Genomic DNA, 61,195 nt, shown 5'->3' with positions numbered 1-61,195 from the left:
AAGGATGTATATTCTCATTTACCTTCCCATAGACATGGTGAAAGGGACTACTGATATTTCTTCCAGTAGTAGCTGTATGTCTTCACAACCTGGTTCTTGACAAGCATTATTACAATGGATGGATTTTCTTCTCTGCTGTAAGGTGACAATGGATGGATCTGTAGTGTGGTCAGTTAATTGTATTGAACAAGAACTCACTTTTGTTTTATGCTCACTGAATTTAAATAATTGTTGTTCTTCCTATTCGATTCCCCAAAATATTGGTCCAACACCATAAGATGGGGTCCACCAAAAAAAAAACACAGCACCAAATTCTTACAATCTTTGAATTCCTAATCATCCAATCAATGACCGGTGGATTTTGAAATTAATACTTGCATCCCACTAAGGCCCAGATTGGGTTGAAGGAATGTTATGAAGAAATTTGAGAAGGAAAAATATTTCTAAAAGTTCCTACAATTTTTTACACACAAAAAATGATAACGGTAACTAATCTAATTCAATTTTTACTTATTAAGGGCAAATTTTATGTATATGGGAAACGGGCTGCCTGACCAAGAGCAAAACTGAACAAATCCCCACATGCCACATGGCATAAAGAGGATTAGTTTTGTCATTTTAATTAAAAGCAAATAAAAAAAGAAACTATTGGAGGAAATTTTTGGAAAAAGTTACTTTTCCAGTGTTTGATTACAAATGAAAAGAAAGTAAATTGAACCACAACAATTTAAGTTTTATTTAGAAGGACCTCCAGTTATAATGATATTCCTCTAAATAAGCCCTAACTATATCATTTCCCCGAAATTGTGGAGACAAAAAATTTTCTATGATTTTTTTTTTCAAAAATTTCAAATTTTTTTCTTACAATCCAAGTAGGGCCTAAGATAAGGAAGTAGTTACGAGGCTATTGTTGGTTCCATACCTAGATTTCCAATATGGTTACAGTATCATTATTCTTTATCTGTTGGTCTCACAATTGGTCTTGGAGCAAAAATACCTTCAATAAATAATGATAACTCTCTAATTTGTAGATGTTTTTTTTAGCTTTTTTGGTCAACCATTTTCGAAGTGGAGAATTATTTTGTAGCATGGCTTCTATTGATAGCGGGACTAACAAACCAATAGTTTGTATCATTGAAAAAATGGTTCTTACTTACACTTTACCTTTGCTTATTTCTCGTTGTGCTAGATTCGGGTCTGTTTGGATGTACACAACATTGAAATAGAAGGGTTAAAAAAAGAGATTCTGGTTACTTTCCTTCTCTTTATTTGGAAAAAGAGAGCTTTCATTTGGAAAAATTACAACCAACAATTACCATCATATGAATAGTAGATGGCAACCAAACTGTTCTAGGAAAAGGAAAGTATGTCCTTTTACTTGGATTTTCCATATTTTTTACGCAATCAAATGGAGGCCCGGTTGAATTCCTGTTAAAAACTTTCTTCCTTTACAAATGGAATTATAGTTGTTGCTTTCACGATGTGCATCAAAATAAAACACCGTTATTATAATTTAATAAAGGAAGTGATATATCCGTCCCTTTTGATTACCAGGGACACCCACCAGCAGTGTATCAGTGACTGCAGAGGGGCTGATGTACTTCATGTCTGAAGGATTCAATGAGGCTGATTGCCACGTACACTGCTTCTGAGTGCCCTGGTGATCAAAAGGGGTGGATATATCACTTCCCTTTAATCAATCTCTTTTACAGAGGCAAATTCAACCCTCCACAAGAGGTTGCTCATCAATGCAATTGGACCACATGATCCCCTTGAGTGGGTGGAAATAAAAAAGAAACAGAAAAAAAATCAAACAAGCACATACTATAAGACTAAAACTTTATGTGGATCAATGGTGCCTGTGTCTATGGGCGAAAGTGATCAAAGAGTTATCTATGCAATAATTATTAAGTTACATCATACGTCAACAACCAAGACCTTATAGAATCTACCAACCTTAATTCAATATAGAAGTTTCTACCTCATAACACAGAAACTATTACAACTAACATAGATTGCAGGGTTGGGATCATCCTAACTCCATATAAAAACTCTACAAAAGATACAAAACCATGATTACAACTAATCAAGAAATAATTTGGGATTGAGCCCCTATCTCCAATGGTCAAAGCTTTGGTCTCAACCTTAAGGTCGGAGGTTCTATCCCAGCTTACATTCAGCCTAAAAAACAGTGGGGCCCACAGTATGTCAGTGATCCAAACCATTCATTTGTTAGTCCCTGACGTAGATAGGGTGCCCGGAAAGCCTTCTTCATAGGATGATCCTAACCCTACTATCCGTCGAGGTTTAAAATGGACGGCAAAGTATGTAAACCTCCACGGATCGAAGGGTTAGGATCATCATGTGGAGAACATTTTCTGGGCACACCCTATCTTTGTCAGGCCCGGTTTGGATCATCCAAATAATGTGCACCATATAATTATCGGATCTGATCTGTAAATATTAAAGGAAACATAATAGTTATCAGCACAAATCAGATGTAAACATGGCATGAGATGTCACTTTAGACACACGATCTTTGAAATTTTAATCCAGTAAAATAGCAAATAACAGAACAGCCCTATTCAGCAGAATGCTAAAATTCATCAATGATTAAATGATAGGATGAGTTGGTAATCCACCAAAAGTAGTTGTGGTATCACGAAAAAGCTGTAAAAATTGCATCTATAATGTCAACCTCCGACTCTCCACCTTCGTCCTCCACCTTCGTCCTCCCACTCCAACCCTTCAAAGTTTAAACCATGCTCTTCTTCCTCTAATCACTTCAAGTTTAGGTGCGTTGTGGGGTCTTACCGGAAACCTCTTCAAATTTGGGCAATCCTATAGGCAAATAGATTTCAAAGAAGGGAAATCGAGAAATACATGGTACCCTCCTCTATTTCCATAGCAGCAGAGACTTCTAAGATTTGGGAGTCGTCTTAAGTATATAGTCTCTAATCGAGGGAGCAGAGTCTCTTTATCCACCACACCCAATTCCTGCTCCTCTTCCTCACCGCTTATTATCACCTCTATTTCTTCACACCCATATACATGGAGGTATTCCAATTGTTGGAGGCCTCGTGCTATGTTCCACGAGAAGACATCCTTTAACCTGGGGCAGTCTACGATGGCTATTCTTCGTAGATTTTGGAAGGTTAGAGGTGGCGGCAATGAGGAGAAATTCTGTCTTGTCTTATTCGCCAACATCACTTCCTCATCCCAGATTATTTTCTCCAATCCAAAGCAATATCCAACATTGAGTTCCTCCAATTGTTGAAGTCACTGTGCAAGAACAGGGGAGAATAGACATCGCAAGCTATGACAATTGTACACAGTGAACAGGGTTAGGTTGTGGAATGTCACAGTTGGTGGTATGGCCCCCTTCCATCTACTCGACAGTTTGGGCAGATTTCGTAATTTCATTGTTTTCAATGTAGTAATAGCATGACCCTCTTCTCTGAACCCCTCTTCGTAGTGAAATACCTCCTCTAACTCTTCACAATTTTCTACTCTGAGTTTCTCCAAGCTTTGCAATCCTTCAAGCTGATCATATGATAGGATATTTTTTAATTTCCCACAACTGCCAATGTTCAGCTTTATCAGGTTCCCAAAGAATCTAATAGGAAGCGGGCCGTGACAGATTTTCTCTAATTTCTTCATGCGAATGAGGTCCAATCGTTGCAATAAGATTCTTCCACCGTATTGAGAAATGTTCCATTTTGTCACAAAGGTAGAGATTGAGGCGCTTCACGCCGTTGACAGAGACACCTCCTCTAACACTTGAACAATGCTTCTGCATGTGAGTACTGAATCAGACCTCAAAACAAACGATAAATTTTTGGCGCATTGGGACATGTGCGTGAAATTGTAACTGTTGGGATTGTATACGGGAGCAAATTGGGTCGGCTCGGGGTGAGCTTTTGCTAAAAAATGAACTGGAATCAACCCAAACTCGACCTGATTTTTTCGTAAGAGCTGAACCTGAATTCCCAAAATCGACCTGAGTTCACAGCTACATGTCTTCGTCCTATACAAAACCAACATCCCATGCTTAAGATAAAAGACCTACGAAGAAAATGAACGATTTAGGGAAGAAATCTAAATGACGCTTGATTGATCAATGGCCTAAGATCAACTGATGAAGGTGTTCTCAAATGCAATTGGCTGGTCTTGTGGTCGCAGGTCACAGGTCAGATCAACAGATCTGATCACTAACATATATGGTACAAGTGGAGACCCAAAAAGTGAGTGTTCGAAAGGAGCTTACAACCAGTGTCTTTTAAGCATTTTTTATGATTTAAAAAGAAGACTCCATTGTCACACTAATTTTTTTTTTCTCTGAATGTTGATTGAATTAATAAACAAGCCGGATGACTAAAGACTCCAAGAATGTCATCAACTGCATGCTATGTTGGCACACTGTTGAACATAGACAACTGATAATTATATACTTAAAAATGAAAGTAGCTATGTTTTTCTACATCCAAGTAATAGCAAGCAGTGACTCTTGCCTTGCTACCCATAAACCCCACGAACTATTGATCAAAGACATGAGCGTTGCCACTTTCAAGCAAAGGTTCTAGACTCAATATTATTTGTTGTACTTCTTCTACTTTGGTGGGTGTGTGGGTGGGTGGGTGTGTGGATGGTGGGGGGGGGGGGGGGGGGGGGGTGTTCGATTTGAGAGGGGTAAGTTAATTTAGGCATTACTGAAACTGGTTACAAAACCAACTCTACAAGATCCGATCTTTTGATCTCCCTTTGTAGAGGGAATGACACACTTAGGCCTTGTTTGTTTTGAACTTTGAGAATTGATTTTGAGTCCAAAACAGTTTATTGGACTTAAAATTGTAATTGATTTTTTGTCCAATAATCAGATTTAGTCTCAAAATCAATTCTCTTAATCCAAAACAAACAGGGAGTTAATGGATATGATATAGAAAAAAAAACAATATGGCATCAGAGAGTCTTATCACTTTTCTTATTTAGGATATCATCCCATCCACTTCAGCTTGAAAAATGTGGCATTAAAAGGATGCAAGTTACCTGGGGCCGGCCTGCTCTCTCATATTTAGATCGAAATTGGTCATGTTGGAATGGGTCGGCATAATTTTCATGGGTATTTACTTATTGAGCCAAACCAGTACTAGGACCTAATTCCAAAGCACCGTGAAAACAAAAGCCAATCCTAAAAATAAATAAATTTGTAACCAATAACATAAGCATTTCCTATGCATCAACATCATGCAGACCACCCATACCTAAATGTAAACAGCTGCAACTGTCAATCTTCTAACAAACAGAACATCAAACACATTAGCGGTTGCTTTAAAGCTAAAATCTACTTCAAAATGGAATACAAGAAGAATAATAAAAATAATCATAATTGCAGAGTTTTTTCATTCTCTATAAGATAAGGATTGTGGAATCCATGTCGTAGTAACTTGGAATGCTATTATCTTTACAATAAATTAAAGTAGACAGAAAGGCATAACACATCATTAGATAAGAAAGGAAATGAAATGAAATTTACCTCATACTAAAACTGCAGTTACCATCACCATTGATATGGATCAAAAAGAGGTATGAGGCGTGACATGTCGCCTTCGTCCTCCCACTCCAACCCTTCAAACCATGCTTCTTCTCCTTGAATCATTTCAAGATTAGGTGCGTTGTGGGGTCTTACCGGAAACCTCTTTACATTCGGGCAATACGATACCCAAATAGATATCAAGGAAGGGAAATCGAGAAATACATGGGACCCTCCTCCTCTATTGAGATGGCAGCAGACACTTCTAAGCTTTGGGAGTTCTCTTAAGTATATAGTCTCTAATCGAGGGAGCAGACTCTCTTTATCCACCACACCCAATTCCTGCTCCTCTTCCTCTCCACTTATTATCACCTCTATTTCTTCACACTCATATACACTGAGGTATTCCAATTGTTGGAGGCCTCGTGCTATGTTCCACGAGAAGACATCCTTTAACCTGGGGCAGGTTTCGATGTTTATTCTTCTTAAATTTTGGAAGGTTAGAGGAGGTGGAATGACCCCCTTCCATATACACGAGAGCTTGGGCAGATATCGTAATTCCATTTCTTTCAATGTAGAGAGAGGTGATGTAGTAATAGCATGAATCTCTTCGTATTGAAATACCTCCTCTAACTCTTCACAATCATCTACTTTGAGTTTCTCCAAGCTTTTCAATCCTTCAAGCAGATCATATGATAGGATATTTTTTAATTTCCCACAACGGATAATGTTCAGCTGTATCAGGTTCCTGAAGAATCTATTAGGAAGCGGGCCGTGACAGATTTTCTCTAATTTCTCCATGCCATAGAGGTCCAATCGTTGCAATATCCTAAAGGCATTTGGTGGAACCCGATGAGATTCTTCCACCGTATTGATGAAATGTTCCATTTCGTCACAATCGTAGAGATTGAGGCGCTTCACGCTGTTGAAAGAGACACCATCATTCAGGAGGTGTACAATATTGGAGACAGGGACCCTGACCCTCTTCAACTCAATTCCTTCGCTTCTTTCTAATAACAGTTTAACCCACTTTGATACAGGGTACGACATTATGTTGATGGATGTACACTTCTCGTAGTCGCTAGATGAGTACCTTTCTTCCCACACGCAGATCCGGAATTTCTTTAGTTTCTCCCAATGGCCGGGAACTTCTAGGGACAAACAATTCACGTCTTTAACATGGATGTATAGAGTAGTCAAGCGAGCCAAAGATGCCACCTCATCAAAGCTTGCTTTACTTCCATCACCCCTGCTACCTCTTACCTCCCACTCATTGAAGCTATCTCCCATGTACAGTTCTTCTAATTTAGACAACCTTGAAATGACATTTGGTGCCACCATTGTAAGATCACCACTCCCTGTCAAGTCCAAAACCTTCAGATTGGATAATTGCCCTATTTCTACTGGCAATTCTTGGATCATAGTTTCCCTTAGGCTAAGTACTTCAAGTTTCTCCAAACCTCCAAGTAGGGATATGTCATCTAAACGCTGACAGTAATCTAAGCATAGTGTCTTGAGGTTTTTTAAGTACGGTAGTGATGGGGGCAATGATGAAATCTCGGTATTGCTTAGATCCATGACGATGATGGCTTTCATTCCTTCAATGGAATTATTTGAGATTTCTTCCCAACCATTCATTCGTTGTAGTAGTAAGGTTAAGAGACGTGGGCAATTCGGCGGCTTAGGGAGCATACCAATTGAAGTTCCCATAAGTGAAAGCCTCTTACATTCATCCAAATTCTCCGGCCACTCTGTCAATTCCACTCCCACTTTAACTAGAAACCCATGCTCTTTTCTTGATGCGATCAATATGGCCACATCTCTTACAACATCATGCATTTTTACACAACCTTTCTTGTCACCGTCTAACAACAAACAAGAATCCTTAAGTTTTTCAACCAAGGTATGTATTCTATTCCATGCTTCCTCAAAATTGTTGACATCCTTGAAATCCCTCTCGCCCATCATGTATCTCATCAATACACCCACTTCAATGTTATGATCTTCGGGAAAGACACAACAAAACAAGAAGCACAACTTTGCTTCCTCACTTCCGATGTAGTTGTAACTCAGCTCGAGACGAGAGTACACCTCTTTATCAACACCCTCGATGTTTCTTGGAGAAGACCGCTTTAATTCTTGCAGTGCATTAGCCCAAATTGATGAGCCTTTGCCTTTTAGTGCCCTTGCAACCGTGACAATTGCTAAAGGCAAGCCCTTGCATTCTTTAGCAACTTCCCAAGCCAAACTATGCAATTCATCAGTTTCAACAATTTCTGCTTTCTCTTTGAACAGATTCCATGAATCTTGTTCAGGTAAGACTTGGACTTCGATCTTTTTCTGGCAATTCATCGTGGAACATACATCTAATCTCCTCGTTGTCATTATAATTTGGCAGCCCTTTTGTGTACCTCCGCAGGGGATTCCGACCTTTGTTAAGTCCAATCTATCCCACAAATCGTCCAAGATTATGAGTACCTTCTTTTCTTGCTTTAATCTCCCCAACAGCCGGCCCGCCCGCCCTTCTTCATTATTTTCTTTCAATTCCATGCCTAATTTCTCAGCAAGTTCACCTTGGATCTTGTGCAAGTCTTGGTTTTGGGAAACAGTGACCTTTACAACCTCATCACACAACTTTTCATCTTTAGCTTGCTTTCCCACTTGTTCCACTAGGGTCGTCTTGCCAACACCTCCCATCCCATATACGCCAATGATGTTGATTCTCTCCTCTTTTAATGCCTTGATGATCAGCTTCTTAGTTGATTCTGTTGATTCAAAAGGCTCAAATTCTCCTGGTGGGTTAAAGGTTGGAGAAGGGAGGAGAGTTGATACATGAGTGAAATTCCCTCTTGCTAGTAGGCCATCAACATCAACCGTCTTCTTCGTTGGTTCTTTACCAAGAGAATAGCGCGAGCTGAAATTGGGACACCATCCCTTGAAACATCTCTTGTTCTCCCTCATCCCCTCATCCAATCTCTTCGTGATTGCCTCAATGTCATCTACTTGTTGTAGCCATAACTGCACTTCACCAGTGATTTCTTCTCCCCTCCTATATGCAGCGTCCACTAATCGTTGCACAACATCTCTCCTCAACCTTAGATTTTCAGCTTTGAGTTTAAGATTTTCAACACTCCTTTTATAGTGAACAAGATAATCAACACAGCGCTTAAGAGGACCAAATGAACTCTTCACCGCTTCTATGATGAGTGTAAGTAAGACATCCATGATGTTGGAGAAAACAAGGGATCTCAAAGAGGAAACTAAGAGTGGAAGGAATAGCAAGCAGATGAGAAGCTAAAGGAACTGAAGAAATGCCTGTCTACCTGATTTGTCTTTGTTCTTCTTGCAAGAGATCACTTTGAGAGGCAATAACTGAACCTTTGACAGCTGTAAAGAAAAAAGAACCCTAACTGTTGAGTACTTTTACAAACATGATCATCATTTCGAGAATTTATATGACGGGTGGCCGTGAAAACACGTAAAGTCTGAAAAAAGTAGGTACGGCCCACTTTTTTCGATGATCCAAACCGTTCATCTGTTTGGGCACAACATAAATAGGTTGTGCCCCAAAAACATTTACATAGGATGATCCTAACCCTCCGATCTGAACTATCTGAAAATGGAGATTTCCAAAAATCATGTATGGAATCTTCTACAAATCGGAGGGTTAGGATCATCCTATGTAAATGATTTTTGGGACACACCCTATTTACGTTGTGCCCAAACAGATGAATGGTTTGGATCATCGAAATAAGTGGGCCGTACCTTCTTTTTTCATATTTAACGTGTTTTCATGGCCACCCATCATATAAATTCTCCATTATTTCATACTTTCTTTTTCGACTCCTTCATTTTATTCTTTTCTTTTTCTTTTTCTATCACTTGAGGCCACGAGTGATCGAGGTGTGTCTACTATGGCAAAGTAGTCCCATCTTTGATTGATCGGAACCCTCCATCTAATAGGCCTTAATTTGGATCTCATATGGCAAATAAATCATGATTTCTTAAAGGACTATCTAGGCTTTCCATTTATCACAATTGGGTCGCCTGATTTGTACAAGTTTCTAACTTAGGTTTTGCCTTATTATAAAAAATTTTAGGAGTGGAGTTTTTATATGGTGTAAGCCCCTATTGTCAAGTATTTTTGAAAAATTACTGTACAGATTACACTCTAGTATGATCCAAACCGTCCATTTGATGTGCTACAATGTAATTAAATAAAGTGTGCCAACAAAAATCATTTCCATAGGATGATCCTAGCCCTATGATCATAGAGGAACTTCATATTATGGGAACCTCTATAGATTGGTGGGCTGGGATCATCCTATGGAAATGATTTTTTGTTCTTAATGTATTTACGTTGTGGCCCATCAAATGGACGGTTTGGATCATCCAATGGTGTAAGCCGTATTGTATTTTTTTGAAAAATATTGGACTATGCGGGCTTTCACCGTATCATTTCTATTATTTTGAAAAAAATGGGCCCTCTACTAAAAAATGGGCGTAAATTTTGTTTTACACCCATGGAAAAAATAGAGCCTAGATAAAAATGGTGATGGAGTTGATATGGAACCAGACCCAGTTGGTGTGGGATGGGACAGGTCTCTCGAGAGCATTACGCCGGTTGTCCCCTTGTGGAGTACTCCCTCTCTCTGCCCCTTTCCCCCTCTCTCTCAACTATTCTATCTTTAATCACCGTCTATGCAGCATCCTCTTTTCCCATCTTAATTTCTTGCCCCAAAACATTGCTGAAGAAATATCTTTTATCAGAATTAAATATAGTTTGCATGCATTTAATTCCTGGTTGGCCGCCTATTTGATTTTTAAGGGTGTTACTTTTTCTTACCTTGGATTTTTCTTTACTATCTCTGTCATGCAATCTGCAAACATTATCATTGTTGCAGACTTTCTTTTTTTGACACTTTCATTTTTTCCTTTTTTTTTTGTACACCCTTTAGGAGGTCACATGTGATCGAGGTGCTCCCATCTTTGATTGATCGGAACCCCATCTAATAGGCCTTAATCTGGATCTCATATGGCCAATAAATCAAGATTTCTTGAAGGCCTATCTTGGCTTTCAATTTATCATAATGGGGTCGCTCAATTTATACTAGTTTCTTGGGTTTTGCCTTATTCTCAAATTTTAAGGGTGGATTTTCATATGGGGGAAGCAACTATAGTCTAGTATTTTATAAGAAGTATTGCAGGGCTTACACTCTGATTATCCAAACTGTCCATTTGATGGGATATAATGTAAATAGGATGTGCCAAAAAAAAAAAAATCATTTTCCTAGAATCATCCTAGCCCTATGATCATTAGAGGAACTTCATATTATGGGAATCTCTATAGATCGGAGGGTTGAGATCATCCCACGGAAATGATTTTTGGGACACAACGTATGTATGTTGTGGCCCATCAAATGGTATGTTAGAATATGTGGGATCCAACGGTTGGATTGGGTTAAGATCTCACCGTTGGATCATCTTGAAGGTAGATTAGGTAAGTTGGCTAAATGAAGCAACTAGATAAATTAGGCAAGTGGATTAGAAGAGGCAAGCAAGAGAGATTAGGAAAGTAGATTTGATTAGGATTATTTCCTTCTATAATTATCTTGATTCCATTCCATGTTTATCATGTAAGTGCTCTATATAACACACCTTGAGATTATTGTAAAGGATCCAAGAAATCCAAGATCAATAGAAGATCTCTAAATTTACATGGTATCAGAGCGGGTTGATCCGACCACGCATTGAGCACAACCCAAGTAAGCATTGTTTTCCGGCGGATGGTCGGCCCAGTCTCTGCACCAATGCCCAACTCTATCTAGCCTTACATCTATTGTTTCTTGTTTTCATTTACTTCTTTCATCACCTTCTTTGATGAGGCTTTGTGCCCTGTTCCTTTTGCTCTAAATCTATTGTTCCTCTGCCCTGTTTCAAGGCATCCCCGATGTTCGGTTGCTCCTTCATCATGGACACTCCCTAGATCCTTTTGGATGGCGCTAACAATATTGATATGTTCTTGCTAGAAAAGTGGCCCTCGTTGCCTCACCATCATTGTGCAAATCTCGTAAAAGTGCATAATTCTCATCCCCTTGGCCCTTGCATATTTTATTATACTCCTCTTACAAGATTCCCTCCATCTGATATATACGCACTCTTTTTCAGGAAGTGCCCAATGTTTTGAAAGTTACATGTTATCGCCGATATTTGTCATTAAAATCTTACGTTGTTTGTTGCCGCATGTCATTCATTGCCGCCCATCTCTTTGTTTTTTTTTCTTTGTTGCCTATTCCGGCATTGGTCCAAAGTGACCCATTTTTTGCCCATTCTGGCATCGGTCCATAGTGACCCAATTCTTCCCATTTCGGCATTGGTCCATCGTGACCCATTTCTTCTCCATTCCGACATTCTTGCCCATTTCGGCATTGGTCCATAGTGACCCATTTGTTGCCCATTCTGGCAATCTTGCCCATTTCGGTATTGGTCCATAGTGACCCATTTGTTGTCCATTCTGGCAATCTTGCCCATTTCGACATTGGTCCATCGTGACCCATTTCGACATTGGTCCATCGTGACCCATTTTTTGCGCATTCCGACATTGGTCCATAGTGACACATTTCTTGCCCATTTCGGCATTGGTCCATAGTGACCAATTTCTAGGGGGTTTGGTATTCAACATCGACCTAAAAACACGCCCATTCCTGCTTGAGTCCATTCTAGCTCTTTGAGGCTCTTTGCGGCTCATCTATCATGCGACACATTCTTCAACAATAGGCGGCAATCATCTTCGGCAATATCAACAACAGGCAGAAATCAATCGTAGCAGTGTGCATCAAAATTTGCCAATTTTTATATTTCTTTTTTTTTGGGTTATCTATTATTGTCAAATGTATATCTATTTTCAATCCATATACGTTTGAGGGGGCATTTTAGAATATGTGGGATCCAACGGTTGGATTGAGTTAAGATCTCACCGTTGGATCATCTTGGAGGTAGATTGGGTAAGTTGGCTAAATGAGCAACTAGATAAATTAGGCAAGTGGATTAGAAGAGGCAAGCAAGAGAGATTAGGAAAGTAGATTTGATTAGGTAGATTTCCTTCTATAATTATCTTGATTCCATTACATGTTTATCATGTAAGTGCTCTATATAAGCACACATTGATTCCATTCCATGTTTATCATGTAAGTGCTCTATATAAGCACACATTGATCATTTTGTAAATGCATCCAAATATTATTGAAATCCTAAATTTTACATGGTAGACCGGGATCATCCTACGGTGCAAGCCATACAATTCTTTTTGAAAAATATCGGACTATACGGGCTTACACCATAGCATTTCAATTATTTTGGACTTTTTATGTGGTGTAAGCCCCCATTTTAGAATGAAACACTGGTCTGGAGAAATCTAAAATGATGTTCTTTTCTCCTCAACTTTGATCAAGAAGCACAGATCAATCACTCGTTAGCCGTACACATGTTGCTTTGGGCAGATCTTGGGAAGATCTTCGGCAGATCATCTTGGAATGATCTCCTCAAAATGGGCAGCCAAACATGGCAATATAGATGGGTTCACTTGGTACAATGCCAATCCTCCTTGGCTCGGTAGATTCTTTCAAAGTAAAATGGGCATAAAACAAGACATAATCCCATTTTTTTCTATTAAAAATGGGCGTAGAATTTGTTTTACTTACGCCCATGAAGAATTGGAGTTTATATAAAAATGGTGATGCTACCGTCCTCAGTTTGAGCCTGCCTAGGTTTGGGTTTAACTGGAACCAAGGTTGGTGTGGGATGGGACAGGTCTCTAAAGAGCCATTAAGCCGGTTGTTGCCTTGTGGGGTAATCTCTCTCTCTTACTGTTGATTTTTCTGCCATTAAGCCGGTTGTTGCCTTGTGGGGGTACTCTCTCTCTCCCTTTACCTCCCTCTCTCTTACTTTTGATTTTTCTGCCATCAAGCCGGTTGTTGCCTTGTGGGGGTACTCTCTCTCTTTCGCTTTCCCTCCCTCTCTCTTAGTTTTGATTTTTCTTCCACTCAATTTGCAAACATGACCATCGTTGCAGACTCGCAGACTTTCTTTTTTGACTCTTTCATTTTTATTCTTTTCTTTTCTCTCCACACTTTAAAGGAGGTCACAACTGATCGAGGTGTGTCTACTACGGCAAAGTGGTCCCATCTTTGATTGATAAGAACCCTCCATCTAATAGGCCTTAATTTGGATCTCATATCCAGGTTTTCCCATTTCTCACAATGGAGTCGCTCGATTTGTATGAGTTTCTAACTTAGGTTCTTTCTCAATTTTTAGTAGTGGAGATTTTTTTTTCCGTATTTTTCAAAAAGTACTGTACTGTTTACACTCTAGGATGATCCAAACCGTCCATTTGATGGGCTACAATGTAAATAGGGTGTGCCAAAAAAATCATTTTCATAGGATTGTCTTAGCCATATGATTATTAGAGGAACTTCATAATATGAGAATATCTATAGATCGAAGGGTTGGGATCATCCAATGGAAATGATTTTTGGGGCACAACGTATTTACTTTGTGGCCCATCAAATGGACAGTTTGGATCATCCTATCTGCAAGCCATTCAGTTCTTTTTGAAAAATACTGAACCATACGGGCTTACATTTACGTGGTGTAAGCCCCATTTTAGAATGAATCACTGAGTTGGAGAAATCTAAAATGATGTTCTTTTCTCTTCAACCTTGATCAAGAAGCACAGATCAAGCACTTGTTAGCCATACAGAAGTTGCTTTGGGCAGATCTTGGGAAGATCTTCGGGAGATCATCTTCAAATGATATCCTAAAAATAGCAGCCAAACAGAGCAATAGATATGGGTTCACCCTTGGCTCGGTTGATTCTTTCAAAGTAAAATGGGCAAAAAACAAGACATAAGCCCATTTTTTCTAATTAAAATGGGCGTAAAATTTGTTTTACTTACGCCCATGAAAGAAATGGAGTCTAGATAAAAATGGTGATGCTACGGTTCTAAGTTGCAGCCAACCTAGAAATGGGGCTAGGTGGGAACCAACTTGGTATGGGATGGGATAGGTCTCTAAAGTGCCATTATGCCTGTTGTCGCCTTACAGGGTACTCCCTCTCTCTACGTCCCTTTCCCTCTCTCTCTCTCTACTATTATTCTAGCTTTAGTCACGATCTGTTGAGCGTCCTCTTTTCTCATCTTTCTCTATTTCTTTTCTTTTACTAGTGAGAAACCCGTGTGATGCCCAGGCCACAGAGAAGAGAACACAAAAAAATGTATATCAAAATTCAAAGAAATAAAAAATTAATAGATAATTAGTGAGATCTTTCCACATAGATAGAATTTGGTGATCATTTACTTTGGCGCTTAGGCCTTGTCTTCCTTTTGTATTGGCCCTGCATATTTAGACCTGCAAGATAGTATTATATTGGGGTTGTAGTTATGCCTGGACAAAAATTGTTTAACAATATCATTCTATAGTTAAATCTTGCTTGCCTACCATTAAAAAAAAATATCAGTGTCAACTACATCTATGGAAGCTGTTTGAAGTGATTTATGACATTTGGATTTTTACTTGGTAACATAAACTTTCCCAAACAGTTTCAAGTCCAATTATTCATAAGAAATTGTTAAGTCATATAAGTCAGAAATTTGTTCCTAGCATCCAGAATTATGTGTTAAGCATGCATCTATCACATCTAATGGTAACCTATTTCCCTACATGAAATATCTGTCTATACCAAAATACTCTGGTATTAGAATGAAGATGTGGACAGCAACATTATTTACACATTTTCCTGTGTGATCTCTGTCCATCAGTTTATTAGCAAAATCATGCAATTCTAACATCTAATAATGTGCATTATCGATTGTTGAATGCGAACTATTGAAAGAAGGACAATCATCAAACTCCTCTAACAATCCTTTACGATATTCTTTCAGTGGAAAAAAGACAAATAAATAAGGGAAACAAATTTAAAATGGAATCTTCAGGCCTGCCAAACCTAAATTTCAAACTAACTTACATAGTTAGGACTCCACTAAGGGTGGACATGGTTCGGTTCGGTTCGGTTTTGGGGTATACCTAGAACCGAACCATATATAATCGGTTCCCTGAAATTGGAACCAGAACCAAACCATATATGTTTGGAACCGAACCGAACCAGAACCATATATAATCGGTTCGGTTCTGGGTTTACCCGACCTTCACCAAATGTAGATATTTTGCCTAAACGTATTCATAATCGGTTCGGTCCTGTTTATATATGAACTACAAAGGCTAACATGCACAAATTTGGAATAATCAGGCACAAATTTGCACAAATTTGGGCAATGCAAAAATTATATATGACCTACAAACATGCACAAATTTGAAATAATCAAGCACAAATTTGGGGGGTGAATTAAAAGGGGGTGGGGTGATTTTATCAAGCGATGAGGCATTGGGTTTTAAGGTGAGGGTCGGTTCTCGGTTCAGTTTTCAGTTCCGGGATCCCAAACCCAGAACCGAACCGAATTTCCATCGGTTCCAGGATATCAGAACCGGAACCGAACCATATAAATATGGAACCGAACCGAACCGAACCATATGTGCCGGTTCGGTTCGATTCGGTTCCTCTGTTCGAACCGGAACCATGTCCACCCCTAGACTCCACTAACCAAATCTTTCTTTTTTCCTATATTCATTAGTAAGAACAGTTACCATATAGCATGAACCAACTACTATCAAGTTGATTGGAGTGAGAATCGTCTTGGCTCATTCTATTTATTGCATTTTCCATTAGTGTACAAATGGGGAAAATTAAGGAAAATTAATTATCAAAAGAAGTATCTAAACATAAAATCTCTAAAAACTTAAAGTATACTAACAAAAAAAATTGAGGAAAATTGAGTACAAATTTCAGTGATCAAACCTTGAGCATATCAAGACTCATATCGGGTCGAGGATATTGCTGACAAATACTATCAATAGGCCAATCATCCAAAGATCTTTAGGAGACCGAAGCATCTCTCAGATCGACGATCCTCGTCGATTTAGGCCAAATGAAGTGTTTCAGTGTGAAAATCCAAATGGTTTCCAGTGTGAAAAAACCCAAAGGGTTTCCAGTGTGAACACCCAAGGCGTAGTGAACACCCAAAGTGCTTCTAGTGTGAACACTCATGGTGTTTCCAATTTCAACACCCAAGGTGTTCTAGTGTGAAAACATTAAGCGTTTCAAATGTGAAAGATGGAAATAAGGGAACTAGTTCCAATGTGAACACCCGAAGTTAGGTAAGACTTGTCACTTGTGTGTGTTAAAGCTGAAAAAATGTCTCTTTTTTTCTGTAGAGTATTTATTATGTATGACTTGTGTGTGAAAGCTGAAAAATATCTCTTTATGCGTGTAGGCTACTAAAGGGACTACATATCTCAATGAACGGCATTCCACTTTGAGTTAAAATTATATTTTTGGAGAAGTGTTCTCCTCTTTTATCTTCTTTGCTTTCAAGGAAGGAATTGCAAGATTCCATGGTGTAGCTTCTCTACCTGCTTTAGTTTTTCAATCTTGTTCTATGCAAGAGTATCCTCCAAGAAGCAGACACTTCTCCGCTTCAACATCATTCTGTCACCCCTTTTGCCTATTTCACCTCCTCAACTATCCCATCCATTCTCTTCCCTTTAGTTTTCTTTCTCTTTTCCTATCCATCTCCCTTTAATTTACTTTAACCTTGCCCTTAACTTTCGCAACGCTCCCATTTGTTCATCATCAACTTTTGATCACTCACCAACTCTAGAATTTCTTCGACTATCTCTTCCATCTTCGCATACACAATACTTGAACTTTTAGGAACTATTAAAAGTTCATCGTTCAAATATATGTTTTATATGGGTGGTGACTCCCAATCTACACTTTTTGGCTCTAAGTAGCAATAGAATGGTTTCAAGTCTCGTGTTACCTTCTCCAAACTTCCAATATCAATGATAAGATTGTAAATCTTTTCATTCATGCCGCAACCAATTAGACATTTCTTCAACTTTGATTGTATTTGTAGTACGTCGAATAACCAACGTCTCATCATGATCATTGCAAATGATCTCGTCACCATCATCATCATTGTAGTCGTCAAAACACAGTTGTTCATAGAAAACCTTCGATTCAACCAACTCTTCAACCAAATGTGGCTGTTCATCTAGAATGTTAGATTCAACCAACTCCTCAAAACCTTCCACCAAATTTACATACCTTCTGTTTGGGCACTCTGTCACATAGTTGCCAGTTCGGGAAACGGAAACGTGAAACGTGTGAAAAAAATCAAAGGGGAAACAAGAGACGGGAAACGATAGAGAAACGCATTAGGAAACGTCTTGGGAAACACAAGGGAAACGTTTGGGAAACGCAAGGGAAACGCTAGTGAAACGTACGTGAAACCTAAAGGAAACACTAGTGAAACACATTAATGTGATGGTAACACATATATTGATAAGGACTGCCCTCTTTAGTGTATTTATCTTTAAACTAGATAGAGTTGTTCACAGAAAACTAAAAGGGGTTTAAATATACCCTTTCAAAGTATTAAAATTCCAAGAAACACGTTTCCGCGAAAGTGAAACGCGTTTCACATACATTTCACAAGCGTTTCACCATTTTCCAAAAAGCGTTTCATACCTGTTTCGGAAACGCATTTCCCACCTACCCTAGGCGTTTCCTGCTTCTAATATCACAATAGGCCTAATTAGGATCCGTCTGATCATGAACTTCCCTTTCACCCGGCTCATCCCGCGGAGCACGATGATAAAAAAGTGTCAACACCCTGCCCCTGCAAGACAATATTATTGTCATCCTAATTCAAAGTTTCGAAATGTGCCACGTTCCATAAGTTGATGGACATGCCTCATCTGTTGGTCTCACAATTGGTCATGGAGCTAAAATACCTTCAATAAATAATGATAACTCTCTAATTTGTAGATGTTTTTTTAGCTTTTTTGGTCAACCATTTTCAAGTGGAGAATTATTTTGTAGAATGGCTTCTATTGATAGCGGGACTAACAAACCAATAGTTTGTATCATTTAAAAAATGGTTCTTACTTACACTTTACCTTTGCTTATTTCTCGATTCGGGTCTGTTTGGATGTACACAATATTGAAATAGAAGGGTGAAAAAAAGAGATTCTGGTTACTTTCCTTCTCTTTATTTGGAAAAAGAGAGCTTTCATTTGGAAAAATTACAACCAACAATTACCATCATGTGAATAGTAGATGGCAACCAAACAGTTCTAGGAAAAGGAAAGTATGTCCTTTTACTTGGATTTTTCATATTTTTTATGCAATCAAACGGAGGCCCGGTTGAATTCCTGTTAAAAACTTTCTTCCTTTACAAATGGAATTATAGTTGTTGCTTTCACGATGTGCATCAAAATAAAACACATCGTGATATATCCGCCCCTTTTGATTACCAGGGACACCCAGCAGCAGTGTATCAGTGACTGCAGAGGGGCTGATGTACTTCATGTCAGAAGGATTCAATGAGGCTGATTGCCACGTACACTGCTGCTGGGTGTCCCTAGTGATCAAAAGGGGTGGATATATCACCTCCCTTTAATCAATCTCTTTTACATAGGCAAATTCAACCCTCCACAAGAGGTTGCTCATCAATGCAATTGGACCACATGATCCCCTTGAGTGGGTGGAAATAAAAAAGAAACAGAAAAAAAAATCAAACAAGCACATACTATAAGACTAAAAATTAATGTGGATCAATGGTGCCTATGTCTATGGGCGAAAGTGATCAAAGAGTTATCTATGCAATAATTATTAAGTTACATCATACGTCAACAACCAAGACCTTATAGAATCTACCAACCCTAATTCAATATAGAAGTTTCTACCTCATAACACAGAAACTATTACAACTAACATATATTGCAGGGTTGGGATCATCCTATGGAAATGATTCTTAGATTCGGGTCTGTTTGGATGTACACAATATTGAAATAGAAGGGTGAAAAAAAGAGATTCTGGTTACTTTCCTTCTCTTTATTTGGAAAAAGAGAGCTTTCATTTGGAAAAATTACAACCAACAATTACCATCACGTGAATAGTAGATGGCAACCAAACAGTTATAGGAAAAGGAAAGTATGTCCTTTTACTTGGATTTTCCATATTTTTTATGCAATCAAACGGAGGCCCGGTTGAATTCCTGTTAAAAACTTTCTTCCTTTACAAATGGAATTATAGTTGGTGCTTTCATGGTGTGCATCAAAGTAAAACATTGTTATTAGAATTTAATAAGGGAAGTGATATATCCACCCCTTTTGATTACTAGGGACACCCAGCAGCAGTGTATCAGACTATCAGTGACTGCAGAGGGGCTGATGTACTTCATGTCAGAAGGATTCAATGAGGCTGATTGCCACGTACAGTGCTGCTGGGTGTCCCTAGTGATCAAAAGGGGTGGATATATCACTTCCCTTTAATAAATCTCTTTTATAGAGGCTAATTCAACCCTCCACAAGAGGTTGCTCATCAAAGCAATTGGACCACACGATCCCCTTGAGTGTGTGTTGCGAGGTCTATGTTTGTCATTTTATGACCTCTTTAGTACTTCCGGATATAATTTGCACATAATCAATGTGATTCTTTGCAAATAATGTTAACTGTTGTAAAAAGGATGATCTAGGGTTGGGTGGAAATCCAAAATAAATAGAAAAAAAAAAAAAAAAATCAAACAAGGCGAAAAATTTACGTGGATCAATGGTGCCTAAGTCTATGGGCGAAAGTGATCAAAGAGTTATCTATGCGATAGTTATAAAGTAGACCTTATAGAATATAACAATCTTAACTCAATATAGAAGTTTCATCATAACACAAAAACTATTACAACTTCCATGGGTTGGGATAATCCTATGGAAATGATTTTTAGAGCACAACATATTTACGTTGCGGCGCATCAAATGGACGGTTTGGATCATCCTATGGTGTGGGCTGTCCTTTTTGAAAATATTGGACTATACTGTCACACCATATAAAAACTCTACAAAAGAGACAAAACCATGATTACAACAAATCCAGAAATAATTTGGGATTGAGCCCCTATCTCCAATGGTCAAAGCTTTGATCTTCAACCTTAAGGTCAGAAGTTCTATCCCAGCTTACGTTCAGCAGGAAAAACAGTGGGGCCCACATTATAAGGGTGATCCAAACCATTCATTTGTTGGTCCATGATGTAGATAGGGTGTGCCCATAAAGTCTTCTTCATAGGATGATCCTAACCCTACTACCCGGTCGAGGTTTAAAATGGACGGCACAGTATGTAAACCTCCATGAATCGAAGGGTTAGGATCATCCTATGGAGAACATTTTCTGGGCACACCCTATCTATGTCAGGCCCAGAATATAAATGGTTTGGATCACCCAAATAATGTGCACCATATAATTATGGAATCTGATCTGTAAATATTAAAGGAGCCATAATAGTTATAAGCACAAATCAGATGAATACATGGCTTGAGAAGTCACTTTAGACACATGATCTATGGAGTTTTAATCCAGTAAAATAGCAAATAACAGAACAGCTCTATTTAACAGAATGCTAAAATTCACCAATGATTAAATGGTAGGATGAGTTGGTAATCCACCAGAAGTTGATGTGGTATGTCAAAATGCATCTGCAAGAAATTAGTGTCCTCTTCAACATCAATTGGAGACAAAATAAAAGTAATAAAAGGAAGCTCCTTCTCACTGGTTCCTAAAAGAAACACAGCTAGTACTTACATCTCATAGGATGGTTCATTTCTTAACACTTCTGGTGCCATCCATTCTGGCTGCAATTAAATGGAAAACACTTAATTTTGACAATCCAAGAGAAAAATAACAAAAGAAAGATAACTTCATTTAAGCAATGTCTTAGACTAATTTTAAAGAAAGATAAGAAATTGCCTTATCCTGAATACATAATATTACTACCTAACAGCCTTTGAAAAAATTGTTCCCTAGACTGGAAATTGACTCAATAGCCCATAGAAGATTAACATTACGCAAACGGCAATAATGTGTAGCTTAGGGGAGATAAGTGAATTCTCTAGCAAAAGATGATTTGTTTTGGTGTGGAAACAAAAAGAATCTGATTTTGGACTATTTCTTTTGACCCAACATAGAGAATTTGACCACATTCTGAGGACCACCTGCACCACTAGATAATCAAATATGGCTCAATGTATCCTTGAGAATAATGAGATTTAACCTTCGACTAGATATCTCATTAATCACATCTGCAACAACCAGCACTATTTACTTTGATCAAGGTGAAACAGAGTAACAGAAATATCACAATAGTCCTATTTCTTTGGAGCCAATATATTAATACATAGAATTGATCACATGAAGAGGACCACAACACCATAAGATGACCAAAGCAATTCAATATATATATATATATAAAAAATTGTTTATATTCTCGAATGTCTAAGGATCTAAAAGATAGCAAATCATAAACAACCAACATGAGTTCATAAGAAAAAAGGGCTTTTAAATCTATAACCCTTGCAACCAAGTTGCTAACACTACATCAAGCAACTGAAGCAGCACATTACGAGCAATGCAACAGCAAGTGCCAAGTGTTAAAGACAAACTCACCGGGAACATTTTCCTCCATCAGTAAATCATAATTTGACAATTCAACAATAGCAAACTGTTCCTAAAAGATCCAAAGGGCAACTCCCCATTCTGCATACTTCTGTCAAATCCAATCTGATTTACAGCAAGGGAAACAAACAACTCTAGCTTTCTTTGTGGAAGAGGAGTCATTAAAGTCTTGGTTTCTTAAACTTCACCAAAATCAAATGGGCGTCATCGACATCTTTTAGAAACACAATATCTACTATTAAAAATTCATTCCATATGACAGCTAAAATCACCGGTAAAAGTTGGATTGTCATATCACCTTTTGTCATCTACATCAGTACATGTTCAAGCTGATAACACTCAAGCAAGATTTGTCCAGTGAATAGATCCTTTTAGAGTATTCCCACATCTCTAAAGTGTAGATTCATTAACCAAGTAATGAATACTCTAACATGCAGAGTTAGAGTAAAATTGAATCTGAGAAATGTACAGTAAGATTGAATTTGAGAAATGATTAAAATGAATATAGCAACTTGTTCTTCTACAGACATTTTCTTGTAAAAGATTTATTTCTCTAAGACAACAACACAACTTAATAAATACAGGTGGCTCCGTACGACGGACATATTTACTTCTATTTTTATGACTGGAAGGGACTTGAATCCATTAAACCCCACGCCGGTTTTGTTTTCCAGCAGCTCTAACCATGCCCGACCCACTCCACAGGGCCAGCCCCTTGGAGATACTGAAAACACGTCTACACAGGGAGGAGAGTTCACATATATAGCCAAGGAACTTTCTCTCCCTTTCCAATGTGGGATCTTCCAAGAACTACCAAAACAACTTGTAAATAACTGGCCCAAGGGAAGTTTCTTGCTAACAAACCTTGCCACATCAGCAAGGTCCAACTGGCCTTGAGCTGGCTTGCAAGTGGCCCACCTCTAGAATCTTCCTTTACTCCCTATAAATAGAATATAGCAAGAACATTTTTCTGTTGTTTTTTTCTTTTTTTATTCTTTTCCATACTAATTTTTCTTAGTTTTGATAAATTCCGTTTGCAGGCTGTTGAGGACTGGTCGCAACATAAGAGTTTTGTATTAGTCTTAGGTTGTTTATGCACTCTGCTAGCTCTTACAGGTTACATCAAAGTGTGGCCTGTTTTTCTCTTGGGTATTTGAAAGTTGTATCGAGAAACAATGTGTGAGAGATCTTACTGTAACAGAAACGAATTTGTTTCTCAGATGTCTATTCATCCTTCCTGGACTAAATTCGAGTCTTTTATCTTATTATTGCTTGCTAGGAAAAATAACTAGTGTTAATCCATGTAACAAGATACTAGCAGTAAGGATTTTAAACTATTTCAACATAATCTTCACTCCAGCTCCAAGAATTCCAAGATCTTTCCTCTCACTGAAATAATGAACTGGTTTTCATTCTGATCTCATTCCAGTCCTCTCTAACTGGCATTCAATATGATTTTAACATGTGCTACGTTGGCTATCTCAAGAGTGCTACCTTTAGCTATTATTCCTCCTTTTTTTTTCATTTCAAAACAATCAGATTTTAAAAGTCCAGAAAGGATTACTGTGTGCAGTAATTGTATCAAGAGAGGCAATTAAAGATCAATGCATTTAAAATTCTAGATCCAAAGTTCAGTTCACAATTGTGAAAATCAAGAACCTCAGATTTTGTAAATTTTGTGATCCTTGTTACAACTCAGAGATTGGTTATTCTTGTCATTTCACTATTCTTGGATCAAGTGCTTGAACTTCCTGATTAGAAATAACACTTGAATTCTGTTAGACTTCATTGATTAAATCTTTGTCACCAATCTTGAATAATTGTATGAAATATTTTTCTACTAATCTTTTATCATTTCTTTTTTCTTCATTCTTATACAGTTTAACCCTGTCTTGTAGTCTGTTATTTCCTCTATGTTATAACTGCTTTGTTAATTGTAATTCCTTAATAGTGTTCTCGTAATTTTGTGCTAAAATTTCAATTTGCTAACGGCCTATCTTTTTCCTGAAAATTTTCTATTTTCCTGAGGAGTTTTGAGCTCCAATCGTTCACAGGATTCAGAAAAATAAACAAGTTCCCGCTCAAATTTATCTACATCAGTATCAATCCACACTAAATCCTCTATTCTATTCACCTCTGAGTTTCTCCACTCATATAGCTGATAGGTTCAGGGAGTATATGCAAAAATGTGACAGAATTCTCTATAATGTGGTTTTGGTTTAAACATAGCTGCCCTATGATGAAATCGGTGGCATAGTTAGGATCTATTATTGATTTACTCACTTATCATTAAATGCTGAAATTAAAGTCGTTCCCTTCGATTTGAGTTCTCGGCTTGCAAAAGAAGTTGTTGGCAATCAAGACCTAGTAAAGCCATATGGTTATGTCTCTATAGCTACAAAACATGTTTACTGTTTCACTTATACTTCTTTTAACTATACATGTATTTGAAATTCACGAGTTGAGACTTAGATCTGTAGTGTTAGTGGCTGCTTGGATTCATTTTTCAACTACTTTGATTCAATCAGAACCATCTAGCCTCTCTTCGGCTAAAGAACCAGTCCCTGAAATATACCTCCCACGCTGCCCATCTATTTGTGGTCACAGTTGCATTTCCTGGTTTTAACTTTAAGGGAGACTTGAGTTCTAATAGAATAGAATATAAGACAGCATCCCATCCACTTCAGCTTGAAAAATGTGGCATTAAAAGGATGCAAATTGCCTGGGCCGGCCCTCTCTGTCTCATATTTAGATCAAAATTGGTCATGTTTGAATGGGTCGGCTTAATTTTGGAATGGGTCGGCTTAATTTGCATGGGCAGTAATTAGTGAGACAAACCAGTACTAGGACCTAATTCGAAAGGACCTTGAAAACAAAAGCCAATCCTTAAAAAAATGATTTGTAAGCAATAACATAAGCATTTCATATGCATCAACATCACGGAGACCGCCTATACCTAAATGTAAACAGCTGCAACCGTCAAGATTCTAACCAACATAATATCAAGCACATAAGGGGTTGTGCTTTAAAGCTAAAATCTGCTTCAAAATGGAATACCAAATTTCTTATTACTTTATACATCCTTTAATGGGTAGAGAAGTGGATGCAAAATGCAAAAGAACAATAAGATATAAAAGAGAATGATACAACCAGAATAATAAAAATAATCATAATTATAGTGTTTTTTCATTCTCTATAAGATAAGGATTGTGGAATCCATGTGGTAGTAACTTGGAATGCTATTATCTCTACAATAAATTAAAGGAAACACAAAGGCATAACACATCATTAGATAAGAAAGGAAAGGAAAGGAAATTTACCTCAGACTAGGCTAAAACTGCAGTTACCATCACTCTCGAAATGGATCAAAAAGAGGTTGGAGGCATCACATGTCGCCTTTGTTCTCCCACTCCAATCCTTGAAACCATGGTTTAATCTTACTGGAAACCTCTTTAAATTCGGGCAAGCATATACCCAAATAGATTTCAAAGAAGGGAAATCGAGAAATACATGGGACCCTCCTCCTCCTCCTCCTCTATTGAGATGGCAGCAGAGACTTGTAAGCTTTGGGAGTTGTCTTAAGTCTATAGTCTCTAATTGAGGGAGCAGACTCTCTTTATCCTGCTCCTCTTCCTCTCCAATTATTATCACCTCTATTTCTTCACACTGTTGTACATTGAGGTATTTCAATTGTTGGAGGCACTGTGCAAGAACAGGGGAGAATAGACATCGCAAGCTAGGGCACCGAGACACAGTCAAGTGGGTTAGGTTGTGGAATGTCCCAGTTGGTGGTATGGCCCCCTTCCATATACACGACAGTTTAGGCAGATTACATAATACCATTTCTTTCAATGTAGAGAAAGGTGATGTAGTAATAGCGGCATGAATCTCTTCTCTGATCCCCTCTTCGTAGTGAAATACCTCCTCTAACTCTGGACAGTTTTCTACTTTGAGTTTCTCCAAGCATTGCAATCCTTCAAGCTGATCATATGATAGGATATTTTTCAATTTCCTAAAAAAATTAATGTTCAGTGCTTTGACGCTCTTCACGCTCTTGAAAGAGACGCCTTCGTCATCTAGGAGGTGTACAATATTGATGTTGGAGACGCTCTCCAAGTAAATTTCTTCGCTTCTTTCTAACAAGAGTTTAACCCACTTTGATATACTGTTTGAAGTTAGGGTAATGGATGTACACTTGTCGTAGTGACTAAACGAGTATAATCCTCCCCGCACGCAGATCCCAAATTTCTTGAGTTTCTCCCATGGGCCGGGGACTTCTAGGGACAAAAAAATCAAGTCTTTAACATGGATGTATAGAACCGTCAAACGAGTCAAAGATGCCACCTCATCAAAGCTAGCTTTACTTCCATCTCCCCTGCTACCTCTTACCTCCCACTCACTGAAGCTACCTCCCATGTACAGTTCTTCTAATTTAGACAACCTTGAAATGACATTCGGTGCTACCATTGTAAGAGCATGATTCGATGTCAAGTCCAAAACCTTCAGATTGGATAGTTGCCCCATTTCTATTGGCAATTCTTTGATCGCAGTGTCCCTTAGGCTAAGTACTTCAAGTTTCTCCAAACCTCCAAGTTCGGATATGTTACGTAAACGCTGGCATTCATCTAAGCATAGTGTCTTCAGGTTTTTTAAAGACGATAGTGATGGGGGCAATGCTGAAATCTCGGTATTGCTTAGATCCAAGACGACAAGGGCTTTCATTCCTTCAAAGAAATTATTTGGGATTTCATTCCAACCATTCATTCGTTGTAGTAATAAGGTTAAGAGACTTGGGCAATTCGGCTGCTCTGGGAGCATACCAATTGAAGTTCCCATAAGTGAAAGCCTCCTACATTCATCCAAATTCTCTGGCCACTCTGTCAATTCCACTCCCACTTTAACTAGAAACCCATGCTCTTTTCTTGAAGCGATCAATTTGGCCACATCTCTTACAACGTCATGCATTTTTACACAACCTTTCTTGTCACCGTCTAACAACAAACAAGAATCCTTAAGTTTTTCAACCAAGGTATGTATTCTATTCCATGCTTCCTCAAAATTGTTGACATCCTTGAAATCCCTCTCGCCCATCATGTATCTCGTCAATACACCCACTTCAATGTCATGATCTTCAGGAAAGACACAGCAAAACAAGAAGCACAACTTTGCTTCCTCACTTTCGATGCAGTTGTAACTCAGCTCGATTGGAGAAGACCACCTTAATTCTTGCAGTGCATTAGCCCAAATTATTGGGCCTCTGCCTTTTAGTGCCCTTGCAACCGTGACAATGGTTAAAGGCAAGCCCTTGCATTCTTTAGCAACTTCCCTTGCCAAACTCTGCAATTCATCAGTTTCAACAACTCCTACTTTCTCTTTGAATAGATTCCATGAATCTTGTTCAGATAAGACTTTGACTTCGATATTTTTCTGGCAATTCATCATGGAACACACATCTAATCTCCGTGTTGTAATTATAATTTGGCAGCCCTTTTGTCCACCTCCGCAGGGGATTCCGACCTTTGTTAAGTCCAATCTATCCTACAAATCGTCCAAGATTATGAGTACCTTCTTTTCTTGCTTTAATCTCACCAATAATCGGCCCGCCCGCACTTCTTCATTGTCTTCTTTAAATTTCATGCCTAATTTTTTTGCAAGTTCATCTTGGATCTTTTGCAAGTCTTGCTTTTGGGAAACAGTGACGTATACAACCTCATCATACAGCTTTTCATACGTAGCTTGCTTTACCACTCGTTGCACTAAGATCGTCTTGCCAACACCTCCCATCCCATATACCCCGATGATGTTGATTCTCTCGTCTTTTAATGCCTTGATGATCCGCTTCTTAGCTGATTCTGTGGATTCAAAAGCCTCAAATTCTCCTGCTGGGTTAAAGCTTGGAGAAGGGAGGGGAGTTGATACATGAGTGAAACCCCCTCTTGCTAGTAGGCCATCAACATCAACCATCTTCTTCGTTGCTTCTTTACCTAGAGAATAGCGCGAGCTGAAATTGGGACACCATCCCTTGAAACATCTCTTGTTCTCCATCATCCCATCATCCAATCTCTTCGCGATTGCGTCAATGTAATCTACTTCTTGTAGCCATGACTGCACTTCACCAGTGATTTCTTCTCCATTCCTATTAGCAGCTTCCACTAACCGTTGCACAACATCTGTCCTCGACCTTAGATTTTCAGCTTTGAGTTTAAGATTTTCAACACTCCTTTTATAGTGAACAAGATAATCATAACGGCGCTTAAGAGGACCATATGAAATGTTCGCCACTTCTATGACGGGTGTAGCTAAAACATCCATGATGTCGGAAAAAAAACAAGGGATCTCAAAGCGGAAACTAAGAGTGGAAGGAATAGCAAGTAGATGAGAAGCTAAAGGAACTGAAGAAATGCCTGTGTAACTGATTTGTCTTTCTTCTTCTTGTAATAATTGAACCTTTGACAGCTGTAATTAAAAAATAAAAAGTCTCAAAAGCTGTCCTAACTGTCGAATACTACCTCCACCAGGCAATTTACAAATATGATCATAGTTGCAGACTCTCTTGTTTTTACTCTTCTATTTTTACCTTTAAAGAAGGTCACAACTGATGGAGGTGTGTCTACTATGGCAAAGTCGTCCCCATCTTTCCATCTAATAGGCCTCAAGCAAATAAATCATGATTTCTTAAAAGCCTATCTAGGCTTTCTCTTTATCACAATGTGGTCGATCGATTTGTAGAAGTTTCTTAGTTTTTGCCTCCTTCTTTCTCGATTTTTAAGAGTGGAGTTTTTATATGGTGTAAGCCCCTATAGTCTAAGTATTTTTCATAAACTAGTGTACGGCTAACACTTTAGATTGATCCAAACCGTCCATTTGATGGGCTTTTGTGCAGAAAAAAACCATTTACATAGGATGATCCTAGCCCCATGATCTTTAGAGGAACTTCATATTATGGAACCTCTATAGATCAGAGGGTTGGGATCATCCTATGAAAATGATTTTTGGCGCACAATGTATTTACATTGCGGCCCATCAAATGGACCGTTTGGATCTTCCAATGGTGTAAGCAGGATAATACTTTTTGAAAAATAGTAGACTACACAGGCTTACAAGAAGTTTTATATTTTGGAGGTTTTATATGGTGTAAGCCCCTTAGTCTTTCTATATAATTTTTTTTCGTCTTTTTCTTCTTTCTTTTTCTACGTCTGACTTGGGGTGGTCTGGAGTCTAGATAAAAAAAATGGTGATGCTACCGTCCTGGTTTGGAGCCTGCCTAGAGGCAGGTATATATGGAACTCGGTGGGACCAGCTTGGTGTGGGATGAGACAGGGCAGTTGTTGCCTTATGCGGTAATTTTGACTCTTTCATTTTATTCATCCATTAAAGCAGGTAACAGGTGATCGAGGTGTGTCTACTATGGCAAAGAGGTCCCATCTTTGATTGATGGGAACTCTCCATCTAATAGGCCTTAATTTGGATCTAATATGGCCAATAGATCACGATTTCTTAAAGGCCTATCCAGGCTTTTTATTTATCACAATGGGGTCGCTCGATTTGCACAAGTTTCTATCTTAGGTTCTGCTTTATTCTCAATTTTTAGGAGTGGAGTTTTTATACGGTGTATGCCCCTATAGTCTAGTATTTTCAAAATGTACTATATGGCTTACACTCTATGATGATCCAAACCGTCCATTTGATGGGCTACAGTGTAAATAGGGTGTGCCAAAAAAAATCATTTTCATAGGATGATCCTAGCCCTATGATCATTAGAGGAACTTCATATTATGGGAATCTCTATAGATCGGAGGGTTGCGATCATCCCATGGAAATGATTTACATTGTGGCCCATCAAATGGACAGTCTAGATCATCCTATAGTGCAACCCATACAGTTCTTTTTGAAAAATACTGGAATATACAGGTTTACACCATAGCATTTCAATTATTTTGGAGTTTTAATATGGTGTAAGCCCCCATTTTAGAATGAATAATAGGGCCGTCACGGCACTCTTCATGTAGAAAACACAACCCTTTTGCCGTTCCAATGGCAATAGCATGTGGGCAATAGCATGTCTTTGGTGCCACTCATGTACAGTTCCAGGTTTACCTAATAATATCAATAACATAAACGATCAGTATTAAAAGTGAAGCAGATCAAAGAAATTTTGCCCAAAGTAAATGAGAATCTACTATTGTAGCATGGAATTCAAGCCTGTTTAAAAACCAAAAAACTTAATAAGTGTGACTCCAGAGATTTGCATGTTGCAGATATACTCGTACACCAAAATAGTGTGGTTCTCTTGGGAACAATAACCCGAGTGCATAACAATATTTTTATGGCGGGCAAGGCTCAGAACATGTACATCAAAATGAAATTCAGTATATCGCTGTCCCGCCACTTTCTTCTTTCCATAGCTTGGCAGCAATAACTTGTCCCTCTTTAAGTCGTCCTTTATATACACGGCCAAATCCACCTTCTCCCACCAGGTTCTCTTTTGAGGAGTCAGATGTTGCAGCTTGAATTTCGGATAATTCGAATTTCATTGACTCCTTGGCATACAATATAGTCCTCAGCCCACAGCCAGTGCAAAGGATTGGCTGTTCCACATATTGATGTCGAAAAACATTATTGTGTTGGTTCGAGAGAATATCAGGATCGGAACGGTTCTGTTGTTTTCCTTTCAAATGTTTTCCTGTATTAAGTTCTATTCGATTTGGGAAGCGGTACTATTAAAAACTATTCTGGATGAGAGATGGAGAAGAGAAGAGATTGTAGTTCTATATATTCCGAGTTTTTTAGTGCTACAAAAGCAATAACAGCTGCTGTTTGATTATTTGTTTTCCATTTTCTACTCTAAATTCTGATGGAATTCTTGTTCCATTGGAGCTGAATCAGATTTGAATCAAGCCTCTTAAAACTTTTTTTTCAATGTGACTTTACTATGGCAGAATCTGTTAAAACTTTGAGTCAAACTAAGGCGATGTTCTGATGTCGCCCGGAAGGAAATTGGCTAGAGTTCATGGGAAGAGAATAACTCCTATATGCTATAACTTTGTTTGCAATATCAAGCAAACACTTAATATTTGAGGTCTATGATTGAGGACCTTACCAGCAAAGTCAGAGAAACTTGGGTAAATGGTACAGATGCGACAATTGGCACACAACCACATCTTGTTCAACCCCCTATTCATCACCACATAATACACTGATCAATCAAGCTCTTGAGACAACATAAGTCAATTATAGTAGTATTAACTCAGCTACCAATTTCCAGTAATATGACATATGTCTTCATGATTATTTAGTACATTTCTTGTTATCTACGTGAAATTATAGTAGTATTAACTCAGCTACCAATTTCCAGTAATATGACATATGTCTTCATGATTATTTAGTACATTTCTTGTTATCTACGTGAAATTTTAGGGCATGGGCATTTGCACATACTGAAACTTCACAATTATGGTATTACAAGCACCTGCACACAAGAACGTAACCGATGACTACTTTTAGAGGTATATTTTGGATGTCACACATTTTATGAAAGATAAAGAATTTTATTACGGAAAGAAAGGAGGAAACCCCACAACCGAGCTATGTCACAAATGTCTCCGATAATTTCAAAATATCACATTTTGATCGCGACATTTTGATAAAACGACAAAATCCCAAAATAATCTCGTGATTTTAAAAATATAGAGATATTTTCATTTTTATCATAAAATATCGTAATAATATCACGATATTGTCCCGTTATTTTTATTTTATATTTTTTCTTAAAATTTATATATTTATATTTTTTAAATAATTTTATTTTTCTCGTTTTTCCCCGATATAATCCCGAAATTTTTTTTTTAATATATCCTGAGATTTCCCTTGCCGAGAAATGGTCAAAAACAAAGAGAAGAAACCACAAAAACAAAGAGGATTGCAACAAGAAACAAGGGAACTCAAGGGGGGAGGAAATCAAAAGTCTGCAAAGACTCCCTTCCAAGTCCCACACGGGCTAACCTGTATACATCTCTATTGGCCGATCTAACATGCTGGAAATGAACTGGGAAATCCACCACTATCTCATCGATCATATAATTGAATCCCTAGGGATGATGATGGTTCCCATCTAGCCACTTGACGGCATTTAACAAATAATATCAACTTGGCCAGGTCTCTCCTCTTGCTAATATGGATGCCCTGAAGAATAGGCATCAATTTCACTTCATTGGAATCTGTAATCCCAAGAGGACCAGAGAAAGACCAACTAGTTTGACCCCTCTCGTCCCTGAGAACTCCACCTTTGCCTACAAGCCCCGGATTGCCTAAACTCGAACCATTGAAATTAAGCTTCGCCAATATTGGGTCAGGTGGAATCCACTGCAGAGATAGAACCTCCCTGTCACCACTAGAGCAAATCTCTCTCCAACAATGCCTCAGATCGGAGCATGAGATGAACCTGAAGCAAGGGAGGCTTCACCCATGCAATGGTGAGCAATAGCCTTCACATAAATATATAAAGGATTTTTGGCCAAGCTTCTAAAAACATATTGTTTATTTCCTTCCAAATAAGTAAATAACCCATACAATGACCAGCAATACTACTCACAACAAAATCCTTCCCTCCCCCCTCCATGGGGCACAAGCCCAATTAACCAAGAGGTTGGCTATCCTCGAACGGAAAACCGAAGATATCCCAAACCTCATAAGGATGCAACTCCAGACTTCTCTTGCGAGCCTGCAGTTAAGGAAAATGTGATATACATATAAGCTGGCCTCCACACAAAGCACAATGGTTAATAATATGCATCTTCCGGTTTCAAAAGTGGTCAACCATCAAATCCAATTTCACAATTGTCAATATTTTTCTTGTGACATACTTTCATATTGTAGATGCAATTCTGATTGATACATTTAAGCATCTATGCATGTGACCCTACGTGTTACATGCCATGTTATATTTTATAGACGATACTTGTTGTGAAATAGGTTAGAAGTAAGTCTTTAAAGCTAATTTTCAAAAGAATATCACACATCTAGGTCTAGGAAAAAGTTTCAGATTCAACAATCAACCCCTACCGAATGGCTCTTGATGTGTTTGATCAAGATGTGGTATTTTCAACATGTGTCTTACAAAACCTATCTCTAGACTTTTTTGCCCTATTACCGAACAGGAAAATAACAAAATAAGAGAAAGATGTTTGGTAAACCTTTTGAAACTTGGCAGCCTAATATCACAAGGAACCAATTCGGCTCACCACATCTCTTTTTAGACTCATAAAGGAGGGTCAAAGCAGCCTTGACAAAGCGGAGAACATTCCAAAACTCCATAAACGTATAGAAGACTCTTGAAGACAGACAGAAGTGTCTAGATATTTGTAGGAATTCTAGTGTAATCTTGTAGTCTCTTGGTAGAGACATGTACGGAGAATTCTAAAGGGCGTAGAAGTTTCTAGGAGGGCCTAAGTGTCCTACTTGCCTTTGGTACAAAACTAGGCCATTTGAGGTAGACTGACTCAGGACTAATGTTGGAGTGTAGCAGAAGTGTCGCAGGGGTGTGAGGCTAAGGATTAGGCCTGGTGATAAATGGTATCAGAGACTTGTGTTCATAGACGAGAGAAGAACAATGGCAACTTTGAAGGTCACTATGTCAGAGATGAGTATTGAACAGTTGAGTAATCACTAGAGATGCCAATAAGGTATGAATTCTTGAGCGTAAGTGTTATAGGGGAGTTAAAAATGGCAGGATGATTGGCATTCAAATGCCAAGGAGATGGGGAACCTCTTGCAAAATTTGGAACAATACCTTGAGGCTATTAGGATTGAGGATGAGGAAGACAAGGTGTACACGACCACCCTATACTTCATTGATGACTCCAAGCTATGGTGGCGTAGGTGACATGGTAACATAGCAAGGGGCCTATGCACCATCAGACCATGAGAAGATCTCAAGAAGGAATTGACCCGTCAATTCCTTCCTAAGAACATAGAATACTTCACTCAAAAGAGACCAGTGTGCCTCCAGCACACGACGTCAATTTGTAAGTATGTGAAGGAGTTCACAACACTCACACTTGACCTTCCAGACATGGCAGAGAAGGACAAACCCTTCTTTAAGTACACATATTATAGTATTTTGATCAAAACTTTGGCATATGTCGATTTTAGTCAGAAATATCAGCGAAATCTTATAAATTTAGAAAAAAACATACGAAAATATAGTCAAATGCTGGATATTTAAGATGAAACCCTTGGAAATGCTAGAAATCGAAATCTTATAAACGAAAATATAGGCAAATGATGGATATTTAAGATGAAACCTTTGGAAATGCTAGAAATAAATGTGGAATTTGGCACGTACAGCATTATCAGGCATACACGACAATGTATCCCACTAGTTGTTAGATGTTGTAAACCTCTTATAGGTTGCGATTTTGCTTATGTGATGGTTTTGTAGAGTGTATTTGTGCTTATTCTAGAACTTCCTAAAGTTTCGAGCGTGCTCGGCAACCATTCTAAAAGTAGGTTTTCCTATTTTTTAGGGGTGGAGAATGACGTGCGCTATGAAAATGAAGAAAATCTCGTTCTGCAAATTCGGCCCACCAAGCCTGTTTCTATCTTTTCCTATTTTATAGCCCTAAATTGATGAGATTCTACGGAGCGACTCGGAGTCACTTCCTAGATTCTCATCTACCCGTTTCCGCCCGATTTTACTGTAAAGAATGAGAATGGTTGCTGAACACACCCTTTATCTTAAATGACCATCATTTGCATATGTCTGCATATATTTTTCTGATTGTACAAGATTTTCACCGAAATTTTCATTTGAAATCAACATGCTTCCATTGAAATTGAAACCTAAAAGCTTGGATGCACAAGGACGTGCACATCAACGACAAGGTTACAAGGGCCTTGCTGGACACAGGCACAACTCACAACTTTGTATCGAAGGACAAGGCCAAGTGGTTAGGCCTTCAACTTGAGATGGAGACAATGTCGGAAAAAGCCATCAACTTGGAGGCCAAGCCCATCGGTGGGGAAGCCAAAGGAGTGGAGCTCAACATCAGTGGATGGAATGGTGTAATCGACCTTGCGACAATTCCATTGAATGACTACCAGGTAATATTAGGCATGGAATTTCTGTGCGCAACAAAGGCATTTAGCGGTGACCATCATGGATGATAGGTTCCCATGTATGGTTCTCATACACACGGATGGTTGGGAGGCTCTCAACATTACAATTAAGCGATAGGCCTACAAAGATGTGGATGAGCTACAGGGATTGGATGCTTTCAAGCACTTCATTAGAAGAGCGAAGGAGCTGTCTAAGGAATCAATACAATGAAGTTGCAGCGAGGATGTCAACAAAATCAAGTTGGAGGGGGGAGGAGGATGTTGGCTCACCATGACTACTTCTATAGGCCTTAAGGATGCTCAAGCAAGGCTTAAAGAAGTGGAGAGTATTTCAAAACTATAGAAAGGTGTAGAGGACTCTTGGAGAAGTTTAGAAGTATCTAGAAACTTGTAGGTAATTGTAGGTATTCTACTATATTCTTGTAGTCTCTTGGTAGAGACATGTATGGAGAATTCTAGATAGCCTAAAAAATTCTAGGAAGGTCCTAGACCATTGGATGATTGCCAACTGGCAAGATCTAAATAATTTGTATGAGGGGATACCCTATAAATTATGTCAGGCCTCCATATTCTCAAATCATTTATGAACCTCGAGACCTTTGAATATGTAAGCATTTTTCCCGAGAGTAATAGAAGGCATTCATTCTATGATTTGTGGACACGGACAAAGCCAACCCCCAAACTTTAGAAACGGGGACACGGCTAAAATAGAAAGTATATGTAATCATGATTTGTGGATATGGATTCGTGTGTCCAGTTTCGACATGGATACGAGTTGTCCAAATGAGGCAAACACAATATTCAATAAAAAATCAGAATGCCACACTTGACACGATACAAAAACATGTCCATACACCCGCATTAAGTCTAACACTTCCAGCAATACAAGTTAAAGTGTCCAAATGAGTGTCGACACGTGTGGACACGCGTGTCGTGTCGGACACAGAAGAACATGTGAGTCGGCAATAAATTAGAAGTGTCGGCCAAATCATAGCATCATTCTATTCTTGTGCGCTTCCTTCTGGTAGCGTCTAAGTGTCCTACTTGCCTTAGGTATTCAGCTAGGCCATTTGGGGTAGCTGATTCAGGGCTAATGTAAGAGCGTTGCACGAGTACCACATGGTTGCGAGGCCATACTGTGGCAATACTCATAATTTATTAATCTAAGTTGGAATGTATAATAAATTACAAAAATGCGCTTCATTACATGAAATAGGTAAGATTGGAGGAAATGACTTAATGCTCGCAAAAGACTAGTAACATCACATCTCTCAACAAATTTGCCATTGATACTAGCAAATAAAATCAATACTAAAGCCTCCTTCATGTAGGTATATTCCAATTTCCCACTTGCAGATCTTTAACTATCAACTCCAAAATATGAATGTCAATATCTCTTCGGCTCCTAATCTATGAAACCACAACAACATATAGATAGTTAAATTTTAAACTAAGGCATTATCAAATATATATTTTCTGCGAATAATGACCAGATTGGTTCTCAACTTAATAAAATAAAAAAGGAAAACACAACACCAATACTCAACTCAACTCAACTAAGCCTTTGCCCCAAACTAGTTGGGGTCGGCTAATGAATCCTTTAGAAAAATTTCAAGAAGAAGGTGAAAGGGTCTACCCGGTTCAAAATGACTAAGTCTACTCCTGACACTATTTGGGTTCGTCTACATGGATCATTTTCTTCCATTCTATCCTATCCAAGGTCATGTTATCTATTATGTTCCTAGCCCTCAAGTCTTTCCTCACTATTTCTACCCAAGTTGTTTTCGGTCTGCCCCTACCTCTTTTTACTCCATCAACTTGGCACAAGTCACTTCTTCTCACTGGCACATCCAAGGGCCTACGTTGGATATGCCCAAACTATCTTAGGCGGTGCTCTCTCATCTTCTCCTCAATTGGTGCGACCCCCACCTTTTTACGGATGTCTTCATTTTAAATTCGATCTAACCTAGTATGGCCGCACATCCATCTAAGTATTCGCATCTCCGCTACACTCATCTTATGTACATGTTGCTTCTTGGTGGCCCAACATTCTGAGCCGTGCAACATGGCTGGCCTCACAGCTGTCTTATAAACTTTCCCTTCAACTTGGTAGGGATTTTACTATCGCACAGAACTCCTGAGGCAAGCTTCCACTTCAGCTAACCTGCTCTTATTCTATGGTTAACATCCTCTTCAATCTCTCATTCCTTATGTAGAATTGAACCAAGATAGCGAAAGATATCCCTCTTAGGTACCTCATGTCTAGTCATATTTACTACATCCTCGTCCCGCCTCCTTACATTACTAAAGTTGCACTTCATATACTCTATCTTAGTCCTACTTAGTCTAAAACCTTTGGATTCCAAAGTAGTTCTCCATAACTCTAACTTAGCATTTACTCCTGCTTTGGTTTCGTCAATTAATACTATGTCATCTGCAAATAACATACACCATGGTACCTCATCTTGGATACCCTCTGTAAGTTCATCCATAACTAGCGTAAAAAGATAAGGGCTTAGAGCTGATCCTTGGTGCAATCCTATTGTAATTGGAAACTCACTAGACGTGCCATCCGTGGTTTCGACACTAGTTACTGCTCCATCGTACATATCCTTAATCACATCAATATATTTTGTAGCCACAAAATCCAATAAACATTAGAAATTGGTATAGGTACAAATGCAACTATCAAAATCCAATTAGAAATGTTGACGGATCAAAAGAACATATGACATAATGCACCAAAAGTTTGACCAATAGGAATTGTTCAATGCGAAAATAGAACAAACAATAAGGAGAAAAAAAATGAAGTTACTACACATTTTGGATTGATGCATGGAAAGAATTGTAGAAAGGAATGCACCCTATGTGACTAATAACACAAACCTTCTTTATCAGCTAAATATCATGTACACACCAAAAATAAATGAAAAGAAAACCCAAGTTGCTTTACAAGATACAATCTCTTTCGAGATAATTTTCTTCATAGGAGTTCGAGCAGTAATTTTGACGTCAATGCATACCTAAGCATAATTAAAGAATTACTAGATCTTAACATCAATAAAACAAACAAAACAAAGAAATAATATGTCACTGAATCAAAATTGGAACAACATCATGGCAATTGAATTAGTTAGGTCCATGACTGGAGTGTGTTACTATTTTTTTCATAATTAGTGTCATTTTAAGTTAATCAAGCAGTTAAGCAAGGTTAGATTCCTTTGAGGGATTTATGCGTTCACCTACCACACTAGTCCACATGAATAAAATACAACGCATGTTACAGTAACCTCCAATTATTTATAGAAGTTTCAGTCACAAGTACTAGGATATTAACAAGTACTAGGATATTAGAATTCTAAAAAGAAAAAAAAAAGGATGGTGCATCTTCAAAAGTTACAGATTTCTTTGTGCGGGGTGAGAAATGAATGGTGTAGCTAACTCATCACCACCGCATAACTAAGCATTGGTTCATTTGTTTCATATGTAAAGTAACTTTATACAGGGGTAAAAAGCATAGTTTGGAATTGCAAAAATTGGACACAATGCTTCTATCTAATTAGGCCAATCATTGCAGTGGTATCATCTTCATATGCATGGACTTTTGTAGTGAATGGGATCAACAACAACAAAACAAAGGTACTAGGCAAATAGACAAGCTTATTAGGCATTTTACTCAGTGCATGAGCATGAATGTACTTTATTTCTGTTAGAGAATAAGGTTCTGGGTTCAAAATTCCTTGATATTAAAAAATCAACATGTGACGGCCAACCCAAAAGAGGGCCACATGTGTCACACGTAGGACAACCCTAAAAAGAAGGGCCACATGTGAGAGGGAGTGTTAAAGTATAAAAGATTAAATAATGCCATCTCAAACGGCTTAAGCTTTTGGAGTAATTGTTTGTTTCACAATTTCATGCAAGATACGGTGTTTAGCATAAACTGCAAGCATATTCATCAATAAAATAGCAAATATAAATCAAATGATGCATTTGTATTAGTTGAATGTTTTTTAATATTAGATGGTTATCAAATTATGCATAATTAAAATCCAAGAAGCATTGGACAATCTAAAATGTCATCATTTAACCATAATCGATGTGTTTATGTGTCTAAATAGGGGTTAGGCTACCTATAGAGCACTGATAATTGACCGATTGTTCCCAAAGAAACTAATACTCCGTAAAATAGAATTTGACAGTTTTTGTTCTACTCTAAGCTAAGTAATATTAATTGCAGCACAAATATTAAATATGGATCGGCACTATAATAAATTTCTCACACATAGATGGCTGGTTTATTTTGAAGTGTTTAAGATAAAATTCATGTTTATCCTACATCTGGAATTAAGAATGTGCCAAGCAAATAATTTAAACCAGGTGTTCAGTTGTGCTTGTTACAAAAAATAACCATGCTGACAGTTTGAGAAAATAAAAGCAGTAACAAAAACTATCCCATCGGCTGAAATGTCTTTGGCTATTAACATCGATGGCAAATCACCACAGCAATAGAATCGATCATCAAGAACCCTAGAAATGTATCTAAGGAAAGCATCATACATAGCTATGACATTATCAGTCAACCCATACAAGCTGCAAATTGCTACAATTCTTACACAGAGAAGCATGGGGGGCATATGTGACAGGAACTACAAGTATGAAAAAATTAAAATAATAATAATAGAGAAAAGAAAGTTGATAACATATCTTAACCTGTAAAACATTTTAATTAGAAATCTTTCGCTTGAGTTTAGCATTCTGACTAGAAAACCTAGGACAATAATAAGAAAGATTTAACTTTCAATCAAGTGTTCCTTACAATAAGAGCACTCACTTGGGTGTGGAACACTTTGCAAAATGCCAAGTACGAGAAGAGTGTCACCTCTAATAAGTATGTCCCCTCTCATCCTTATATGATCAATTGCCAACCGAAGCTCATGCTCTTTGAGATCCTTAGTTGCATCATATGCAACAACCACATGGGATGGAGACCGAGAATCGTTCTCCATCGATTATTCAAAAATGGGTAGATGGGTTTGGATGAGACGGGGAAAAGATGAAGTTCTTGGCGCAAAAGTAGAGATTGGGGGTGCATAAGATTAATAGCAGAAGAGTTATTGTCTCTCTCACCCTATCTATTTTAATAGAAAATTAGAGAACATTCGAAGAATATTTTGGTGTCTGATCATTTATGCCCCGCGTATGCGGAGCAGGGCAAAAACCCAAATATGAAGACACGGATGAGGAGACCGTTGGAATGAATGAAGAGACGTTGTCGGCCAAAACAGTACTACGGCTGGGAAACAGAGGGGGCAGCCGGGCAGGGCATCTAAACATTTGCTAGGGAAATAATATATTTGTACCCTTTTTCTTCCCGGGGCACCCGCTTTTAGTGTAAAAAGTAGGGGTGCAGCTCGGGTCGGGTCGATCCGAACCCAACCAGACCCGACCCGAGGATCCCCTTTTTCCAACCCCAACCCAAGTTTTTAAGCTTATAAAATAAAATTTTCATGAAAAAATGTTAGGTTTCACTCAGGTCGGGTTGCCCAAATTCTCAACCCGAACCCAACCCGAGTTGCACCCGACTAAAAGGAGGATTTATAACGTATAAATACACTAAAGGGGTGGCTAGGGAAGAAAAGGGGCGGGGTGAATATATCATCACTTCACTTGAAACTATGATGATGTGCGTCCCATGTGGCAACACATGTGTTGTGGTGGAGCTGGCTCTAGATGAAGATACGAAGGAGCTGTTTGATTGTGTGATTGGTATTTGTTGGTGCTGAAATCCACTGAGGTCGAATGTGCTTCAGTAGAGCTCCAATCTGTGCTCATCATGTGCTCAAAGAACACACGTTAGGGGCCCCGGAGTGTAGACAAAGAGAGACCACTCCAACGATCAAGTCAGAAATCGGCAACAAGAAGGTCGTCCATGCAGCAGAGAAGCAGAACAACCTTGCTTGTCGACAATAGATGATGTGTAACTTTGAGCTTGGAGGTCCTTTTATAGAGGTGGAGTCCTAGGTGGCTTAGAAAGATTGCCTTTCTTGGAGACTTTCCAATTAGAGAAGTCAGTTTCCATACTTATCTCAGGAATCACCAAGTTTCCTCGTGGCAATTAGTTTCTATTTAAACCTCCGAACTTTTAGGCGAGTTGTTGTGTTATGTTCAGTCTTTTTCCTAGGGAACTTTCCTTTTTGTTTGGGGTTGCCATTCATGGATGACGGGTAAAAGAGCCACTTGCCCTTGTTTCCCAAGTGGCAAGAACGGTTACAAAAGAAGTATAGGTGCCACGTGCCTGGTGTTCAGGGTATGGATGGATTTTACTCCTAAATGTATTAATGGACATGACCATAGCCTTATATTCCAGGATTGATCTGGATAAGTTGTACCCAAAATGAAATTTATCTCTGAAAAAATAGTTCATCTTCAAAAAACAAGGCTAAATGCAATTCCATCTTTTGGTAAGAATTACAATCATCTTAATTTTCAAAGATTAAGGTTCTGTTTGTATTGATTATGATAACAGATTGTTACTCCAAAACCTATTATTGGGTAATTTTGAGTCCAATAATAGGTTTTGGACTAACAATCGGTTGTCATAATCTGAAAAGGACAGGGCTTAAATATTTTTGGGGAGCGATCTTATCACGGATAGTTGTGCAACAAACAATAAATACTTATTATCTTGGAATATACCTAAGCGAGGACAATCTATACTGCAAGCAAACAGGCCCTATGGTCCTTGCTGCACCTAGGTATCGCTTCCTATGCAACCCAGATTATATATGTTTAGAATGGAAAACCCAAATCATTGAATTTGAAATTCGACCTCGTACCATGGATGGCCCCATGGTACAAAATCATCATCCAAAGATGAGATCTTAACCGTCCTATCATTGGATCAACTGATCTTCACTGCCCTTGATTAGACACTTGTTATGTCCCACTAATAAGTAGAGGGAAATGATATATTTGCTCCCATTTGTTCCCCGGTCCAGCCCTTTTAATGTAAAAACTGTAATCCAAAATAGAATAAAGTGGGTGGCCCGGAGAAGAAAAGGGAGCAAATATATCATTTCCCTTTGCTAATCCGACATTTAGGATAGAAGCATGGTCCTACACCATAAGATGGGGTCCTTAAAAAAAAACACAGCACCAAATTGGGTTGAAGGAATGTTATGAAGAAATTTGAGAAGGAAAAATATTTCTAAAAGTTCCTACAATTTTTTACACACAAAAAATGATAACGGTAACTAATCTATTCAATTTTTACTTATTAAGGGCAAATGATAACGGTAAAAAATTTACGTGGATCAATGGTGCCTATGTCTATGGGTTGGGATCATCCTATGGAAATGATTTTTAGAGCACAACCTATTTATTTTGTGGCCCATCAAATGGACGGTTTGGATCATCCTATGGTGTGGGCCGTCCTATTGGACTATACTGTGACACCATATAAAAACTCTACAAAAGAGACAAAACCATGATTACAACAAATCCAGAAATAAATTGGGATTGAGCCCCTATCTCCAACGGTCAAAGCTTTGGTCTTCAACCTTAAGGTCAGAAGTTCTATCCCAGGTTACGTTCAGCAGAGAAAACAGTGGAGCCCACATTATAGGGGTGATCCAAACCATTCATTTGTTGGTCCATGATGTAGATAGGGTGTGCCCATAAAGTCTTCTTCATAGGATGATCCTAACCCTACTATCCGTCGAGGTTTAAGATGGACGGCACAGTATGTAAACTTCCATGAATCGAAGGGTTAGGATCATCCTGTGGAGAACATTTTCTGGGCACACCCTATCTACGTCAGGCCCAGAATATAAATGGTTTGGATCACCCAAATACACCATATAATTATGAAATCTGATCTGTAAATATTAAAGGAACCATAATAGTTATAAGCACAAATCAGATGTATACATGGCATGAGAAGTCACTTTAGACACATGATGTATGGAGTTTTAATCCAGTAAAATAGCAAATAACAGAACAGCTCTATTCAACATAATGCTAAAATTCATCAATGATTAAATGGTATGATGAGATGGTAATCCGCCAAAAGTTGCTGTGGCATGTCAAAATGTCAACTCCATGGCATACACAAGCTAGCCAGCACCTATAGTATCACGCCAAAGCCGTAGACATTGCATCTGCAAGAAATTAGTGTCCTCTTCAATATCAATTAGAAACAAAATAAAAGCATTGAAAGGGAGCTCATTATCAATGGTTCCTAAAAGAAACATAGCTAGTACTTACATGAGATTGGAATGGTTCATTTCTTAACACTTCTGGTGCCATCTATTCTGGCTGCAATTAAATGGAAAACACTTAATTTTGACATTACAAGGGAAATCTTAAACAACCAACATGAGTTCATAAGAAAAAAGGGCTTTTAAATCTATAACCCTTGCAGCCAAGTTGCTAACACCACATCAAGCAATTGAAGCAGCACATTACGAGCAATGATGCAACAGCAAGTGCCAAGTGTTTACGAGAAACTCACCGGGAACATTTTCCTCCATCAACAATCATAATTTGTTGATGACGCTTGATTGATCAATGGCCTAAGATCATCTGATCAAGGTGTTCTCAAATGCATTTGGCCGGACTTCTGGTCGCAGGTCACAGGTCAGATCACCAGATCTGATCACTTACATATATGGCACAAGTGGTGACCCAAAAGGTGAATGTTAGAAAGGAGCTTACAACCAGTGTCTTTTAAGCATTTTTTATAATTTAAAAAGAAGACTCTTATTGTCACAGTAATTTTTTTTCTGAATGTTGATTGAGTTAATAAAAAGCCGGATGACCAAAGACTCCAAGAATCTCATCAACTGCATGCCATGTTGAACATAGGTAACTAATAATTATAGACTCAATATTAAAAAAATGATTTGTAAGCAATAACATAAGCATTTCCTATACATCAACATCATGCAGACCAGCTATACCTAAATGTAAACAGCTGCAACAGTCAAGATTCTAACAAACATAATATCAAACACATAAAGGGGTTGTGCTTTAAAGCTAAAATCTACTTCAAAATGGAATACCAAATTTCTTATCACTTTAAACATCCTTTACTGCGTAGAGAAGTGGATGCATAATGCAAAAGAACAATAAGAAGTAAGAGAGAGTGATACAACAAGAATAATAAATATAACCAAAATTACAGAGTTTTTCATTCTGTATAATATAAGGATTGTGGAATCCATGTGGTAGTAACTTGGAATGCTATTATCTCTACAATAAATTAAACACAAAGGCATAACACATCATTAGATAAGAAAGGAAATGGCATGAAATTTACCTCATACTAAAACTGCAGTTACATGTCATCTTCGTCATCCGACTCTCCACCTTCGACCTCTGACTCTTCACCTTCGTCCTCCCAGGCTAAATTAAGTTGATGAAAAAGAGGTAGCAGGTGTGACATGTCGCCTTCGTCCTCCCACTCCAATCCTTCAAACCATGCTTTTCCTCCTACAATCCTTTCAAGTTTAGGTGCATTCTGGGGTCTTACCGGAAACCTCTTTAAATTCGGGCATCCCAATACCCTAATAGATTTCAAGGAAGGAAAATCGAGAAATACATGGTGATAGGGTCCGGACTCAGCACTGAGGGAATCCGGACTCAGCAATCCGGACTCAGCACTGAGGGAATCCGGACTCAGCAATCCGGACTCCGCACTGAGGGATCCGAACTCAGCATCCAATTAGCTTCTGGCACGTGGCCCTCACAAGGACCGTTGGAAGGCCAACACCTGTCTCCCCTAGGTGTGGCACCTGGACCAATCAGGGACCTCCACCTGCCCTCCTTAGGCATGAGACCTGGTCCATACAGAGGCCACCACCTGGCTCAAAACTACCACCTGTCCTAGACAGGTGGCTCAGAATCACTATAAATAGCCTTCACTTGTGCTAAGGTGAGGGCCCTGAAAATCTGAGAACCAAAACTCTAAGCTTTTTGCTCTGACATTGCTCTACACTCCTGCTCATACTGACTTGAGTGTCGAAGCACCCGTCCGGAGTATCACTCCGGATTGGTCCTCTGACCCTTTTCTTTCTTGTCTGTACTCTGTGCAGCGCAGGACTCAACCAGCTATTCAGCCGTGGCTCGTTAGCCCGGACCACCCAGTCCTACCATAACCTGTTACCGATTTTAGGCCTAACAGATTTGGCGCCATCCGTGGGACCCCGCAACAAAAAGCTGTTCGAAAATCTCACCCAGATAAAAATGGTAGGACAGACCGGCAAGCGAGCACCTCCGACTTCTCGGGCTACCCGGGCTACGGCCCCCCGTGAAGGACGAAGTGAGCGTCTGGCCTCACAAGTGGAGGTCGGGGCGGCCGTGGAGCGGACTTCGCCCCACTCGGACCGTTCAGACCCCACCCCGACCCCGAGGGAGATGAGGGCCCTTTTTCAGGAAATGACCGCTGTAGTTGCGCAGTTCAGGAATGCGGCTCCCGCACTCCAGCAACACCCCGTCGAGGTTTTTCGACCTGTTCAGAGGGGAGAAAGCTCCCGCAGAGAACGCGCGTCTCCACCCCGTGACCAAACTCGTCACTCCACTCGAAGAAACAACCACTCGCGGGACAGGAGCGTGCGTCCTGAGCCTCGTCGACAGCATCACCGGTCACGATCTCCCTCCGTGCAGAAGCGGGGCAGCAAGAGAGACCCTATGCACGGAGAGGGATCGCGGCACCGGCGAAGGAGTCCCCTCAGCCAGTCCGGATCCGCAAGGAGCCCATCAGCCGTAAGGAGTAGACCTGCCCGTCTGGCCGAACAGAGGGATGATCCGATGTTACTAAGAATCCAGAAGATCGATAACAGAATCGAGGAGCTGGCTAGAGATCATGGCCGCCCTGCTTCAAGGATCTTCAGTAGAATCCCCCTTTCACAGATCGGGTACTCGCTGCGGCAGTCCCCTTGGGCTTCAAGATGCCGCAGATCCCGCAGTATGATGGGACCACCGACCCCGTGGATCATCTGCAGACCTTCAGGACCACGATGCTTCTCCACGGGGCGTCGGACGGGTTCCTTTGCAGAGCACTCCCCACCACATTAACCGGAGCCGCAAGAGATTGGTACTCACGGCTCAAGCCCAAGTCCGTTGACAATTTCGACGACTTCGGGGACGACTTGGCCCGGCATTTCATGAGCAGCAGAAGGCCTCGAAAGACGACGGCTTCACTGATGGCCCTGAGGCAGGAAGACGGTGAGGCCTTAAAAGCGTTCGTTGGCCGGTTCAACAGGGAGGCCCTTCAGGTACCCAACCTGGATCCCTCCGCGGCAACGAATGCTCTTCTGGCCGGAGCCCGGTCCACCGACTTCCGAAGAGCAGTCGCCCGGCGAAATCCGCAGTCCTTGGCAGATCTGATGACCGGGGCGGAAGAATACATCTCCGTCGAGGAGACTCTCGCTGCCCTGGATTCCGTCAGCAAGAGAAGACCAGAGGAGAAGAACCCCGCCAAGCCGCGTAGGGATGACAGACCTCAGAGGAAGGAGAGCAGTCCGTCCCGGAAGGAAAGGAGCTCCCCCCGGCCTCGAAAGGAGAGTAGCCCCCCGACGAGGGAGCGCTACACGCCCCTCACCGCGTCTAGGGCTCAAATTTTGGCAGCCATCCGGAAAGAAGACTTCATCCGGTGGCCGAAGAAGCAGACGTCGGAGGCAGGCACCCAAGACATGTCCAGGTATTGCCGGTTCCATAAGAGCCACGGCCACGACACCAACGCCTGCATTCATCTCAAGGAGGAAATCGAGCAGCTGATAAGCAGAGGGTACCTCGGGAGGTACTTAAAAAATAACGACAATAGAAGGGAGCGCCAGGACAACCCGAGACCCAGAGACAGAAGTCCTCGAGACGCCCAACCCCTGGGCGACCGCATCCAGGCTCCAGCCCCGGCCGTTCTCCCTCCTCAGGTACCTCAACCTCAACTCCAACCTCATGGTGTCATTGGTACCATTTCAGGAGGGCCGACCGCGGGAGGGACCTCTTCATCGGCCCGCAGAACCTATGCCCGGCAGGTCAACGCCGTCCATGCCTGCAGCAAGAGGGCCGAGCCAGAAAATGAGATATCCTTTTCGGAGGCAGATCTGGACGGTCTGATCCTCCCGCACGATGATGCCCTGGTCGTCACAATGCTAGTGGCGAACTGGGAAATGAAGAAGATCCTGGTCGACAACGGGAGCTCCGCCGACATCCTCTACTACCACGCCTTCGAGCAGATGATGATCGGAGCTGACCGTCTGAAGCCGGCCAACTCAGATCTGTTCGGATTCTCGGGAGAAGTTGTCAAGGTCGAAGGGCAGATTGAGCTTCCAGTTCTGATCGGGGAGCCGCCCTGTCAGTCCTTCGCAATGGTGACCTTCCTGGTGGTTAAGGCCAAGTCGGCCTATAACGCCATTCTAGGACGCCCCGGCCAGAACCTCCTCCGAGCGATTCCCTCCGCTTATCACCAGAAGATGAAGTTCATTACGCCAGGAGGCGTAGGTGAAGTCAGAGGGGATCAGCCCCAATCAAGACAATGCTATGCGGCAGCACTGAGAGGGAAGAATGCGTCTGAGTCTCTTCCAATCGAACTGTACGATCTGAGAGACGAAGCGCAGATCATAGTCAATCGGCCCGCAGAGGACCTCATCTCCATTCAATTGAACATCGATGATGAACAGAGGGTTGTCCAGATCGGCTCTGCCCTGCCAGAGGCCGCGCAGCAGGATCTCGCTCAATTCCTCAGGGCCAATGCAGATGTCTTTGCCTGGACTCCTTCAGACATGCCCGGCATTGACCCGTCGATTAGCACCCACGAGCTCGGTGTCGATCAGACCTGCAAGCCCGTGAAGCAGAAGCGTAGACACTTTGCACCGGAGAGACGGAGAGCCATCAGAGAAGAGGTGGAGAGGCTTTTGAAGGCCGATTTCATTCGTGAGATCCAGTATCCGGACTGGCTCGCGAATGTGGTAATGGTAAAAAAGTCCAACGGGAAGTGGAGGACCTGTATAGACTTCACAGACCTGAACAAGGCCTGCCCAAAAGACAGTTACCCACTCCCAAAAATAGACCAGCTCATTGACGCTACAGCAGGTCACGAGCTGCTCAGTTTCATGGATGCTTTCTCGGGATACAATCAAATCAGAATGTACGAGTCTGACATCCCGAAGACATCATTCGTTACCGACCAGGGGACGTATTGCTATCGGGTGATGCCTTTCGGACTGAAGAATGCGGGAGCCACTTACCAGCGTCTCGTCAACAAGCTGTTCAGAAATCAGATTGGCCGGAACATGGAGGTCTACGTTGATGATATGCTAGTGAAGAGCAGAAGTGCTTCCAACCACGTCTCCGACCTCGAAGAGGCCTTCCAGGTCTTGAGGGAGCACAACATGAAGCTTAATCCGACCAAATGTACATTTGGCGTCGGAGCGGGCAAGTTCCTGGGCTTCATGGTAAGCCAGAGAGGAATAGAGGCGAACCCGGAGAAGATCAAGGCGGTAATGGAGCTGACTCCTCCGAGCACTATCAGAGAAGTACAGCGCCTGACCGGGCTGGTGGCAGCTCTGGGGCGGTTTATCTCAAAATCCGCCGAGAGATGCCTCCCTTTCTTCAATGCGATCAGAGGTATAAAAACCGCGCCCTGGACTCCGGAGTGTCAAGCAGCGTTCGAGGAGCTGAAGCAGTATTTATCCTCCCCCCCCTTGTTGTCCACGCCGGAGCCAGGAGAAGAGCTGATTCTGTACCTCTCAGCGGGACCCTTGGCAGTTGCAGCAGTACTGATCAAAGAAGAGTCTAACCAGCAAAAGCCGATCTACTATGTTAGCAAGGTCCTCCACGATGCAGAGACTAGATATCAGCGAGTAGAGAAGCTCGTGTGCGCCCTCATTATGGCGGCCCGGAAGCTAAGGCCGTACTTTCAGGCGCACACAATCAAGGTCTTGACAGGGCAGCCTCTCAGACAGATCCTCCACCGGCCAGACACTTCGGGCCGACTTGTCAAGTGGGCCGTGGAGCTCAGTGAGTTTGATATCAAGTATCTACCCAGGCCGGCGATCAAAGCTCAGATTCTCGCTGACTTCATAGCCGAGTGCACAGTTCCGGACCCAGACCCCGGGCTGGTAGCAGTTCCATCTCCAGAAGCAGAGCTGGCCGTACCGGAGCCTCGAGTCGTTTCCAGAGCATCACCGCCCCCCGGGACTGAGCCCGTCATCGTGCGCCCAGTTTTTGATGAAGAGCCGCTCTGGGAAGTTTATGTGGACGGGTCATCGAACAAGACAGGGTGTGGTGCAGGACTAGTTCTCACTGGACCAGAGGACTTCGTCCTGAACTATGCCCTGCGGTTTGGTTTCCGTGCGTCCAACAATGAAGCAGAATATGAAGCGCTCATAGCCGGGATGAATCTCGCTGTGCAGACCCGTGCTCAGAGGCTAAAGGCGTACTGCGATTCACAGCTGGTCGTCTGTCAGATCCAGGGAGTATATGAAGCCCGTGAAGAGCGGATGATCAAGTACTTGGGAAGGGTTCGCAGTCTGGCCGTTCATTTCAAGAGCTTTGAGGTCGTCAGAATCCCCCGAGCAGAGAATGTAAAGGCAGATGTGCTATCAAAGCTTGCAGCCTCAGGTTACACCGCCCTCAGAGAAATTCGCATGGAGTTTCTGAAGAGGTCCAGTATCGATGCCCAGTCCGTCGTGGTGATGCAGATTGACGATGAGCCGTGCTGGATGGATGAGATAATCAGGTATCTACGCAGCGGAGAGCTCCCTGGAGAGAGAAAGGAGGCCCGTAAGGTCACGCAGAGGGCAGCGAGGTTTTCACTGGATGGCGAGACTCTATATAAGAGGTCGTATACCCTCCCGTATTTGAAGTGTCTTCGCCCCAGTGATGCCTTGCTAGCCCTGCAAGAAACCCATGAAGGAATCTGCGGAGAGCACCTCGGGGGCAAGGCCCTGGCCATTAAAATCCTCCTGAGAGGTCTGTACTGGCCTACGCTGAGGAAGGACGCACTGAGCCTTGTGAAAAAGTGTGAGAAGTGCCAGAAGTTCTCTCCAGCCGTCCACCAGCCACCCGTTCCGATGGCCCCGATCATCAGTCCTCTTCCCTTCGCAGTATGGGGGATGGATATTCTGGGCCCCTTTCCGCCGGCCTCAGGAGACCGTGAGTTCGTCGTTGTTGCCATTGATTATTTCACCAAGTGGGTGGAAGCAGAGCCTCTGGCCAAGATCACAGAGCAGAATGTACAGAACTTCTTCTGGAAATCGGTGGTGTGCAGGTTCGGGATCCCCCGGGTCCTCATAACGGACAATGGCAAGCAGTTCGACTCGAGGAATTTCCGAAAGTTTTGTTCTGATCTGCACATAGAGCAAAGATTCACATCTGTGGCACATCCTCAGACGAATGGGCAAACAGAGGTGACGAACAGGACCCTCTTGCAGGGGATAAAGAAGAGACTGGATGGCAAGGCCGGGCGTTGGGCAGACGAACTGTATCATGTGCTCTGGGCGTATCGGACTACTCCGCGTACGGCCACAGGCGAGTCGCCTTTTAATCTCTCCTTCGGAACAGAAGCAGTGATCCCGGTTGACATCGGCGCCCCCTCCCCAAGGATCGTCCGTTTCAGCGAGCAGCTCAACGGGGACGGACTCCGTGCCAACCTTGACTTGCTTGAAGAAGTCCGTGAGGAATCTCAGATCAGGTCGGCGGCCTATAAGCAGAAAGTATCCAGATATCATGACGTCAAGATCCGACCAAGAGAATTCCGCGCTGGCCACCTAGTCCTGAGGAAAGCCTCCGTTTCCCAGCCAAGAAGCGTGGGCAAGCTCTCTCCGACCTGGGAAGGACCATACCGAGTCAAGGAAGTCATCCGCCCAGGAAGCTATCGGTTAGAGTCCCTCGACGAACAGATGCTGCCACATGCTTGGAATTCTAGAAATCTTCGGATCTACTATCAGTAATTTTGTTTGCCTTCATAGGCTTGTAAAGAACTGCTGTAATCATCCACATTCTGCAATGAATAAAATAAGTTTCCCAAATAATTGTCTCTCTTTGAGTAACTCATTTAGCCATCAGTATATAGCAGCAGTGGTGCACTCCGGCTCATCCTAGTGGCTTGGAGATCAGTTCCAGCCAGGACGCCCGCAGTGGAAACCACCTTCAAATATTTCCTAAGTGTTTGAGCATCAAGCTTCCAGCTCGGCTCTCGCAGACTTAGGACGAGCAGCAGTGGTGCACTCCGGCTCATCCTAGTGGCTTGGAGATCAGTTCCAGCCAGGACGCCCGCAGTGGAAACCACCTTCAAATATTTCCTAAGTGTTTGAGCATCAAGCTTCCAGCTCGGCTCTCGCAGACTTAGGACGAGCAGCAGTGGTGCACTCCGGCTCATCCTAGTGGCTTGGAGATCAGTTCCAGCCAGGACGCCCGCAGTGGAAACCACCTTCAAATATTTCCTAAGTGTTTGAGCATCAAGCTTCCAGCTCGGCTCTCGCAGACTTAGGACGAGCAGCAGTGGTGCACTCCGGCTCATCCTAGTGGCTTGGAGATCAGTTCCAGCCAGGACGCCCGCAGTGGAAACCACCTTCAAATATTTCCTAAGTGTTTGAGCACCAAGCTTCCAGCTCGGCTCTCGTAGACTTAGGACGAGCAGCAGTGGTGCACTCCGGCTCATCCTAGTGGCTTGGAGATCAGTTCCAGCCAGGACGCCCGCAGTGGAAACCACCTTCAAATATTTCCTAAGTGTTTGAGCATCAAGCTTCCAGCTCGGCTCTCGCAGACTTAGGACGAGCAGCAGTGGTGCACTCCGGCTCATCCTAGTGGCTTGGAGATCAGTTCCAGCCAGGACGCCCGCAGTGGAAACCACCTTCAAATATTTCCTAAGTGTTTGAGCACCAAGCTTCCAGCTCGGCTCTCGCAGACTTAGGACGAGCAGCAGTGGTGCACTCCGGCTCATCCTAGTGGCTTGGAGATCAGTTCCAGCCAGGACGCCCGCAGTGGAAACCACCTTCAAATATTTCCTAAGTGTTTGAGCATCAAGCTTCCAGCTCGGCTCTCGCAGACTTAGGACGAGCAGCAGTGGTGCACTCCGGCTCATCCTAGTGGCTTGGAGATCAGTTCCAGCCAGGACGCCCGCAGTGGAAACCACCTTCAAATATTTCCTAAGTGTTTGAGCACCAAGCTTCCAGCTCGGCTCTCGTAGACTTAGGACGAGCAGCAGTGGTGCACTCCGGCTCATCCTAGTGGCTTGGAGATCAGTTCCAGCCAGGACGCCCGCAGTGGAAACCACCTTCAAATATTTCCTAAGTGTTTGAGCACCAAGCTTCCAGCTCGGCTCTCGCAGACTTAGGACGAGCAGCAGTGGTGCACTCCGGCTCATCCTAGTGGCTTGGAGATCAGTTCCAGCCAGGACGCCCGCAGTGGAAACCACCTTCAAATATTTCCTAAGTGTTTGAGCACCAAGCTTCCAGCTCGGCTCTCGTAGACTTAGGACGAGCAGCAGTGGTGCACTCCGGCTCGTCCTAGTGGCTTGGAGATCAGTTCCAGCCAAGATGCCCGTGGTGGAAACCAACTTCAAATATTCCCAGCACGGTTCTCGATGAAGCACAGAAATAATACGCGTACAAAAAAATAAGGATGCTGTACAGACAGTTTAACAAAAAATGTATTTGTATTCAGTATTCATATTTGCATTACAAAATTGCTCTCTTCGCCGAGCTGGCTTACAAAGAATAGGCGTTACCAACTGTGCAAACAAAAAAGAAAGAAGGCTGCTGCTCAGGCCTCCTCGTCGGCCACCACCTCGGTGACGACCCCTTCGGGAGTGAGGGCTGCGAGCTCGCCACCCTCCGCCGCCGCCGAGGCGACGGCGGCCACAGTCACCCCCGCATCCACCTCAATAGGCCGGGAGGAGTCCGGTTCGTCTTCCTCCTCATCTTCGTCGTCCTCTGGAGGTGCATACGGGACGGTTAGCGCGTCCAAGGAGATGCCGGGGTGAATCCTCTTCACCTGCTCGGAGCAGAGAAGGAAACCCGCCCTGTAGGCCTGGAGGCCTAAGTCGAAGTGCTGGGCATCCTTCCTCTCCTCAGTTTCCTTCACGGCCGCCTCCACGGCCGCCTTTTCCTTCCTTCCGGCCCTCTCAGCCGCACTCAGGAGATCCTGCACGGCCTGGTTTTTGACCCTCTGCAGCTCGTCCTGTAAGCTGTTGAGCTCGGCCTCTTTGATCTGGACGGCTTCATTCAGCTCGCCGTTCTCCTTCTGGACCTGGGCCTTTTCAGACTCGATCCTTGTGATCGTCTCAGAGAAGAGATATCGCTTCTTGGCCATATCCCTTGAGTACACCTGGAGTTGATAGAGGGCGGAGCTGATTGCCGCTTCGCAGGTCTCCGGCACCTCTTTTTCGACCGCTAGCCGGTCGCGGGCGAGGACACCCTTGTACATCAACTCTGCGGCCACCCGGGTATCCCCCAGGCCGGTGTCCGTTTTCTGCACGGCCCAGTTCGGGCGGAAGACGTTGTCGCCTCCAACCGTTGCCGTAGCCGGCATACCCAGTACTGCCCCGCCGTGCTTTGACCCCGTCGCCGCTCCGGACTTGGAGCTCTGACCCGTGGTGTCTGCCCGGCTAGATAGGGCAAGCTTATGCGTCGCCCGGCTGCTTTTAAGAGGCTTAGCCAGCGCGACCATCGGCGGGGTCGACTCCGGCACCTTCCTCTTCTTGCCCTTTGGTTGGGGCTGCTCCTGCGCTGGAGACGCGCCCGAAGACTGCTTGATTCTGTCCAAAAGGGACATCTGCTTCACCATTTCTGCAAAAGAGAACGGAGCGCAGTCAGCAATATGAAAGTTAAAAAATACTTCAGAAAAATAAATGCTATCCTATAGTGTCTACGTACGTGCCGGCGTCGCACGGCTGACCCCGAGTGCGACCAGCTCGGCCTCCTCTTCGAACTCTGAGCAGTGAACTGGACCTCGCTTGAGCTCTTCTTTGATCAGAGCGAAGGTCATATGGTCATAGTCTTCGAGAGCTGGTTTTTTACTAAGGCGGCGAGTGTCTGGCGTTCTCCATTGTAATGAGAACGGCCACTGCGAGCCCGGCGCGGTGTCCTTTACATAGAAGAACCTGTTCTTCCATGTGTGAATGGAAGAAGGTATCCCAGTGATCATTTTCATTTCGGGCCTCTGGCTAATGTAGATCCAGCCGCCGTCCTTATGCCTCTTCAGGTGCGCACACATCCTGAAGACGGGCACGGTGGGGTTCCTACGGAGCCGGACTTCAAGAAGGTACAAGAAGCCGATCAGTGTCCTCCAAGAGTTCGGGACGACCTGTGTAACTGCCAGCCCGTAGTAATTCAGTGCATCCGCAAAGAAGGGGTGGAAGGGGAGCCTAAGCCCGGCCCGGAAGGCCTCCTCATACACGCAGAGGTCTGCGCTATCGTTGCTGGCCCGATCCCCTTCGACAGCCGCCCTCAGAATGTACCGGCTAGGAATACAGTATTTGTCCCTGACGATCTGAAGCCTGTTCGGCCACAGATGGTTCACCTCGTATAGGGCCCCGATGTTATACTGCGGGTTGGCTTCCATCTGTGCCTCCGCTATCACCTCGACTGGCATGCGCGACGATTGAGGGACTGCCGCTTCGACGTCCTCATCATCGTCGCTGGTTTCTACCCGGTCCGGTCCGTCCCCACAGGCCGGGATTGTGTCTAAGTCCACACTCATTTCCTCACCGCTCTCCTCGTCTATTATGATCACTAGCTCTTCGCCCTCAACACCGGCCTCCACTATAGGTGAGGCCGGAACCGCTCTCTCTGATGCCTCGGACCCCGATGCGGTACTGGTCGAACCGGACTCCCTTGAACTGGAGTCCGTCTCCGAACTAGTGCTAGACATAAAAAGCAAAAAAAAGAAAGAAAGGCTAAAAGCTAAAAAAGATTACCGAACTGGAGTGTTGGACGAGGACCTCCGGGCTCACTGATCCGAAGCGGGCAGAAAACTTGAGCAGCCGAACAGAAGAGGAGGAGAGTAAAAGATGAAAAGTAAGAAATGAAGAGTAAACTCCTGTATTTATAGAGAAGCTGGGAAGAGCGGGAAAAATCCCGCCCATTTCCGCCAGCCGGAGTGCGCCACGTCGCCTTCCGCATTAAATGCGCCGCTCGCATTAAATGCGCCGCTCGCATTAAATGCGCCGCCTGCATTAAATACAAGGCACAGGTCCCAAAGCGCCAGAAGACAAAAGACCTGTCCGGCTGTCCGGGCAGGAAATGGGGCATTCAAAAGACAAAGACCTGTCCGGCTGTCCGGACTGGATATGGCGCGTTCGCTAGACGACAAAAGCGCTAGACGACAAAGCCTGTCCGGCTGTCCGGACTGGATATGGCGCGTTCGCTAGACGACAAAAGCGCTAGACGACAAAGCCTGTCCGGCTGTCCGGACTGGATATGGCGCGTTCGCTAGACGACAAAAGCGCTAGACGACAAAGCCTGTCCGGCTGTCCGGACTGGATATGGCGCGTTCGCTAGACGACAAAAGCGCTAGACGACAAAGCCTGTCCGGCTGTCCGGACTGGATATGGCGCGTTCGCTAGACGACAAAAGCGCTAGACGACAAAGCCTGTCCGGCTGTCCGGACTGGATATGGCGCGTTCGCTAGACGACAAAAGCGCTAGACGACAAAGCCTGTCCGGCTGTCCGGACTGGATATGGCGCGTTCGCTAGACGACAAAAGCGCTAGACGACAAAGCCTGTCCGGCTGTCCGGACTGGATATGGCGCGTTCGCTAGACGACAAAAGCGCTAGACGACAAAGACCTGTCCGGCTGTCCGGACAGGATAATTCAAAAGACAAGAGACCTGTCCGGTTGTCCGGACAGGATATGGCGCGTTCGCTAGACGACAAAAGTGCTAGAGGACAAAAGACCTGTCCGGCTGTCCGGACAGGATAACTCAGGAGACAAAAGACCTGTCCGGCTGTCCGGACAGGATATGGCGCGTTCGCTAGGCGACAAAAGCGCTAGGCGACAAAAGGTTTCACCAGCAAAGACCTGCCCGGCTGGCCGTTCACAGCTTTAGCCGAGCAGGACCACATGACTTCCTGAACCAAGGACGTCCAGGACCCCTGGCCGCCCAGGCCTCTGGTCAAAAATTCAGCCGTGCTGGATAGTCGAATGCCTTCTGCCCGGCCGTACTCCTTCAGGCCAAGCGCCAAGGCCAGGCCAGGGCGCCAGGAGTCTCCTGTCCAGCCACTATTTCTCCTAGCTGGGTCTGAGCCCGGCCTTAGCTGCCTGGAGGTCTTAAGGCCGGCCCGACGCTGTCTTTACCTTCTCTTTGCTTCTTCTAGCCACTTTCATGGCTTGAAGAACCAGGGGGCAACTGATAGGGTCCGGACTCAGCACTGAGGGAATCCGGACTCAGCAATCCGGACTCAGCACTGAGGGAATCCGGACTCAGCAATCCGGACTCCGCACTGAGGGATCCGAACTCAGCATCCAATTAGCTTCTGGCACGTGGCCCTCACAAGGACCGTTGGAAGGCCAACACCTGTCTCCCCTAGGTGTGGCACCTGGACCAATCAGGGACCTCCACCTGCCCTCCTTAGGCATGAGACCTGGTCCATACAGAGGCCACCACCTGGCTCAAAACTACCACCTGTCCTAGACAGGTGGCTCAGAATCACTATAAATAGCCTTCACTTGTGCTAAGGTGAGGGCCCTGAAAATCTGAGAACCAAAACTCTAAGCTTTTTGCTCTGACATTGCTCTACACTCCTGCTCATACTGACTTGAGTGTCGAAGCACCCGTCCGGAGTATCACTCCGGATTGGTCCTCTGACCCTTTTCTTTCTTGTCTGTACTCTGTGCAGCGCAGGACTCAACCAGCTATTCAGCCGTGGCTCGTTAGCCCGGACCACCCAGTCCTACCATAACCTGTTACCGATTTTAGGCCTAACACATGGGACCCTCCTCCTCCTCCTTTATTGAGATGGCAGCAGAGACTTGTAAGCTTTGGGAGATCTATTAACTCTATAGTCTCTAATCGAGGGAGCAGAGTCTCTTTATCCACCACACCCAATTCCTGCTCCTCTTCGTCTCCACTTATTATCACCTCTATTTCTTCACACTTCTCTACATGGAGGTATTCCAATTGTCGGAGGCCTCGTGCTATGTTCCGCGAGAAGACATCCTTTAACCTGGGGCAGTTTTCGATGGTTATTCTTCGTAGATTTTGGAAGGTTAGAGGTGGCGGCAATGCCAACATCACTTCCTCATCCAAGATTATTTTCTCCAATGTTAAGCATTTGTCAACATTAAGTTTCTCCAATTGTTGAAGGCACTGTGCAAGAACAGGGGAGAATAGACATCGCAAGCTATCGCACTGAATCACAATCAACCCGGTTAGGTTGTGGAATGTCCCAGTTGGTGGTATGGCCCCCTTCCATATACACGACAGTTTGGGCAGATATCCTAATTCCATTTGTTTCAATGTAGAGAGCGGTGATGTAGTAATAGCAGCATGAATCTCTTCTCTCATCCCCTCTTTGTACTCAAATACCTCCTCTAACTCTTCACAACTTCGTACATCGAGTTTCTCCAAGCTTTTCAATCCTTCAAGCAGATCATATGATAGGATATTTTTTAATTTCCCACAACCCAAAATGTTCAGCTCTATCAGGTTCCCAAAGAATCTATTAGGAAGCGGGCCGTGACAGATTTTCTCTAATTTCTCCATGCCAGTGAGGTCCAATCGTTGCAATATCCTAAAGGCATTTGGTGGAACCCGATGAGATTCTTCCACCGTATTGATGAAATGTTCCATTTCGTCACAACGGTAGAGATTGAGGCGCTTCACGCTGTTGAAAGAGACAACATCATTCAGGAGGTGTACAATAGTGGAGACAGGGACCCTCTTCAACGCAATTTCTTCGCTTCTTTCTAATAAGAGTTTAACCCACTTTGATAAAGGGTACGACATTATGTTGATGGATGTACACTTCTCGTAGTCGCTAGACGGGTACCTTTCTTCCCACACGCAGATGCGGAATTTCTTTAGTTTCTCCCAAGGGCCGGGAACTTCTAGGGACAAACAATTCACGTCTTTAACATGGATGTATAGAAGGGTCAAGCGAGCCAAAGATGCCACCTCATCAAAGCTTGCTTTACTTCCATCACCGCTGCTGCCTCTTACCTCCCACTCATTAAAGCTATTTCCCATGTACAATTCTTCTAATTTAGTCAACCTTGAAATGACATTCGGTGCTACCATTGTAAGACCATCACACCTTGTCAAATCCAAAACCTTCAGATTGGATAATTGTCCTATTTCAATTGGCAATTCTTTGATCCCAGTTTGTCTTAGGCTAAGTACTTCAAGTTTCTCCAAACCTCCAAGTAGGGATATGTCATCTAAACAGCTGCACTCATCTAAGCATAGTGTCTTGAGGTTTTTTAAGTACGGTAGTGATGGGGGCAATGATGAAATCAAGGTATTGCTTAGATCCAAGACGGCAAGGACTTTCATTCCTTCAATGAAATTATTTGGAATTTCTTCCCAACCATTCATTTGTTGTAGTAATAAGGTTGAGAGACGTGGGCAATTCGGCGGCTCAGGGAGCATACCAATTGAAGTTCCCATAAGTGAAAGCCTCTTGCATTCATCCAAATTCTCTGGCCACTCTGTCAGTTCCAGCCCCACTTTAACTAGAAACCCGTGCTCTTTTCTTGATGCGATCAATATGGCCACATCTCTAACAACATCGTGCATTTTTACACAACCTTTGGTGTCACCGTCTAACAGCAAACAAGAATCCTTAAGTTTTTCAACCAAGGTAAGTATTCTATTCCATGCTTTCTCAAAATTGTTGACACCCTTGAAAACCCTCTCCCCCATCATGTATCTCATCAATAGACCCACTTTAATGTTACGATCTTCCGGAAAGACACAACAAAACAAGAAGCACAACTTTGCTTCCTCACTTTCGATGTAGTTGTAACTCAGCTCGAGACGAGAGTACACCTCTTTTTCAACACCCTCTATGTTTCTTGCAGAAGACTGCTTTAATTCTTCAAGTGCATTAGCCCAAATCGATGAGCCTTTGCCTTTTAGTGCCCTTGCAACCGTGACAATGGCTAAAGGTAAGCCCTTGCATTCTTTAGCAACTTCCCTTGCCAAACTCTGCAATTCATCAGTTTCCACAACTTCTGCTTTCTCTTTGAATAGATTCCATGAATCTTGTTCAGGTAAGCCTTGGACTTCTATCTTTTTCTGGCAATTCATCATGGAACATACATCTAATCTCCGCGTTGTTATTATAATTTGGCAGCCCTTTTGTGTACTTCCGTAGGGGATTCCGACCTTTGTTAAGTCCAATCTATCCCACAAATCGTCCAAGATTATGAGTACCTTCTTTTCTTGCTTTAATCTCTTCAACAGTAGGTCCGCCCGCACTTCTTCATTATTTTCTTCAAATTTCAAGCCTAATTTCTCAGCAAGTTCACCTTGGATCTTCTTCAAGTCTTGGTTTTGGGAAATAGTGACCTTTACAACCTCATCACACAGCTTTTCATCCTTAGCTTGCTTTCCCACCTGTTCCACTAGGGTCGTCTTGCCAACACCTCCCATCCCATATACCCCGATGATGTTGATTCCCTCCTCTTTTAATGCCTTGATGACCTGCTTCTTAGCTGATTCTGTGGATTCAGAAGCCTCAAATTCTCCTGCTGGGTTAAAGCTTGGACAAGGGTGGGGAGTTGATACACGAGTGAAATCCCCTCCTGCTAGTAGGCCATCAACACCAACCATCTTCTCCGTTGCTTCTTTACCTAGAAAATAGCGTGAGCTGAAATTGGGACACCATCCCTTGAAACATCTCTTGTTCTCCATCATCCCCTCATCCAATCTCTTTGTGATTGCCTCAATGTCATCTACTTGTTGTAGCCATAACTGCACTTCACCAGTGATTTCTTCTCCATTCCTATAAGCAGCGTCCACTAATCGTTGCACAACATCTCTCCTCAACCTTAGATTTTCAGCTTGGAGTTTAAGATTTTCAACACTCTTTTTATAGTGAACAACCTGTCATATCATATCAAACCATTTTTTGTTTTCATTTATAAAAAAAAAGGGAGATCTTCTTCTTCTTTTTCTTCATCATGTCGTCTTCCTCCTCACTAGCGGAAGTCCTTGAAAAAGTTCAACGATGTTATACCACCGAAGCTGCCAAAGAGACTTCCACCTAGGAGAGAGGTGGATAAATAACACGGCGCTTAAGAGGAGCAAATGAACTCTTCACCGCTTCTATGATGAGTGTAGGTAAAACGTCCATGATGTTGGACAAAACAAGGGATCTCAAAGAGGAAATTAACAGTCGAAGGAATAGCAAGTAGATGAGAAGCTAAAGGAACTGAAGAAATGCCTGTCTACCTTATTTCTCTTTCTTCTTCTTGCAAGAGATCACTTTGAGAAAAGAACCTTCGACAGCTGTAAAGAAAAACAGAACAAGTCTCATAAGCTGTGCAGACTTTCTTTTTCGATTCTTTTGAGTACTATCTCTACCATGCAATTTACAAACATTACCATTGTTGCAGACTTTCTTATTCGATTCTTTCATTTTATTCTTTCCTTTTTTGTCCACCCATTAAAGGAGGCCACGAGTGATCGAGGTGTGTCCCATCTTTGATTGATCCGGAAGCCTCCATCTAATAGGCCTTAATTTGGATCTCATATGGCAAATAAATCATGATCTCTTAAAGGCCTTTCCATTTATCAAAATGGGGTCGCCCGATTTGTACAAGTTTCTAACTTAGGTTTTGCCTTATCATCAAAATTTTTAGGAGTGGAATTTTTATATGGTTTAAGCCCCTATAGTCAAGTATTTTTTAAAAATTACTGTACGGATTACACTCTAGTATGATCCAAACCGTCCATTTGATGTGCTACAATGTAAATAGGG

At 42.0% G+C, this 61,195-nt stretch overlaps 3 protein-coding genes across 3 annotated transcripts; all 3 read right to left on the bottom strand.

Moving 5' to 3' along the window:
• Positions 1 to 2,573: 2,573 nt before the first annotated feature.
• LOC143848848 (uncharacterized) lies at positions 2,574 to 27,600 on the bottom strand. The gene is made up of 5 exons (XM_077357908.1): positions 25,473 to 27,600; positions 23,013 to 23,088; positions 17,573 to 17,766; positions 5,534 to 8,824; positions 2,574 to 3,793 (listed from the first exon to the last, which is right to left on the bottom strand). Exons 1-4 carry the CDS (start codon positions 27,588 to 27,590, stop codon positions 5,558 to 5,560), a joined length of 5,655 nt encoding a protein of 1,884 aa, XP_077214023.1. The 5' UTR covers positions 27,591 to 27,600; the 3' UTR covers positions 2,574 to 3,793; positions 5,534 to 5,557.
• An 86-nt stretch (positions 27,601 to 27,686) lies between these two features.
• On the bottom strand, positions 27,687 to 28,460 carry LOC143848847 (putative disease resistance protein At5g63020). Its single transcript, XM_077357907.1, has one exon. The coding sequence runs from the start codon at positions 28,458 to 28,460 to the stop codon at positions 27,687 to 27,689; it is 774 nt and encodes a 257-aa protein (XP_077214022.1).
• Positions 28,461 to 43,147: 14,687 nt separating this feature from the next.
• LOC143848846 (putative disease resistance protein At4g27220) lies at positions 43,148 to 60,822 on the bottom strand. The gene is made up of 7 exons (XM_077357906.1): positions 60,811 to 60,822; positions 60,715 to 60,723; positions 58,262 to 60,318; positions 57,203 to 58,096; positions 44,587 to 44,872; positions 43,533 to 43,583; positions 43,148 to 43,426 (listed from the first exon to the last, which is right to left on the bottom strand). The coding sequence occupies exons 1-5, from the start codon at positions 60,820 to 60,822 to the stop codon at positions 44,605 to 44,607; spliced, it is 3,240 nt and encodes a 1,079-aa protein (XP_077214021.1). The 3' UTR covers positions 43,148 to 43,426; positions 43,533 to 43,583; positions 44,587 to 44,604.
• Positions 60,823 to 61,195: the final 373 nt, after the last annotated feature.

Source organism: Tasmannia lanceolata, unplaced genomic scaffold (assembly GCF_043159265.1).
Source record: "Tasmannia lanceolata isolate RefF3 unplaced genomic scaffold, GAP_Taslan_0.1 ptg000016l, whole genome shotgun sequence".
NCBI classification, from domain to species: domain Eukaryota; kingdom Viridiplantae; phylum Streptophyta; class Magnoliopsida; order Canellales; family Winteraceae; genus Tasmannia; species Tasmannia lanceolata.
Note: the sequence above shows the minus strand (reverse complement) of the source record. Positions and strands in the feature narration are given on the sequence as shown.

What these genes read in the sequence shown, in the direction of transcription:
- LOC143848848 (XM_077357908.1), bottom strand. Translation starts at nt 27,590, where the DNA reads ATGATGAATTGCCAGAAAAATATCGAAGTCAAAGTCTTATCTGAACAA. An exon ending in GACCTTGCTGATGTGGCAAG is followed by an intron (nt 17,767 to 23,012) that starts GTTTGTTAGCAA and finishes ACTATGTGACAG; the next exon opens with AGTGCCCAAACAGAAGGTAT. An exon ending in ATGATCATGATGAGACGTTG is followed by an intron (nt 8,825 to 17,572) that starts GTTATTCGACGT and finishes CAGTTCCTTTAG; the next exon opens with CTTCTCATCTGCTTGCTATT.
- LOC143848847 (XM_077357907.1), bottom strand. Translation starts at nt 28,460, where the DNA reads ATGGATGTTTTAGCTACACCCGTCATAGAAGTGGCGAACATTTCATAT.
- LOC143848846 (XM_077357906.1), bottom strand. An exon ending in ATCTGCGTGTGGGAAGAAAG is followed by an intron (nt 58,097 to 58,261) that starts GTACCCGTCTAG and finishes CTCTTTCAACAG; the next exon opens with CGTGAAGCGCCTCAATCTCT. An exon ending in AAAGGAGGAGGAGGAGGGTC is followed by an intron (nt 44,873 to 57,202) that starts CCATGTGTTAGG and finishes CGGACCCTATCA; the next exon opens with CCATGTATTTCTCGATTTTC.